The 72,089-nt window shown below is 37.9% G+C and overlaps 1 protein-coding gene across 4 annotated transcripts; it reads right to left on the bottom strand.

The window, feature by feature from the left end:
- Nucleotides 1-16,659: 16,659 nt before the first annotated feature.
- On the bottom strand, nucleotides 16,660-67,603 carry ST18 (ST18 C2H2C-type zinc finger transcription factor). 4 transcript variants are annotated; one of them, XM_031052217.2, is made up of 19 exons: nucleotides 67,396-67,603; nucleotides 62,904-63,268; nucleotides 62,471-62,828; nucleotides 59,584-59,718; nucleotides 57,751-57,841; nucleotides 56,071-56,175; nucleotides 54,482-54,687; nucleotides 51,113-51,324; nucleotides 42,260-42,505; nucleotides 35,733-35,848; nucleotides 31,345-31,407; nucleotides 30,441-30,509; nucleotides 25,289-25,351; nucleotides 25,114-25,194; nucleotides 23,881-24,102; nucleotides 21,799-21,887; nucleotides 20,287-20,390; nucleotides 17,895-18,038; nucleotides 16,660-17,102 (listed from the first exon to the last, which is right to left on the bottom strand). In XM_031052217.2, exons 1-19 carry the CDS (start codon nucleotides 67,568-67,570, stop codon nucleotides 16,962-16,964), a joined length of 2,985 nt encoding a protein of 994 aa, XP_030908077.2. In that variant the 5' UTR covers nucleotides 67,571-67,603; the 3' UTR covers nucleotides 16,660-16,961. The 4 variants fall into 4 exon arrangements, with proteins under 4 accessions (XP_030908077.2, XP_030908076.2, XP_030908078.2 ...); XM_031052216.2 differs by having other exon boundaries at nucleotides 62,471-63,268; XM_031052218.2 differs by lacking the exon at nucleotides 42,260-42,505 and having other exon boundaries at nucleotides 62,471-63,268.
- Between the last annotated feature and the right edge of the window lie 4,486 nt (nucleotides 67,604-72,089).

Raw genomic sequence — 72,089 nt, 5'->3', positions numbered from 1 at the left:
GTCAGCTTTTATGAGATTGAGCATCTCTTCAGTAATAAAAGAAGCAAATGGAACAAGACATGGCAGGAGATGATACTTGTCAAGTGGAGGAAATAGTGCAACTGCTTGTCACAGAGCAACCTCAGCCCCACAAGCATCTGTATGGCTCAAAGAGACAACAACTTAGACTAATAGTGCTTGAAGCGGTGTCATACAGGAAAGGCTCCATAAATCTTCAGAGCAGGAGAAGACCTGAGAAGCATTTTCTTTGGTTTGTTTTTTTGTTTGTTTGTTTTTTTTTTTGTCTTGGCTCACTTTGCCCTCCTGCTTTGTACTACCAACCTTCTCACAGCTTTCCCTTCTCAAAGGTGGCTCTAAACTAGGCTGCTGAGAGCCACGTGAAATGCAGGAGAAAACAGAGCACATTGCTTTGGCAGTGATGGCTTTCCTAAAGTATTGGGAAAAAAAGGTCCTTTTAGGGGGAATAGATACTGTGAAAATGGGAAGTGAGGTGGAGTTTGAGACGTAGAATGTGGGGTGTGCTAGAAATGACAATACACGTAGTATGTTCACATAGGAGACTGTAAAGGGGGCCCAAATTATTAAAGAGAAAAAGTACCCCATTTTAAAATGTTAGAGAGCTGCTGAGAAGTGAAGCATTTGGAGGAAATTAGTAGATGTGTAAAGGCTGGTCTTGTTCAAGAGAGCTGGAATCTAAGCAATATTAAGACAATGTGCTGTGCTCAGCCTCATATCCCACTACAAGTGCACATTATGGAAATGCAGCAACATTAGGAGCATGTGTAAAAATAAGACTTCTGCTGACTTTTCAGTCGTGTAACCAACACTTGAATCTACCCCAAATTTATCAACTTCTTTCAATGATATTCAGCAGCTACTTATGGGAATGGTACTTCTATTACTCAAAACAGCTAACTCCTTGAACCATTTCAGAGCAGGAAGGAGCACCCCTAAATCACATCATTGAAGACAGAAGGCTAGCACCAACTGAAATGGAGGTAAAACATACAATTTTTATAGACCTTTATTATTTTTTTTTCACACAGAATAAGACTTAGGTTTTGGCACTGTAAAATGCGTGAGCAGTTATAAAACACCTGAGACTTCTTTTTGGCATCACCCAAGAAAACAATCCAAAGGTCCAAGATATCCTTTCCAGGATCCTTTAATTGAATTCCCAGAACACCCATCAGAGATACTTGGAAAACATGCTGGCTTTCTATGTTAAGAAAAAAAAAAAAATAGAAGGAGCATAGTATGCCTTTTTTTTTTATAAACCCAATGAAAACCTATTTATTTTAAAGTGATTCATTGGAAAAGCCCAAACACCAATATGGTTTTGGACCTGTTTTTTGCTTCCATTTTATTTAGACAGATGGTGATACCCTTATATCTATGAATAATTTTTATTCATGCGCACTTCAGGGAAAATTTCACAAAGTTAACGGTGGTACTTGGGAAGGAAATCATTTTGTAGCATCCCCCTTTAAGGGTAAATCTTTCAAAGGCACACAAGTGACTTAGGATCCTACATAATTTTCAGAAGTGATTTAAGCCTCCCTAGCCTAGTTTTCTCACAGCCAGCAAGATTTAGGATTTGAAGGGATTTATTTAGATGGTTTTCAGCGTTGTTTGGCAGAGGAGTATAGCACAACTCCTCAGCTGCTTGCAGCTTGGAATTTCAGCACCAACTTGAGTGCCTGTTTGCAGCCTGTGATCCCTATATGGGAATTGTTAAGCTGGTAAGAAAGGGATTTTCAGCTTTTTAAGGCAAACAGCTGAGCAGGGAGCTGCCTAAATTAGCCAGTAGTGCAAGGCTGAAGAATGAGGCTTATGTGTCTAAGCAACTGATGTGATGCCAGTTTAGAGGTGGCTCCCCTCGCTCAGGATCCTTGGCTGTGAGCTGTCTGCTGGACACGGGCACTGCAGCCAAGTCAACTACTTAAGCAGCCTAGTTGTCAAAACCTCTGCCTGTCTTGCAAGCCATTTCTGCTGAGCTTATTCTATTATTCTCATTATCCCTCAGCCATGTCATAGGCTGGATCTGGGCTTTACTTCCATCTAGAAGTGGTCTGTATTTATCTTTCTGCTGTGCTCCTGGGAGACAGCATGCCTCAGGCATGCTGAGGACACTGCTGGGTGAGTAAGCTACTAATGAAAGGACTGGTTTTGTATCCAGAATAAAACCCTTGTGTCAGGGCTTGCAGGACCTGAGTTTGAGGCAGGGCTCAGAGCAGCTCATTACTGTGGTGCTGAAGTTGTGATTAGGATGATTTGAATGCATTTGATAGCAGCAGGTGGAGAGGTATTATTACTGATTTGCAATGATGGGTTCACTGTGATGTGGTTTTGAAACTCCCAGTGAAGCTTTTTCAGGTGCATAACTTGGTCTTATGGTCTGGCTCAAGGGAAATAAATTGGTTTTGAAATTGGGATTTATTATCATAAACTATTTTTGCTGGGACCCCTAGAGGTTGTCAGTACCACATCAGCATAACTAAATAGAATCACAGAACAGTTAGGGTTGGAAAGGACCTTCAGATCGTCTAGTTCGAAGCCCCCGCCATGGGCAGGGATGCCTCACACTAGAATGCAGACCCAAGGCTCTGTCCAACCTGGCCTTGAACACTGCAGTATCAAAATATTTCTGTGAATCTGAATGTTACATGCTTTAAAAATCATGGGTGCCTATCAGCATCCTCTAATACCTAAAAGTCCTTACAAACTCAGCACATAACACCCCGGAAAGTGTTTTGTTAAAATAGCAGGAAGTTTTTGTGAGTATCTGAACTGCAGTTCACTGACTGAACATTGAATAAATATAGATATATTCCAAACACTCTATGAAGAACTTCTTCTCTGAGTTAACTGTCAAATTGTTAACTATTGAGACGTCTGCACTTTCTGGTTTAAGCTTCGTTATAAAGGAGCATGGCTTTATTATTTCACAGTTTGCTTTGAAGTTCTGCCACCTATTGGTTTATCACAGCAATGATCAGATCGGCTGGGTTTCTCCGTGTGAAACCAACAAGGAAAATATATCTTACAACATCAAACCCCTAAGCAGTAAGTAATCTAATAAGAGATCAGAAGTAATTTAGCTGCTTTGCAATTGCCAGATAATTTTCTACTGCTATATTAGCACCCAATATGGACAAGGCAATTGCTAAACTTTAGTTTCTGTCCTTTTGAATGTGGAAAATAAACAAATCTTCTTCAAAGACTGAAACACTGAAGCCCTGGAATCTTATTCACAGGATTTGCAGACTACACTAGAAAAGTGTACATGTTTATTGATGCAAAATAGATTTAAATATGCAGCTATGCATGCACTACATTTACTTGTTCCAAGCCAAGTTGCACATAAATAGCTTATCTCATAGCTGCAAACAGATCAATCACTTTGCTTTTATTTGCAAATGCATTCTTCTACACCACCAGCATGCTGCACTGTGACAATATTTTAGAATTCTCTTTTAGCTTATGTTGACTTGGTACCACATTACTTTCGAGGTCCTTACTACACACTCAAAAACTGTTCACAATGTCAAGAGCACTTGAGGAATGACAGCAGAGCAGAGACAGAAGCTAAGAGGTACATGAGCAGTGAAGTACAGAAATGTAAGCAGTAAGGATTAAGCAATAACTGTATGGAACTGGAAGTAAAAAATTCATGAAAGGTTTCTTTCTAGACCTGGTACTGAGATTTTTGAAATTTTATTAGGAAAGTGAGAATTTTTCAAGACATAGCTGAACCTGCTTTCAGCATCTACATTTTGTGAGGCTTTGTGCAGGAGGTGTTTCACGTTTGGATAGTGACCTTTGTTACCTCTGTTACCTGATTTCTACCTGGTGTCCTCCAAGGCAAAATAAAACAAATAATCAGCAGAGGAGATGATCTTTGCAGCTAATGAGGGCTAGCCACCCAGTCCTCTGCTTTCCCTGCTAGTACCAAAGCAGCTCAGGCAAGGAGAGCTGTGCAGAGGAAGCAATGATCAACTTGTCACAGCTGCAACATAGGCTGTATAAAATAAGGCGCCATCATCAACGTAGCTTGCTGTGACAACTCAAGCAACTTGTGTTGTGATTATTTATGAAAAAGGGTCTGGATGGAGAAGACAAAATATTTTAAGAAAAGGTCTCGAAAAATATATCACCAACAAGAATCTTCCAATCCGTTACCAGTTTTTTAAATATTGGAGATATGAAACTGCTTAATTCACAAGCCTTGCTGTCTTCTGTTCATTATTTTGTGTACCCAAAAGAATTCACTAAAGTGCACTCCACACGATGACAGTGTGACAAGGGCCAATTTGTGAATAACTTGTCAACAGCTTGAATGAAACTCTAGAAATCCATAACAGGTGCTCGATAGCTATAATCGAGTGACAGATGGATTAGATACATGAAACCACAACAAACTGACTGAATGGGAGAGGGAGAGAGAATGAGGGTGAAAGTGGGGGAGGTTCATTAACTATAGAAGAGAGCAAAAATACATGAATTATTAAAGAAGCGGCATGAGCCAATTTGTGTGGATGCTTCCTGCTCATCTTCAGCAGGCCCGGGAAGAGGAGCTACAATGCCAGCTACAACACACAGCAGCAATGGTCTAATATCTTGACTCTAGGCAGGGATGTACCAGAGCTTGGCACTGGCCTTGATTGCAGAAATCACTGTTATATTTTAGTACACACATAAGAGCTGATTCAGCAATGTACTTCAGTGCACGCCTTGCTGTAAGCGCGTGAATAGCACCATTAAGGTCAGCAGAACAACTGTGTTCAACTCACACTAACATGTTTAAGCATCTTGTCAAATTTCTGGTCTCTGTTGTGGGATTTAAAATACATGGGGATGAATCCCCGCTAGTGGAAATTTTTACAAGCCCCTCAGAGCCCTGGGGAATGCTGCTGTTAGAGTCTCAAGTGCTGCTCAGGACATGTCCATGCACATGGGCAATGGTGGACCAGTGTTTCTCTGAAGGCTTTAAGCAAGGGGGTTGCCCTCTGGGCCAAACCAGGGCACTGGGGATCTGTTCCCATGCCAGCAAGCCCAGCCTGCTTTTCCCAGGAGCAAGAGGCTGCTTGCACTCATCCCATAAGCTTTTCCCCACATGGGTCAGGAACACCATGAATGCCAGCTGTCTTGTGCTTTAAACAGCCGGAGTCATCAATAGATGCCCATTGCCCAAACACCTTTGTGCCAGGTTTGTCAGAAAATTATATTTAGGCTCAGCAAGGACCAATTATCCTTAGTCTGTGCCCAATCTATGTCTTCTACCTAACTGACTGCAGGCAGGAGCAATGTTTCCATTACCACTCTTCAGCTCACTCCCTCTCCTTCTCTAGTGAGGTTCCCTTTAAATTAATTTTTTCATTTTAAATTAAACCTTCAATTTCTTTATTTTCCTCCCGTGCACATCACATAATGCCACAATCCCAGATTTGCAATAATTCTATCCAAACAATTCTTTTCCATGGCTACCTATTAAGGGAACAAGCAAAACCTTGACAGCTGGTTTGCTTTTATAGAGTGACCTATCATTTTTTTTTTTCCTCACAAGTCTTGCTGTGCCTAGTATCTTCCCTTGGAGAAAAATTTATGAAATTTTGGAACCTGTTTAGATAATGGATAAAATAGAGTTACTGGATATTTCAGGTGCAAAAACAAGGCTTGCTTTTGGTAAAAAAAAACCCCAGACTAGTAACTTGATTCCTATTCTTTTCACCACACATGTCCTGTAAACACATGAACCAAACTACTGCTTCAAAAAGGAATTTGCTATGTAGTCATTACTGTACCAGAAGCCACTGTGATAATAATTTTGTAATAAGATACAGGATCAGACTCCCAACATAGTTTAATCTTTTTATACTTTGGCATAATTCTTATGTTTTATGATATATTCAGTCCTGCCATAGTCTGGGCTGCTCTGTTTACATGCAGTGAGACTGTTCTCTGTGGCTGCATGGGCAGTGATTCTCAAAGTATCAAGCCAGCACACTCACATTTATGTGTGAACCTTGAAACAACAAGCACAAAGTGTCAGAATTAACCTGAGGAAGGCACCATTTTATACTTTCATGCCTTTCAGCTCCTAGCCATGAAAAAGAAAGTTGAGCTCATAGATCCAGATTGCAGAGAAGAGGCACTCCTGTACAAGCACACAAGATTTATGCATTAATTAAATCCCATTTTGGTTTATTTAAGCCCTACTCCATAGGCTTTTGCCTTGGGTGAGAGAAAGATTTAACTGTAGGCTTTTTCTCTCCCCCCCCCCCCTTTATTTTTCTCTTCTTTTTTCTTTTTTTTCTGTCTTGCCTACAATAGTGTTCATATGAATATATGACCAAGAGGCTGAAAGGGCATAAGGTAAGAGATGAAAAGATAATGAGTTCTGATAAGGATACTCAGCTATCACCACTAACCGCATAAGTAATGATAGTATAATGGCTGATGCCACTGCTTAAGATAAAGCAGGCAGGCACATGTAGTGAGCAATAAAAGCATATTAAAGCAAACTGCAAATCCATAAAGAATCAATTGTATTTGAGTTTCTGAAAGAGTTTGGATGCCTCGGGTACTTCTTAACCATTGCTTCTATAGAAGCCAAACAGAGACTGGAAAAAGTATCCTGCTTAGTAAGTAAATTTCCTAATCTTGTTCAGATCGGACTAAATGTTCCTCTGTGTTGGCTGAGAAACCCATTTTATGTTTATTAGCCTTGGATCTAGCAGTGTTACCCTGTTCCAAAGTTAAAAAAACCTAAACTGATTGCATGCTCTTATGACTATGCCTGCTTTGTAATGCACACTGTAATTATCAGAGAATTTTGCCTGTCTACTCCACAGCTGCTTGTGGGTAAACCAACAACTCTACGTGAGTGAGTACACAGATGTTCAGCTATTGAATCACTTCTTTGCAATCCAGACCTGACAATAATTTAGATGTCAGTGATCTTCAAGCATCGTATACAGTGTTGGCTTTCTCATTTTGAGAAATAAAATCAAACTTTGGCCTTGCAGATTTTAAAGAACTAAAGCAAAAATGTGAACCTCTGTGTCAACTGTGTAGAGTGGGAGAGACTGGCAGTTGTACCTTGGAACATCAATGAGATACTTATTTTCATTTTTTCTGCTTTGCCTATCGTTTTTGAGGAACATCAGTAACACATTTGTAAGTGATGGACAGCTTTCAATGAAATGGGCATTTATTGAACAAGCATTGGACAGCGGTTTTGGGTTTTTTGTGTCTGGAAAGCCAGGTACAAAAGCTCTGTCTGAACTCTGCCAGTCTCTGTGAATGGCTGTGTTACTGATTTACACTTAGGATCTCATTGAGAGCATCCTAGAGGCTACTGCAGATCTTGCTGAAGTCTGTTGCTAACAGTGAACTGAAAGGAGAATTATTAGTCCCAACTGGAAGGTGAGACAGAAGAATGACCTGCTTCTTTGCAGCTGCAGATTCATGCACTTGTGTAACCAAATGGCAGACAAATGCCTGCACAAATTTTCACTTCTTCATCAATAGGAGTGAGAATTTGCAAAGGCACCATTTGCACCTAGTAAACTTAGGTGCACCTAGGATTATTTTATAGATTTATTTGCACCTAGTAAATCTAGTGATGTGTAAATGGTGTTTAAACCACACATATTTGTTTTTCAGACTCATCCTGTTAAGAGAATTCTCAAGATCTGTAGGTTGTAAGTGTTAGAGCAAGGAACAGCTCCAAAGAGACCAGATTTTCTCTGGCATCAGGAGAGCAGCTGCTGAAAGAGAAGGTGTTCTATTGATTAGATGCTATAAACAGAAACTAGAGACACTCTGAAATGTTTCACAGGAGAACTTCTGCAAAATCTTCTCATAGATGATTAACCTCCTGGTAGCCCATATGGACAACTGAAGGACACTAGAAAGCCATTACTTTAGCTTAAATAACTCTTTCCTTTAGCTGATCTGGCCTGAGGACATCAGTTTCTCCACAGTTTGATTTGGATTAGTGCTTTCAGCTTGAGCCAGTGGGGAAAAGGAATAGAAATACCCTACAAAAGGTTTCCCATGTAATTCACCATCTTCCCAGCCAACTCATGTACGATTTCTATGTCAAAACAAAAGGAGTTGTTTTGACAACAGAGAACAGTTTTTACCCCAAAATATTTCCTATGTTGGTTGTATATTCTGGCCAGAAAAAAGAAACAACCAAAACCAACAAAACCATCATAAAACCTTTAATTGAAGGGATCTTTATTACTGTCATGTGTCATTGATGCAAGGTCCTAAGTAAGGATGCAGTCCCAAGTAAGGATGCAGTCCCAAGTAAGGATGCAGTCTTAAGTAAAGACTGGATGCAGGTTCTGAATTATAAAAGTTGTTTGTAAAAGACCATGAAGCCAAACATAAGCATGACCAGACCTCCTTATATTTAAATCTTAAGCTGAAAGTTGATCTTAAGCAAAAATTCATGTGTAAATTGTAATTTCGAGGTCAGTTTGAGACCTGGAACAGCAATACTTGGCTGGATCCTACATTTCAGTGTTAGAGCTATACCTGTGTTACTGAGGTGCGTGCCAAGAGGTGCATAGGGGTGTGTTAGAAGAGCTGATGCACAACCTTTATGTTAATTTTCAGCTTTTCTGCATCTTTCTGTGATACCTTATCTTACTGACTGACTTTGATACTATATATACTTCTGAAGAGGACAGGAAATCTAAAGGATGAAAGACCTCAATCAGATTTCTAAGTATTCATACCGTAAGGGAAAGAGGGATAGTATTAAAATTTTGGAGTCTGAACGCTTGTGCCCCCAGGCCAATGCTGTATGTTCAGCAGAAGGCTGTCATACCCTAATTGCTAGTACCCCTTTGTGAATCAACATCTCTGAGAAGCCAATTCTCCATGATGCTTCTTTAATATACATCTTCTCATTTGCCCCACGTATATTTCAGTTTGCCATCTGATAATTGGAATTGTGTGGGTAGCAGCCGGTACCATCTGGCTTGTTAATAAGTAGAGGATAAAAATGTCTAATGCCTTGCTCTACATAAATACAAGAATTACCCTACAAATAAACAGCTCCCTAAAACCTCAACTGTTGAGAACAAAAGAAAATAGTGTGGCCTTAGCTCATTAAAAAACGCTGAAGAGAGAATGAGAGAGCAGTGGGAAAGCCTCATCACTTCCCATCTGAAGTTTTAGTGTAACTAAAACATATGGGAAAAATAATGCAAAATTAAACGTGATAATGCACTTTTCACACCAAAACATATTGGGCCACTATACAAATGATGCAATTAAAACTGCTGCCTTCAGGAGCCAAACCCTAGGCTGAATAAGTACGGTACAATTAAAGTTTTTTATTTAAAACCAGTGAAAGATTTATCATAATGAACCTCAGAACTGAGATAATATGACTTGGGGGCATCAAAGCCAAGCTATAGAAAGCCACATGTCCTACAACATGGAGTTAGAATTGGAAGACTGACATCAGCAGATTTTAGAGCACAGAAAGGCTTACAAGTTCATTTGCACGTGAATGGCCAAAACCATGCAAAATCTTGCATGTAAACAGTGTGGTATTGTAATCACTACTTTAATTAACAGGAAGGCAGTGCAAAGCTGTCTGCATTGGGGAAATAAACTCTGATCCCGTAGGCTGGATGCGAAAGCCACGCTGTTGTATTTGGAACCTGCTGGAACTTGTACAGTGCCTTATCTGAAAGGCCTCATACGCATCGTGACAATGTCCTCTAATCTGGTAATAAAAAGGGCATCATGAACGGCAGCAGCCAGGCCAGCCAGCAATGGCTGCAGTCACGCTATGTTCCCAAGATGGTGAAAGGAGATTTAAGCCTCTTGCAGAAAGGAAAAACACAAGGGTTGCCTCAGTCTGGCCAGGATACGGAGTGGGGAAAAGGGAGGAAGCAGAGCTGGGCTGCTGCTACCAGTCTGGGGCCAGCAGCACCTGGGAGGTGCTGACAGGCAGAGTAGAAAAGGCATGTAGCAAGCACCTTGGTTCCTCCCTGCCATAAGCCATCCCCATGGAATCTCAGCTTGTGAAAGCAGATGCACTGGCAGTAGGAGTTCCACACTTCTGGGGAGCTCCCCCAGCAAGGCTTTGCCTTCCAGCAGCTGCTGTGAAATATTCACCTTCATTCTTCCAGATATAAACCCATTCCAGGATGAGCCAGAGCTCAGAGGTAGTGTGTGTTTCCCCAGAAAGGTGTGTTAGTAACACTGTTCATGATGGTATCATAGCAAGCTGGAGAGAGTATTCAGTTCAAAACAAGAAAAAACCCATATTTGGAAAACGAACCAGTTCTGCAATGGGGGGAGTTGACATAGCATGGCACCCAGCAGACTCCTATGGATTTCTGTCCTCTGCCCCTTACCCTATCAGTGTTGTTATAAACATAGGGGCTTTAGTCACTGCTTGCCCACCTGCTTCATTGCTCAAATATTTATACTCATGCCTAAGACTTGTACGGTATATACACTTTGACACCACACCAGGCATAAAAGTGCAGTTCTATGGCCAGCCTTGCTCTAACTCTTGCTGTTAGCCTGTGTTGTACATCTTGCTAATCAGGAGCTGGCTTTTGCCAAACAGAATATGCAACAGCTGAGCCTCCCTCCTCTTCCCTCTTACGGTGAATCATAATTTCGCTCTCATAGCAATCAGCTGATTTTTCACAAAATCTGTAGGAGCTCCATTATCGCAATAAAAGTGCTTCTGTTTTTATAGCCTTTGCTTCTGTTGTTTTGAAATTTAGCTTCTGCATTTTGAAAATTTAGTTTCAGACAGACCAGCAACTCTAACTGGAAGATATCTTCAAGGGAAAAAATGTAAGAAGCATAGGAATTAAGTGAAGACTGTAATAATGTCTTAGGAGAGGAAAAAAAAAGAGTTAAATCTGCATTGTGGGCTTAGCATAAAAGATGAAATAGGAAATATTTGACTGAGTTTGAAATAGGAAATGTGTGGATTTCTAGTGAATCTGTGGTGTGCCGAGCAGAACCTGTTCTAAGAGGCAGAGGAACTAAACCGGAGACAGCAGACCTGAGTAATCTTAGCTGGTACCATGCAACGCCTCTAAAATGCAGGGGATGAAGTGATTGCATCATGATTATAATGACCACCATCAAGGCATTTAATATATAGTGTGGTATTGTAGATATCTATTATCAAACATAGAAATTGCTATTTGCTATTGATAGTATACTGCCAGTCATATCTGCTATATGTTCTTACACATGCTGTGCTTTTTCTCCCTAACTGTATGTGCATGCGTGTACTGCATATTTCTGTGTAAGACATATTGCTCATTCCTAATACACTTCAGAGTCTTCACATATATAAAAACAGAGCAAGAATCAAGTGACTGGCCAAGAGTTACCCAAAAGGTCTAGAGGAGGGCTGACTAGGGCCTAGAGATTGGTTTCCTGATGTGCTGTTCCATCTCTTGCCAGGTGGGAAACAGAAGACATCCCCTCACAGCCTTCAATATCAATGCTGTTTGCATGTGATGCCTCTGCCATAAGTCTGTGCAAAGGGCTGAGCTCTTTAGTCTATGGAGATGGCACTGCATTTTTCTTTGTGGGAATTTAATTTATACATGTTTTCCTGGTAGTTTTTGTGAAATTTTAAAAGCCTTCGTTCATTCCCTAAAATCTGTCAGAGCAGACATCAGGATTTCCTTCCCAAGGGAACTAAGCTCATCCTGCTTCTAAAGGATCAAATAAATTTCATCTCAGTAAATTTGAAATCAGCATAGAACCCAGCTCCTAATCCAGATTTTGCTTACTGTGTCAGAAGTAAGCAGGGGTGCACATGAGATGCTGCATATGACTGTAATTAAAGAAGATTGAAAGCCAGATACTTTAAGCCCCAGCTTCAGCTTCAGCAGCAGTGACAGGGGACGGTTGAGACAGATAATATCTTCAGTTAAATAAAGAATTATGTTCGGTCCTTTGTTTTTTCTTCTTGTATTATTTCCTTTAATAAACCTTAAACCTTAAAAAACAATTGTGCACGGAGTAAAAGAGGCGTTTAGTAAGGGTCAGAATTAAGCTTGGGGTAACATCAACGATGGTTTATTCTTCAATGCCTGGGACAGGTAAAAGTAGCCACCTGGAATTTTATGGTGCATAGTACATACAAACAGGTGTTAGCCAGATATATATAACAATTCTATGAAATAATAAATATAACTAATAAATATAAAACTTTGTAGCTAGTCATTTCAATTGGTCAGAGAAGAGAATCTTGAAAAAGACCTGCTTGGCAAAAATAGCTGTGTGTTTAGCTTCTAAAAATGAGGCCACTTCAAGGGATGTGAAGCTGAACACCAAAATCTGGTGCTGGGCACCAAAGGCTGGTTTGGAAAACTCTTGCGCAGTAACAGTTTTAAGAGCAGATAGAAGCAACCTAAATAGTAATTGTTATCGCATAACTGAAAAGTCCTGATATTTACTTGGACAGTGTCCCTGGGAACATTCGTTAAGAATGAAATGCCGTTGAAGCAATTTGTACCATGAAGTCAGACAAGAAATCAAACTAATTCTTGATGAAATTATGTATAAGCTTGGCTGTCTAAGATTCACTAGAGCAAAAGAGACAGAAGAAAACCAAGCCAGAATGAGATATTGAAAAGTACTGAAACTAGGTCACTGTCCTACATTACACAAAAGCTAAATGAAGCTCTATCATCCCACAATATCCCAAGTGAGATGAACAAAGGACTTTGTCTGGTGCAAATCTCCTAGCAGTATCCAAGTTATACAGCTGCATAAATCATAAAAAACCTTAAAGTGTAGCAGAAATGCCAGGACAGGTAAAATGTATACAAATGAAGGAACACAGGAAGAAACAAAGGGGATGGGTTCTGTTGTAACCCTGCATCATTGTCTGAATACCAAATTCCCATCAAGAAATGCTGTGACTTATTAAATAAAAGAAAAAAATTAAGTACAATATGAGTAGGATGAAGGGGTGCTGAGTGGAAGAGCCATGACATAATCAGATAGATTCACTAAGCCAGCAGGAGACAAGAAGTACTTAATTAGTAAACAGAAATAAGATTGCAGTAGAAAACAGAATCTGTTTTCTACACTGTAGGCTCAGAAACTTTTGTCATGACTAGTTACATGGTAGACTTTCTGAGCTTATAGGACAGCAAATATTGACTGTTCTTGCTTCTCTTCCTTCTTTTTGATATTTAAATCTTCAATTCCATTCAAGGTAATTCAGTCAATGGAATCTATATATTTTATTGAATTAAGCACTTTCCCCCCTTCTATAGACAAAACACAGTTATTAAAAATGGAAACTTCAGAAGATGGAAGTGGTTTGAAAATTTATATCAAGCACAATGGGTTTTGTTGCTCCTCTCTCCCCTCCACCCCACTTCCTAAATGATTTATATTAGTTTAGTAATAAATATGGATTGACTGCTTACATTATTCATTTTTATGGAGAAAGACTATCATTTCAACATTGAATAAACATTGTCAAAGCAAGTGTTTAGTAATAAATACAGGAAAAGTAATTTTAAAGGACCCTGAAAAAATATTATTTTATATTCATTAAGAATTATTAAGAAATATTACTTAAGTAGCTATTAATCACTTAGTTTGTACTGTCCTTGGATTAGTGTCCTAAAGCAAAGAAAACTCTGCACCGAACATCCCAGGACAGGTTTGTCTCCATCCAAGCCTCTTGCTGATTCTATGGCTACAAAGCCAGAAAGATTTGTGAGTAGTCAGGATTCATGTCATGATCCAAATTTTGAGCCTCTGCTCTATTTAAATGCAATGTATGCTAGTTTTTCTAGTGTCAAAGTCCATTTTAGTTTATCTATGTCTATTCAAATAAATAATTACCAGCTACTTTATGGGCTGTAAATTTACTATGTATTCTAAATGAAAATTATGCTTGGTCTATCTGTGGAAGCTGGAATCTGAGGCTAGAAATGCTCCTCAGTCCATTAGCATGCATTCTAAATAAAACTGGCCTGTGTTTGCTACAATGGGCAGTGAAAAAAGGAAGTCCATTAGATACTGGAAATGTTGTCTTTCTAAAACCAGCAGATTTTTATTTGTGCAACATCTAAGCACTGCAAATCTCAGCAGAAAATTGCACTGGAACAGTGGGCGGTTCCAAATTGCTGGAAACTTTACAATGGCTTTTATGTTTAAACATCATTTAGCAGCTGTTAAAGGTCAGCGCAAATCTTGTACTTTATCAGTATAAATGAAGTCTATAGCTGCCAAGAAAAGAATGCATTAAGTAATGCAGTGATTATAATCTTGATTTTTTCCCCATTCAAAAGTGAAAAGGATCCCTTAAGCAGTTTAATTTTTTTTTTTCTCCTTATTTAAAATTGACAAAGTAAAACACTAATTAAATTATTTATACCAGAAATTTACTTACAGGGATGACACATTTTGTACACAAAGCAAGAAAAACATCTGACGCATTGTGTAGTGCCAGGTGCTGTTAAGAAAGTGTAATACAAGTCAGCATCTAGAGGCTAAAAACCCAACAAACTTGCTGCAATGTTTCATTATCAATTTTATTTTCTACCATACACCAAATGTACAGCACAGAACACAATTTTGTTGTTTTGATGTAAGAAATATTAATTGTATGAAGAAACAGTATACAAACTACTTCAAATTAAAAAATGCATACATCATTGCTCTTTACAAAAGGTCTAATTTACAGTATAGCTCATCAATGCATTTAAACACAAAAAAAAAGGAAAAACAAAAAGAAAAAAAATCAGTGCACGTTACAAAACATGTCAAGTACAAGGGAGGCAAATAAATACATACTTCACAGAACATCCTGAGCAAACAACCAAACACAGATAAATTAACCTGAAGCCATAGTAAATCATAATAATAAATACGTAAGTCAGTAAGAGATTTTTTTTTTTACTTAAATAAAATATATAACAAATTTGTTAAAATATTTAGTAAATTAAATTTTAGTCTTTGTAATGAGTGAACTCATTTTGTATGCATTTAACAAGTATAACAAATGCTCGCTTTTTGTTTTTTTTAGCAAGAACAATAACTTTAATAACAAATTTTTGTTTGGTGTCCTCCTATTTATATTAGACAGCACGTATGGTAGCTTTTGAAAAATCGATTTAAAAATAAACACAGCTCCTATGAACATACATTTTCCCCTGTCTAAACTAGGATCAGAGTTGAATCAACCCTCAAACAAAAAGCAAGCCCCACCTAACGCAGAACAGTGACCACAGTGCATGAGAGTCGAATCACTTTTGAATAGTACTTTTGTGCAGGAACAGTAATAATATAATTGTATATGTCAAGCCTGTGAATGCCATCATATTCAATCTAGATATAAATGCGGCTAATAAAAATAAACACTTTCATTATAGCACGGAAAAATTAAACACACGCTAGATCCATGTATACATTTACACTGAGGCACATATGCACATGAGGTGTGTGTGCATACAAAAAAGGCAGTTTAGCTGGTTGTTTATACCTTTTTCTTAAAAAAAATAAATATAAAAAAAACTTCTGAAACAATGCTTAATTACTTACAATCCCTGAAATAGACATTGCCTCTGTTATAGCAACTGCTTCTTTCTGACAGATTCAGAAGTTCCTCATCCAGGCTAATCAGATACTGAGGCACATGCCAGCACCTCTGTGCAAGTGCTCGTCTGTCCACACCTCCATCTGTCTGTATGCTCTGTAGCACTTGGTACCCTATCAAAAGACTGGTTAACAAATTTAGTATCAGCCTAGTCTTAGTGAAGAAGGATGGGAGAAACCAGTCACAGTGTTGCTACTTTTCATTCAAAGGGAAAAGCAACCACCGTTGCTCTGGAGTGGTATTATTCCTCTCCAGACCGCTGCCTTCTCAGCTGCTGTTAAGTTCAAACCAGTATTAAATGCCATTTCAGGGGAGATGCATTCGATTCATTATGTACAAAGCCTTCAGCCTGGGATGTGTTTGCGTTTTTCAGATCCAAATCCATAGCAATACTGGTCACTTGGTTAAAACCTCAACGTTTTGTACTAAAAAAGTACCAGTCCTATCAAATTATCCTTCTTGTTTAAAGATAATCGTCATTTCCCTCCATGAACTAACTCTGAAAAAAACTGCAGTGGTAAAATAAATCTGAAGTTCTCTTGAAACATTTTAAATAATCATTCGCATAGGCTAAATCACACAGCCAAGTCAAGTGCTTTGCTGATTGCTATATTTCATTATTGCTAACGTATTCTTTAACACACTGTTTTCCAGCATACTGTGCTTTTAAGAGCCCAAGTTCCCCACTAGTGGGCACCATTTATCTTTTCATTCCATGCATCTTCACATCTCATGTTACTGCAAACCCATTTCTGATACAAAGCCATTATAAAAAAGCAGGATGTGAGGAAAATAAAACTAGAACCACGGTTCAGTCATTTGTTACTTTCATAGTTTTTTTTTTCTTCCTGTACAAACCCAGCAAGTTATATAATTTACAGTATAACTTTCAGTCTATTTAAAATCCCATTGGAAAATAAATTAATAAACACATTTGTAAAAATATGGCAGGCCACAAAAATGTTGTTAAAAGATAAAAAAACAACTCTTTGATTAGAAATAAATAAAAAATATAAAAAATAGTCGCACACACTTTTTACATTCACTTTACAAAAAACTGAGTGCAAAAGAAGAAAAAAAAAGGAATCATACTGAAATAAATATAATATACTAACAGAGTGCATTGCTGTTAATACAAATAGTCTGTTGTGTTTTTATTCTTTTCTTTTATTTTTTTATGTCAGCTGGGAAAAAATTAGTGCAATGTTGCAATTGTAAATGCAGCATGGCAACCTACACCCCTTAGCAGTACATGAACTCCTAACAGATCCATCTGGAGTTTACTGCTGTTAAGTAATTTCTGTTGCCCAGCAGCTTTCACATCCTACACATGGATGCCCTTCACTGCCTGTTTGATACTTTCCAGCAGAGCTTTGCATTCGGGGGAATAGTCCCGTTCCAGATTGCTGTACATGTCTGTGAGTGTATTTACATATGCTTCGAAATTCTGCTCACTGATTGGCCCCTAAATGAAGACAAAACAGATTATAATTGTAAGAGAGAAAATTAAGGCCAAGAAAACCCAAACACCCAACCCCAAAGCATGGAAAAGCAGTGATATGGCAACTGGGGAGAAGTCAGGGCAGCAGTCCAGATGAATGGAGGGGTTGTAGAAATTAAGGGAGTTGCATGTGCTGGGAGAACCACACACTCTCCAAGCAAGAAAAGGGGTTGGAGACATTATTGTCAGTATAACTTGCTTTTTATTATGACCTGTTTAGCTCTGAGATTTTGGCTGACATCCCCTTACCTGTCCTCGTGTAATCTCCCAGTGACACTCTTGAAACTGGGTAAGGGGACTGTAACTCTGGAAACCCAAGTACCTTTGTGGGTTTGGCCTGTGCTTGCAAGTAAGACATAGTGTACATGGAATTTTGAGAAGGTAGAGCTTTGTCGGCTCCAGAAGAATCACTGGTATGAAACAGGTTAAAGTTTTGATCTACAGAGTAAATAAGGATTCTTTGTCTGAAGTTTTCACTCTTTGTGCAGGATGGACACACAGAGAGGGATGAGGGAAAAGCCTGTCCTGCACCATACAAAATGGCAGAGATAACAGGGCTGGTTCAGTCCTGGAAGAAACTGTGCTTGCTATCACACAGATTTCATGATCCAGCATCTCTGCAAAGTAAATTAGCCTAAAAGAGCTCTCTGCTAATGCAGCTCCAGTGCTCCTGCTGGTCCCTGAGCTTGCTCATCTGCTTCAAGTGCTGGCAAAACAGTCTCAAAGAAGGTGCGAAGCTTCTGGCTGTGGTCTTACCATCTGTGGAAGCTGAATGTCAGCGAGGCTGGAGATGAGAGCTTGGCTAAGGCCAGCTAACTCCTTCAACAGGCTCTCGTTGTTCTGCTCTATGAGTTTGTTCTCTTCTTCTATTGTTTTCAAATTGCTCTCCATAGATGTGATCTAAAAGACACAGGCAGGAACAAACACACAAACACTCTTGGCAGCACTGCAACTGCAGGTGGAACTCCAAATAGCAGTAGTAAGAGGGGCTGTGATGGATCTAAAACTCAGGTATGTTCTTTTTAGGATAATTATAATTTCTCCACAGAATATTCAGAGCAAGGAAAAGGTTGCATTTGCTCTGAACTGATGGACTCTGATGCTGGTTCACAAAGAAACCTCGTGGCAACAAGGCTCTGGAGAGTGCCAGGCACTGGGAGAAGGAATTGAACTGAGGTGGGAAGGTCAGTGCAGAGCTGGGATGGAGAGTGTGACTTCAGGGCTGGTGGAGGGGAGGAGAAAGGAGGCTGATGTTTACATTGCTGTCCTGCTCTTACATCGTCCCTGCTGATCAACCACAATAGCAAGGTCATGGGTATTAAGTGTCATGCTACTTTCCTGCCCTGCTCTTGGAGGGTGGGTAGAGCTGTGGGATGGCTGGGATCAGCAACAGGACTGGCACTGGAAACAGTAAGAACAAAACAGAGTGCAAAGGAAACTGAGTGTTTGAGTGCACACCGATCATCGCAAAGATGATGTTCGACCAACAGAATGGAACCCAGGGTTTTGGAAAGAGCAGGAAAAAGGGTCCAAGGTAGCAAAATGATATATTTTTAGCATGAGCCCACTGGGGATACATTCAGCTCTGAAGGCTTACATGTCAAAATCAATGCTGAAACACAGAAGGCATCAGTGGCTGGGAATGGTTCCCTGCTGCCTATCTCCTTGCCCCGCAGCAGGCAGCAAGGCAGCGAGGCAGGGCAGAACCATTGACTGCCATCCCTGTGCCTGACCATAGCTCCAGAAGGCACAGAGCGACAGAGCCACATCCACAGCTGGTATACCCACCCTGTCCTTCTTAGATTCTCTGCACTGCTTAAATGTCTCTTGCTGTGGACACTTCCCTTCCTTACACACCGTGACATAGCAAAACAGTCTCCAGGGATCCATTTATGTCTGCCTGCAACCCACTACAGCCACTCCTTTGGAAGGTGTCTGCAGCAGCGTGGCTAACACCTGCCCAGGTTAGATTATAAGCAATAGAGGAAGCCAGGTAGGTTGCTTCAGCTGTAGCTCAGTTCAGGCTTTGCTGGTCAGACTGCCTTCACCAGGGAGCAAGTCTGAGAATAAGAAATGTGACTGCATAAACTGTGCAAGCTCTGTGCAAAAAGCATAGTGATCACCAGACAGAACTGAAATAAGTGTCCTGAGACATTAAACACCACCCTCCACACAGTGCAACTTGGGATAGATACCCCCACAATCTTTGCAGTGTTAAGCCTGATCATTTAGATCCAGAATAGGTGCCATACACTTCACCCACATTTAGAGCATACACACAGCGGTTATTGCAAAAACATTAATCAACACTGTACATTCCAATGTGGTACAAATACAGAGAAGTATGGTTATGCTCAGCTTGTTTTAGATCAGTTTAGACTTATATTCAGTTGCCAGACCTCATTTTGGAACTTTATTCTTAAACTCTTATTCCTAAACTATTGACTAAGCTTTAGCTCTTGCTTTTACCTGCTTTGCTCAGGTGAATTCCCAGGTGCATATAGGAGCCCCTGTGGGGATGAACGTATTCAGCTCACTCTGTAGAACCACTATCACCATCTTAAAGCCGATTTAATCTCTCCAGTATAAAAAAGAATGAAAGAGAATGACTCTTTTCCATAGCTCCCTTCAAACTCCTCTGCTATACAAACTAGCAAAAGGCATCCATTCTTTACCAGGTGTTACCTGGAGGCAAAATTCAAACTATTTGAATAACTGACAGTGAGTGAACCGTACTACACAGATTTTCTTAGCTACACATAAGAACAAAATCAACTTCTATTAAGAGCTATAGTGTGCAGGTAAGAGGAAATACCCTCCCTAAAAAGCACAGTCATGGGATTCTGCACAGTTTGGTTAACAAAGAAAAAAAAAAGTTTTGTTTGGTAAATACAGTTTTTCTGCTTGCCAAGATTAGCTACAAACTGCCCTGAATTTGTCATTTACCAGATCTTTAAGACAAATACCCAGGAATCTGCTGCTTATTTACAGATAACAAACAAAGGTATTTTTAAGTGCCACAGAAGGATGGAAAACAAGTGTGCAGGAAACAAGCTGTGTATAAGCATGCATTTGCATGGCATTTCATTTATCGATTTTGCTTAAGCATAGCATAAGAAAAGGTAAAACTTTCATGTCAATGTCATACCTGGGTTTGAAGTTTCATCATGTCAGCTTCGATTTTAAGATTAGATTCATTCAGTTCTTTTATTTCCTCGTCCAAGTGTCTAATTTCTTCATCACTCTCAATACCTGCAAATCATTGAAAATACAAATATCAGATTTAAAGTGTCCACATATAAATGGATGTATGAGCAACAAACTGCATTACCTTTTACTGATCAAGAGGAAGATAACAAGCTTTTGATCAAATGATTGATCCTTAAATTTCCTCTTACTTTCCTTTTACTGTCAAAATTGTTTCCTAGGTGTAAAACATATACATGAGCTAAAATATAGAAGGGGTTTTCTGAATCTTCATGTTTTACAATTCTTTTTTTCCAGTGTAACAGACAACTGCAAGTTGGAGGGCACAGAAAGGAAAAAATGCCCAGAAAGAGAAAAGTTTATTAAAAACCATAGGGGAGTATTTACAGTGTTGTTTGAGTTTTTTCTGCTTTAAAAGAAACAGAACAGCAATCCATCTTTTGCAGATAACACCCCAGGGTAAAATCTCCACTAGTGTAATTGCTGACTTTAGTAAGCTCTTATGTATCTGCTTCTGATCTTGCAAGAAGTTCTGTAGGGGCAAGTTTCGGTGATGAATAACTTCAAGAAGCACAGCCTTAGTTACGTGTAATAAACAGTGAAATTTAAGTAGCAGCAAAGAGCAATTGCAAAGAACAAAAACCTGAGGTCTTTTAATGAAAGACTTGTTCTGAAAAATACTGAGCAGCTACAGCTGCTGGCAGTGCATGTCTCTCTTTCGTCTTAGTATCACTCTGAGACCAACTCTGCCTAGAGATTTGTGCCACTATTGTTACTGCTTTAAAACCTAGAGCCCTGAACTGAGTCTGCCACTGAGCCAGCTTGGGAAAACTGCAAGCAATAGTCCCTGCCTCCGTGAAAACATAGACACATAGAAGCAAACTTTTGGTTCATGTAACTGCTGTTTTGCTCAACAGTTGAAGGCATAAAGACTAAGTTCCCTGACTTAATACCCAACTTTCTAAAGCATGCTGTAAAAGAAAAGAGAACGCTACATATTTTGCCTATTTGGTAATTGTTCCTGTATAGTTGGGTTAGCAAAATTTTCCAAGTTTTGCACAGATACTAAACCATGTAGTATTCAAGTTAAGGAGAAGAGTCAATTTTTGCACATAGTATTTATACCTTCTTAGATTAGTCATCAGACAGCAAAGTCCTCCTGAGCTGTAACTAATAATTTATTAGTAATAACAATGCAGAAAGCATCTCCAAATAAAAAAATGCTCTAACACAAGATGAGAGGATACCCTTAATGCTGAGTTATCGTGAAGTAAATGAGAATAATTTTATAATCTCTCATGCAAAGATTTTGTTATTCAAGATTTGTTAGTGCGGGAGACAACTGAAAGGAATGAGAATTAATGCCAGAATGGCACAAAGGGGCATAAGTATAAATGGGAGTCAGGGCCCTTCTATCTAAATAAATGTCATCATCTTTTACAAATCTCCTTACCGCCACTTGCTTTAAGCTTGATAGTCATTAATTCTTCCGAAATTTTGCCCTTTTTTATGGTTTGTGCATTCAGAGGACAACCAGACAGGCTGAAACGGATAGGAAAAAAACATTAGCACCCACTTGAAAATGGCAACAATCCTTTCAGGCAATATTATCATGCACTTGGGCAGACCTTTGTACCTAAGGTCATATCAGTATCTCCATTATAGCATAGCTTCAGAGAATGACAAAACTTATAAAGAGCCATTTAATTGTATATTCCAGCTTGAAAATTGGCACAGAAATCTCAGCCTATAAGCATGTTTGCTCCTAAGTATATTTCAGAATAATCAAAATAGCAATAGCAGACACTGTTATGTGAAGATGCATTTACAGAATTCTTGAAGTTCCAACACTTACAAACAAAATCTCTTTGTTGTTTTCATTGATGGCTCATGCTCTAGAGGAGAGGGCCAGTATGGGTCCTTTAAAATGGCAAATATACTATCCTAAAAATGTTTGGTTAATGGGATGATTTCCACAGTGCACAACTATTGCATCATTTTTTTTTGATACATAATAATGATCAATACAGTAATAACTCTGAATATACCCTATAGGTTGTAATAGCTTTTTTGAATGGTTTTATTATATAGTCAGTTTGCTTTTTAACCACTGTTCACATTAAAGTACATTTTGCTATTTCAAAGCTTACAACTTCATCAACTGGTAATTATCCGAGGCAATTTTTATAGCCCAATAAAGGGCTAAGATGAATTTCACTGTCTTAGTACTATCTTTATAAATAACAAAGAAGAAATACCCATATGCTGAAGAACTGGCAGAGAGATATGTATTCAGATGTAGCCAAGTAAAGAGTGAAGGAAAATTATGTTCTACAGGAAAAAGGTTAATTTTTGTGTAAAAACTAAAACAAAGAATCCAAGCAGGCATGGTGTTTCTACATTGAGAAAAAAACAAAATGATCTTTGCAGGTTAAAGTTACCTTCACACTGGTTTAGCTAAAAGTTACATAGGAAAGATGATAATTCTCCAATTCTAATATTCTGCTTTAGTATCTCTGTTCAAAGCAGACAACTAACTGGAAGAATGTCTCAAAGCCATGGTTTTCTTATGTTTCAGATCTCCTTGGAAAGGATATCATATCACAAAGCTATATTTGCTTCCTTATTTTAACTAGCATGATCTTGAGTGTGTTCCAGCATTATGTAGGACAGAAATCATCTGTAGGATGTGTTGCAACCAGACAGCATACTATATCTGTTATTTGCTTAATTAGCACCAATTTACAGTAATGTCCTAATGTAAAGATTTTAAGGGGGGATTATAAAGTCAGGGTGACACTGGACTCTGAATTTGTTCATCTCACTTTGTACATTCATGTATTGGGTAATTTGGTTCAGAGTGGAATAAAGAAAGCAAAGGAGGTGTAGAATGTAGACTTAATTCCTTTTACAGACAGAATACCAAATTTTGCCAGGTATTAATTCAGATTCTATAGACAGATTCTTTAAGTAAATATTGACTGAATGTGGTCAAAAGTTTTTACAATTATATATAAAATCATGGTGTTTATTGTTACTTATGTGTGATTCCTGCTTAGTCAGGGTGGCTTTCTTTGTTAGATTGTTGTAAATTCAAACTTGCGTAATCCACGTTTACTTCTTTTTGTGGTTATAGCTATTTAAATATAAAGTTTATGAAAACAGCTTTTCCACTGGTAGAAAGATGAACTTAACACAGACATTGCTCTTACTAAATCTTTTCTGGTGACATTTCAATGATATTTGCAGTCTCTGTAAAAGATATACAGCTATTTGCCTAGGAAGAAACTCTCTTAAATTTTCAACTGTACAGACACTGTGCTAATCTGAAGAAAAGTCCTGGGAACATGAAAGAAGAGGTTAAAAGCTTATTTCAGCTCTCTGAAAGTTATTCTGATCTGTATTCAGCTGTAATGTATACTATGTTGTTACTCAAAAGACTTCAGCACAATTTATTCAGACTCTAACCTCACATGTTGCCAATTCAACAGTGGAACATTAAGGAAAAATGAGAAGAGAAAACACAAAGTTATACCTTCTGTGGGTGACAAAAACATTATTAACATGACCCAGCCCGTTGCAGCCTGGCAAAGGACAGTGTGGCAGCTCTTGTTTGTTCAGTTTCCAGGATAGTGAAGACCCATTGACAGGACTCTCCTTCTGTCTCTTGGCAGCCAAAGGACAACCAGAAGCAGTGCGATGAGAAGTGTATTTACCTGATATGTGACCTTGGCCATCACAGCCTATCACTGGACATCTACAGAAACACAACAAAAAAACCCGTTTTCTCTGGAGAGAGCAAGCAATGACTGACTCAAGAAAGTCTGAGAAAATAATTTCAGGTGCCTGTACCACTTTGTGTTAATGGATTAAGACTTGGTCCCTGGTGTCACACTCTACCCGAGCATCCACTTCACATCAAGCTGAATTGTGGGGGTTCAGCTAATTTTAAGATTAGGTAATTTAAAGTACAGCTGTACAGCCTAAGAAACTAAAACATTCATTTAGATAGTATTTTACCAGGAAAGAAAATTGAAATTCTATCACAGGCAGTAAATCACACTTCTTAAAGTGTATGGAAAGTCAGCATCTCTCTTCTCTACGTAGGTTTCTGCTGTGAAGCAGAGGATGGGTACCTGTACCTGAAAAACTTCTACCAATTCATGCAAATACTTGCAAAAGAAAGGTTTGTGATTTTTTTGTGCTGCTCCGTCAGTATTATGTAGCTTCTCCTGTGTCATTAGCAAGCATTAAAAACAAGAATTAAATCTTCATATCTATATTCTGTCAGCTATAGTCTACTGATTTTAATGGAATACTTATTCAAGCCAGGAATGTAGTGATCTCTATTAGTTTCCAGGTTTCACTTTAAGTGAAATTTTAATTTATATGTAGTGAAAAGACATGAGACTTCCATATATTTAAATTCTCTGGAATATGACTTGAGCATGTCACTCTGATTTAATTAACTGACATGTTTCACTACAGGCAGAAATAATTTGTTTTCCTTTGTTTTGCCAAATTTTTCAATCAAGTGGCACTTTCTTAGCACTGTTTAAAGTAATTGGAACAATGCAAACAGGGATGGCAGTTGCTCTTTACTGTTCAATCTCCAAGGTGATGGACTTCACCAGCTTCGCTAGAAGCAGAAACACTTGGTTCAGCTCCAGCTCTAGGCCCTATTCTCTCATGGTTGGGGCATCTCCTATGATCCCTCAATGCCTGAGCTCTTATGGTTTTTCTGTTAGATCACTGCTTTTGTACTCACTTAAGTTCAGGGTCTTCTTTTTCTTCCTTGGTAGGAGTCACTTTGATACCTCCTTTCCTGGCACGAGGACAACCAGATAAGCTGAAAGAAACACACAGAATAAAAACTACCTTTTTCTGCTGCTGCTTGCCAAGATCCCTGAGCTCTGTAGCCCATGTCGTGGGATGGTTTTTACCTTCTGTGGGATGCATAGTTCCCTGTCACATGGCCAGAGCCATCACAGCCAGGTGTTGGGCACCTATGGAGTAATTCAGAGAGCTTACAAAATGCAGCTTCCGAAACACAAAGTAAATATGCATACATTTTCCTTTTTTTTTTTGGAGGGTGGAAGAAAGAACAGCAGAACTCTGCTGAATAATTAAAACAAGGTTTTGATGATTTTTCTTTAAATGAGCAGACTCCTTTCATATATTTTTTCTAGCAGAGTTTTAGTAAGAAATATGAAATATATTGCATATCATGTGTAGATTTAATTAGTTTATAACACTGTTTGCACCAAACATTTTTCCTTGTATATGATCAACATTACAAAAAAGAAAAAAAAGCAGCTTGATATAGATCTATTGTAAATTTACTGTTATGTGTTTATTTGCTATTCTTCTGATGTTTTCAGGTACAGATATAAATAAGCACTTTGCCAGTATTTACAAAAGGGAAAATGGAAGCAAAGAAGCAGTTTCTCTTTTGGGCATCAGTAGATGACAGCCAGAATTTGAATTTAGTAATCTGTATATTCTAACACTGTAAGCATATGACAGGACCAGCTCTTTCTAGCACTGAATTCAATTGGGTATTCAACTTGGCAATTGGATTATACTTCAGTCTCATAGTTAAGGGGTTTCTCTGTGTGTGTGTGTGAAACAAACAAGCATTTTTACGTATGAATGTTTAATAGTAAAACATCCGTAAAATTACAAGAAACAAACCTGTCTGCTACTCTGGTTTTGCCAGTGGTTTGGGATGGTGGCCTTGCTGTTAGTATATGAAGAATGTGCTTCAAGAGCCTATTGGATTCTGTAGGTCTTTCTGCTGATTTTTGTGTGGTTTGGAGCGAGGCCTTACTGGTACCACTTTCCTTCTAAGAAGTTCTTGTTCTTTTCCCCCCCCCCCCCCCATTAATTGATCTATTTTATTTAAGGCTATTCTATTTTTTGTGGGGTTTTTTTGTTTTGTTTTATGGTTTCAATTTTGTTTGTTGGTTGGTTAGTTTGTTTGCTTGTTTTTAAGAGGTGAGAACCACACCTCAGCACACAAATCACAAATCAACACAAAAAAAATATCTACCTTTAAAAGTCATGCCAGCCATTTCTGTTTCTGTATTATGCAGCACAAAGTTCTTATTCTATGCATCCCTAGGGGGACTTCTGAAAGCTACGCTTTTTACAGAATATCAGAATTACAGAAAGTTGTGGCAAATAATCTTGTACTGAACCATTAAGGAAACTTGTATTGTTCAGTACTCTTTAAAGGGTCTCAGTTGTTACTGTGTCTTTCCTGATGGGTGATTTAATTTAGTCATTGGTAGACTGCCATGGGAAACACCTACAAACAGAATTGTAATAGCACATCTGAGTGTGCAGGTGTATCCCTTCACAGGATATTTAAAACTATTTTTCTGTGAACAATTAATTTGTCAAAAATGTGATTTCTTTTGGACATGACCAAATTTATTCACTGATTCAAATAGAATTCAGCAAATAATTTCAATTGAAGAAAAAGGAGACTTTTTTTTTTCCTAAACATAATGTCAAAACATTTCATGATGACATTTTCTGAACAAAATATTTTGGCAGAATGACATGGCTCACACTGACAGCAAAGGTAGAGGTGTGGGTTGCAGAGTGCCAGATATGCTCAACTGTGTAGAGCTTAATGTTGACCTATCTAAGTGTGGGACAAGGACTGGGCACAATGTCATGTGGAGCAGGCAGCAAGGGCAGATGTCTGGAGAGTGAGTATGCTCACAAGCAAATCCAGAATATCTGCCAAATACAATGGGTATTAATTTTGGCTACTTGTTTTATCAGATGATCACAGATGGAAGAGTTGTCTGCATAGACTAGACATGGACTTTAATTCAGTTAAGAGCTCTTTGTGGGAGAATCAGAGTGTTACGGACTCAAAAAGACACTGAACTAAATTTAAATCTCTCCATCTGTATTTATCACTTCTGGCACCACATAGATTTCACAACCAGATTGGGGTCCAAGGTATTCTTGAGGTCATTAAAGATTTGAGGCTGAGATTTTATCTACACTGATGAAATTATAAGATGATATTTCAGGTGGGATACTGACAAATTAACAAGAAGCTTCCCTAACAAGACTGCTAAGCCTGACCATTGGGTTGGGTTTTCAGAATACTGGTTATATCTTTGTATGGACTGTGAAATTTCACAATACAAGATACACCAACAAACAAAGTATTGCTTATAGTCAGTAATACTGTGAATCTTCATCATCTTTTAACTGGCTGATGAGTTTAGACTAGTGCACCAGCTTAGGGACTCATCCCCTGTTACGGGTTCCTGTGAAAATCAAATTCACATTGGAGGACCAGAGACCTCAGTAGCTCTAGCTAAAAGGTGTCAATGCTCAAATGGATGTAGCTTACAGATTCTTTTACAATTCCTCAAGTTTTTTTTTTCAAGAACAAGTCTCTCAGTTATTTCACATAGAAATTCTAGTAACTGTGCATTAGGTACATGCAATTTTGTTCACTTCTCTAAGAGGGTTGCTTTGTCTTTAAACAGATGATCTACAATTGCACATAAAATTGGTACATTATGCTGCAGATCTAGGAGCCTTTCTGAGCCTTTCTGGTACTTTTAGTGCCTAGAAAGATCACAGGGATGGTTGTAGTTAACTGTAATTAACTGTAGTTAAGCCAACTGACCACAGAGGTCAGCTAAGAAAACTACTGAATGAAATACGTTGTGCTGCCTAGGTAATATGCATCAGTATCTATATGTTGTGTGAAACCTGTTGAGATGAACTGCTAGATCTCTCCTAAAAAATGGACAGCACAACAAACATGTCTAAGGGTAGGACTGACTACTTATTCTTCAAATTTTCTGAACTGCAGGTAAATATCTTTCTAAAGCATACTTTTAAAATTCTTTAAGGCTCGATAAGCAAGCTCTTTGATGCAATAAGATAATCAATCATCATTATCCCTTACAGCTATAAAATCTGAGTTGTCACCAATTTTGGTGTGGTTTAATTTGACCACTTTAGATTTCTCTGTGCAGTAAGAATCCTCAGATAAAATATTTTTGAATCTGAGTCAAAGGCTCGCTTTCTGAACAGATCTTCCTTATTTCCAAACCGTAGATCACATGGAAGCCTTGTATCTTTGCTGGCTTAGAGTTTCATAATTAATGCCAAAATCATATCTTGATTCTGGCAAATTAAACATGAATAACATTTGGAAAAAATACACAGCTTTTTCATATTCCTGCCTAACTACATGGGAGTATTTTCATGGCCTGATTCTATGAGCATTTATGCCCTCTGCTCACATAGCAATAGGAAAATTAACTATTGATATCATATAGCATACCAGTGCAAGAGCGACTGCAGTTTTTGGCATAAGATTCCATTTAAGCAATGTTTATCAGAAGCAGAGTTTTGTTTAAAATTTCACCTGAACTATGTTCACAGGAGCTTAAATAAGGGGGTATGCTCATAAAAAATAATTTTATTTAGCCCTTTTTCTTTTTGCGAATTGTCTGTGAACAGATTTTGATTTTTGCTCTTTTTCTAGTTAATTGAAATTAAATGCTAAGTGCGTTATGCAACATATTTCTGTCTGTGAAATGTCCATGAACTTTGACTTTGCCTTTCACAACTCACTTATTATACATGTCGTACAGTGTGCAGTTTGTCATTTAAGTCATATGCTGTTGCTCCTCTTTCCTTATGGCATGACCAAAACTCTAGAAGCTTTAGTGGAAAAATAACCATATTGGTATGCAAATTTCCTTGTTCACACATGAATATGGGGGGGGGCCTGCATGAAGAGCAACTATTCAAAATATTTGTGTGAGTGTCTATGTGTGGCAGAAAGCCAACAAAAGCAGGGACAAATATATATGACTCAGCAAACGATTTCAAATTTGTCAGCATTTTTGCAAGTCAGTTCCTTGCTTTTTGTGCTGCTCCTTTTAAAACAAGCTAAACCTGAATTTTATACCTTTGGGACTCAGCAATGGAAAAACTGAAGCACTGTGCCAATGTGTCAGTTTACCCACTGGCTTTGGGAACTGCTTTGAACGGTTGCCCGTACAAATGGCCTTTCTTTGCCATTTTGCTGCATTTCCAGTAGGTTCAACTCTGTAGCTACCATCAATTCAGCATTTTGTTTATAATTCAAGTTGACAGACTAGGGAATAAGACCACTAACAGATGATCTGGGGAAGCTAAACACTGAGTCAAAGGTAAATGTAGTCACTCCTGCTATTAATACCATCAGAACAGCTTAATAGTGCCATGATCAAAGTTTATTTTCTTCTATCTGGTCTAAGGATGAACCTAAAGGACATAAAGGACAGTCACAGGATTCTCCCCTTTTTACATGTATTCATGAGTTTTTCCAAGCCATCTATTATGTGATCCAATTTACAAGTTGCAGAGGGAAAGCATGAAAGAACTCTAATTATCCTTTCCTCTTCCCCACATCCTTATTGACAAAGCCAATTCAATAACTAGATGACTGGTTGCCAGTGCCTCTCTTGACTACAGATTTTTGAAATATTCATATGTCCCTATACATCTGTCTATATAGCAGAGCCTGCACAGTCCTTTTGTAAGTGACATTTCATGGTGAGAATTATGCCAGCACAAAATCATATGACTTGATGTCTGCTTCAGTGACATTAAACTCATAGTATATGGTAATGAATGATAAAAAATGATTTGCAGGAGTTGTCTCATTTTTAGGCTTATTCTAACTAGATTTATTCTTACTAAATAATTCTGAGTTTATTTTAACTGGATCAGACTGAGTTGTTCACCAGATCAGTCTCTCACATTAGGTATTTTTTATTTCTCTCTGGTTCAGAAATAGTATAGAACAGCATCTCTCCTAGAGTTTACAGTTTTTTCCCCAGGTCCTGGTTTATTCATGAAAATGAAGATTTACATAAATGAAAAAGAGAAATGGAAAAGAGTAAACTCTTTTTCCCTCAAAAGCTTTCAAACTACTTCAAGTTTCAGGCAAAGGTTTGATGTAGCTCAGAGCAATTAAAATAAACAACTGCATTAATGATGGGAACATGTTGATCGAAGATAAATTACAATAACATCTGTGCTATTATCAACACTTACTTAAGCTCCTGCGAGTTAGCAGCCATAAGGGATTTTAATGTCTTGTCAGCTAATGGGCATCCAGAAACACTGAAAAAAACCCAATGTAAAATGCTTTACTAAACCAGAACCTTTTTCTTTTTCCTCAAACAGCAACATCCAGACAATCTATGACTTAAAATGGAAAAAAGAAATCCTCAAATAATCACTCTTGGCAAAAGAGGAGCAGCCAATATCAGGCTGTAGTTCTTAAATTACTGGAAAGATACATGGTTAGGGCCAAAGGTTAATAAGCCCCTGTAATGTTTTGCATGGGGAAGCACTGGGACACAGACTCCTGCCTTTCTGTTCTCAGGAAGGGCAGGTGGGGCACCTGGTCCATGTGGCTCGGAAAAAGCAGCAACCACTTCCAACTTGCTCCCAGAGGGAAAGACAAGAAATTATTATTTCAACCCCTTGGTTGACAGTTTCCTCTTCTGAGGAAAATATTTAACATTCACAGATTATGTTAGCAGATCTATGAATTTCAAAGCTTTTCATAGTGATATCTGCAGAAACAAAGCCATTCATAAAGATATCTGCAGAAACTTCATTTCAAATCTCGTGTACCAGCACCTGTACAGAGAATGCTTGTACAGTAAGGAAAATAGAGACTTTACTAAATAACTTATCTATAGTTCTTAACTGAGAAATGAAGCGAGAAGAAGCTACAGCAAGAAACATATGCTGCTTAACTCCATCACTCAGTTGAGTCCAGACCTTCAGAAAATATTACAAAACCAGGAAAACCAGACACATTTCTCCATGGATTACTTTTTGCAAATTACTTTTGAATATTCATCCACGGATAGTATAAAAATATTCAAAGATGACAATAGCTAAAAGTAGCTCTATTTCCTGTTTTAGGCTTCCTGTTTTTTCTTACCTGCGGTGTGAAGCATAGTTTCCTGTTACATGACCGCTACCATCACATCCTGGAGTTGGACAGCTATGCAAACAACATGCAATTAGAAATTAGAACATATATAAGACACCACATATCTCACTCTATGCTGCAGTGAATGATGTAATGATCCTTAGGGCAATCATGTTCATCTTTACACATCTCAAGACTGTCATGACACTGCAGAAAACTAGTAAAACTTACATTACACTTCTAGTTTTCAATTACTACTTGAAGCATAGATGGAAAAAAAATCCTATTTCCACTACATAAGTGAGTGAAAACGTTTGCGTGCTTTTTCATCTATGTAACCTGAAACCACCACGCTTTGCATAAATATTTTGGATTACTAATTGGGTTCTTTAAAGGAGGGTTTCATTACTGGTACCAAATTTTGACAATTCATAAACACTAGGGCTGATCTCCCTATAACATAAGCCAGAGAAAAGTAATATCCAAAATAATTCCCTTGAGTTCTGACTAAAATGAAGCACCTACTTTAGAAACACATTCAATATTTATTTGCTGACATAAGTGAGAAATTCTGTGTTACGGTTGCAGAACGGAAAGTACATCTGTTCTGGTTTCAGCTGGGTTAATTTTCTTCCTAGTGGCTGGTGAAGGGCTGTATTTTGGATGTTAATAAAAAATTGATATTAGGAAGGAGTAGAACCAAGACAGCTGATCTGAACTAGCCAAAGGGGTGTTCCATACCACAGTGTGTCATGCTTGGACTATAAATTGGTGGAGTTACCTGGAAGGGACTGATGGCTGCTCAGGTCAGGCTGGGTATTGGTCAGTGTGGTGAGCAATTGTACTGTGCAGCATGTGAGTGCTTTTGGTTTTGCTTTTTTGTTTTGTGTTGGGTTTTTGTTATTTGTTTTATTCCTCTCTTTATATATGTATTTCCTTTTATTACTATCATTGTTATTGTTGTTGTTATATTTTATTTTATTTCTTTTCAATTATGTAACTGTTATCCCAACCCACTTTTTTACCTTTTACAATTCTCCTCCCCATCCTGAACGGTGGTACTTAGTTGCCAGCTGGGGTTAAACCATGACAACATCAAGCTCATATAGCTGAATTACAGAATGGATGCAAAAGTTTCCCAAGATATTTCTCAGCTGAACTGAGAAATGATAAGAGGTGAGTGGTAAGTGATATACATTTAGCAGGACAGATAGGCTCACTTATATATTATTATATCACACTTATTTTTTCAAGAGATGGAAATATGTTTGACTTGGAGAAGACGTTATAGCTTCTGTTTTGACTCAGCCCTTCTTCAGTCATAGCACTGAGCTCATTTATCAAACTTGGATACAGTTCTCTGCAAGAAGGCAAAGATACCAAGAAATACAATTTGTGCATGGAGGGAGAGTTGGAAGTGAATTAATTATACCTTTCTAGAATATTCTAAAACACCAACCTTGCAGAGTCACTTTATAAAGAGCTGTATTTCTTTCACTGGGCACTTGGCTAAGAAGGGCAAGCAGAATCACAGAATCACAGAATCCCAAGGGTTGGAAGGGACCTCGAAAGATCATCTAGTCCAACTCCCCCTGCAAGAGCAGGATAACCTAGAGTACATCAAACAGGAACTTGTCCAGGCGGGCCTTGAATATCTCCAACGTAGGAGACTCCACAACCTACCTGGGCAACCTGTTCCAGTGCTCTGTCACTCTTACAGTAAAGAAGTACTTCCTGATGTTAACGTGGAACCTCCTATGCTCCAGTTTACACCCATTGCCCCTTGTCCTATCACTGGATATCACTGAAAAAAGCCTAGCTCCATTATCCTGACACCCACCCTTTACATATTTGTAAACACTGATGAGGTCACCCCTCAGTCTCCTCTTCTCCAAGCTAAAGAGACCCAGCTCCCTCAGCCTCTCCTCACAAGGGAGGTGTTCCACTCCCTTAATCATCTTTGTGGCTTTGCCCTGGACTCTTTCAAGCAATTCCCTGTCCTTCTTGAACTGAAGGGCCCAGAACTGGATGCAATATTCCAGATGTGGCCTCACCAAGGCAGAATAGAGGGGGAGGAGAACCTCTCTTGCCCTACTAATCACACCCTTTCTAATGCACCCTAGGATGCCATTTGCCCTCGTGGCCACAAGGGCACATTGCTGGCTCATGGTCATCCTCCCATCCACCAGTACCCCCAGGTCCCTTTCCCCTTCACTCCTTTCCAGCAGGTCAACCCCCAACCTGTACTGGTACATGGGGTTGTTCTTCCCCAGATGCAAGACTCTACACTTGCCCTTGTTGGATTTCATCAAGTTTCTCCCTGCCCAACTCTCCAGCCTGCCCAGGTCTCGCTGAATGACAACACAGCCTTCTGGTGTGTCAGCCACTCCTCCCAGTTTAGTGTCAACAGCGAACTTGCTGAGGGTACACTCAGTTCCCTCATCCAAGTCATTGATGAAAATATTAAACAGCACTGGTCCCAGCACCGACCCCTGATAGTCTCCACTAGTCACAGACCTCCAGCTAGATTCTGCCCCATTGACCACAACTCTGCCTTCTTCCTTTCAACCAGTTCTTGATCCACCTCACTACCTGATCGTGAAGCCCACACTTTCTTAGCTTATCTCTGAGGATGCTGTGGGAGACAGTATCAAATGCCTTACTGAAATCAAGAAAAACCACATCTACCGCTCTATCATCCTCTCTCCCCCTAGTTACTTCCTCATAGAAAGCTATGAGGTTGGTCAAACATGACTTCATGTTGGCTGTTCTTAATGACTCCCTCATCCTTGATATGTCTAGAGATGGTGTCAAGAATAAGTTGTTCCATCACCTTTCCAGGAATGGAGGTAAGGTTAGCTAGCACTTCATACCAATGAATAAGGAGTACTGGGATCCCCACCTGGCTATTTTCTCTGAGCTGGCAGAGTGTTGGGAAGTTTTTCAAATCTGTTAAAAAACCTTAAGAAACAGCTTCATTTTCACAGCCCATTTCAGTCTGAGCAATGCAGCTATGGGCAAGATAATTAACATGAAAATCTAAAAAGCACAGGCTAGGAAATGGCATTCACACAATAGTTCACTGCAGCTAAGCTAACCTTGTCAGAAAGTTTTTCTATGCAATTGTTTATGTCATTTTAAAAACTTCCTCATGATGGAGCCAACTGTATTGAATTGTTCTGTACAAGTTCAGAGCTCAACAGGACCATAGAAATGCAGTATGATCCCTATGTTATCTATAGATTTTTCTAATAAATTAAAATTATTTGTCATTTAATTTTATAAGCAGTTACATTTTAGATACCTATTTCTACTCACTGTTTAAAAAAATACAGTAAAACCACTGTAAGCTGACTTTTGCTCTGGTATTATTTAGGAGAGTAGAACAGTATTTTACAGACATCTCAAAACAGGTCAATGTCACAGAGGAATAACTATTACAAAAGAAAAGCCTTAGTCTTCAACAAAAAAAAACCTCACAGTGATTTTTGTATGCATTTGATTTAGAAGGGGCAAAACAAACCTGACCTGTGGCGATTTAGATTTTGAACTACAATTACAGATACAATCCGATGAGTAGACAGCATGTAGACTGCATGGCATGAGGGGAAAGAATTTCTCTCCACAGCAGCTTGCATAAGGAAATATAAATTCTAGAGACAGGCAGATCTAACTGCGTTAGTGCCACAGGGTGATGGGATGCTACACATTTATTTATGACTGAGTCTACAGTGATATGTTATGGACTGTCATCACTAAGCAATACAGAGTGCGCTTGTCTAGAAATACTTACTGTGGGTTGGGACAAAAAGAATAGTGTGATAAATGATTACTAAGTTATAGATGACTATTAGAGTGAAAAAACCATATTATTATCAAAATGGTACTGACGTGAATCCAAGGGGGTTGTGTGAAGAGTCTAGATGAGAGTTTAAAAAGTGACTAGTGTTAGGAGCTGGCTGGGACAATTTTACTGACAAATTCTAGACTGAAACAAGCTGTTGCATGCAGAAAAATTTAATGGATTTTTTTTGCAATTTTAGGTAGCAAAGTTTTGGAATTTAAAACAGAGCAAGTGTGTCTCTGTACTTAGGAAAAGAGTATTAGCCTGTTTTCTCAGAGTGTAAATTTGTGCGTCCACTGGATTTTAGGCATGATAGAATAACTAACTCAGCTTTGAAGGAAGCAGATAAAGGATTTTAGCCTGAAAGATGGTGCTAAAATATAGATTTCCTGCACTTTGGAAAACCCTGGGACAGTTGCATACCCCAATAGTGAATAATCATGCGTGTCTCCCTGTTCAGCTCCTGCAAATCTACTCAAAACCACCACTCAGAACAACAGTGTAGTTGGCCTTTAAAAGGGCAGAGGAAAGCATGGCACTTTTTGTGACTCACGTGATGAGTTCCTTTTTGAGATCTCTTGAATGGAGCTTGGGTTTAGGACTTGGTATGGAGACATCTCCTGGATACTTCTTTTCTTCCATGTTTTCTGGAGAGCTCACTGGATCTTTCTGAAATATTAGATGACAATGTGACAAAAAGTTTCTTTCTTCAAGGCCTCCCAAATATTCAACAAATAACTTACTGTGGAAAGAAGAGAACCTCTTGGAAAATATTAATAAGAAAAAAGTCTTAAGAAATAAAGTTTAATACCTCATAGTTTCAGGTTCTCATTGGTAGACTTTTAAAAATGTTGTGCAAGTATTTTTAAAGGCAGATGCTGGATTAAGTCATACATAGACAAATCTTTATTTAGATTTATAAAATGGTGATAAAGGCGAAAGAAAAATACATGGAGAAAGTAGAAGCTATTTTTGAACATATAGAGCCAAAACAGACTTTGGCAAGTATGCTCTTGTTTTTTTATGTGCAAGTACATCACTAAGGTTTGTATACAGTTGAAGTGAGTCCTATTGTGCTGTGAATTAGAAAATTGCAAGCATAAATTAAAACTCCCCTATTTTATGTAAACATATGTAAATATAAAGCTTTTCAGGTCTGTGGATTGGAATGACTTATCTTATTCAAAGAGCATATTCTTGTTGAAATAAAAGTGATAACAAACTGCTTTGGAATTTTCTTAGTAGCAGACTGCTAAGAATAATTATTGATTTCTACTGTTCATAGATTAAAATCATCACTGCTATAGTGCTGTTTCATGGATGGTATGGACCACGAACATTCAATTCCTCAAGGAGTTTGGAAATTTGGAGTCCTGAAAGGAAATTAATTTTTGCTTTCTAAAAAATCTGCTTTGATTGCTCAGCAATAGCTTGGTTTATACTGTTTTGAGAATTTATTATTACTATTTTTATGAAATGTAAGTATTTCTTTTCTGCAGGAATGCTCTGTGGATATTGTATCATTTAAGAATTCTCCAAAGCCCATAGCATCAATTATCAAATCTCAATTAGACCCTTCTGGGACTTCATGTTGGTTTTGTGACTCTGTTCCAGTACTCATGTAGGTATCACCCAGAGATTGCTGTCTGTAGGAGTACAAACTGCTGCCTGTGGTTGAGAGGAGAAGCTCCCAGCTCCTGCTAAACTTACAAGGCTAGTGACATAGGTGCTCTAAGCTTGTGCAGCTGACAAACATGCCAGGACAGAGGGTCAGGGATGTCTGCAGAGCTGTTAATGCAGAGCAGAGGGCTGAGGAGAATCTGGACTGAAAATGGAGATTCTGCCTAACAGGACTTGTAAACTCTGCAGGGGTGTTTCTTCTGATAAAGCTTCCATATGGTCCTCAATTCTGGCAGCTCATCTTTGCCTATTTGGAGACTAGATCCTCAATATGACTTCCTTCTGTTTTCTGGTACTGGCTACCTACTGTCTTCTGAAACTCACACTACACACACATATAGATACCATGCCATATTATTGTTATATCAATTTCTACTGATTTTTGCAACCATATTTGTGGGGTTATTTTGTTTCAGAATAATCTAATCTGCTACAAATATGGAAATAGAAAATGCTTATATACAGCTTTTCTAAACACAGTTTTATAGAGATTATCACTATCAATTAATTAATTTAAATGAAAAAGCCCTGATTTATTTCATGCTCTTAGAATTTTATTTGTAAAGGAAAATATCAGGTAAGGAGTAATACAGAAAATTAAAAACAATGAAAGATGGTGCTAAAATGTTAGTACAGAAATAATAGAGTTGAAAGTCCTCCAAACATGGAAACTAAAATGCTAAAAACCAAAAGTGAAAAAAATGTGTGTCAGTTTTGCTCAAGATTCAAGATACGTCAAAGGCTTTTTTCCAGCATTGAGTAAAATCCTGGTTCCAGTGGCATGAGGGGCTGTTTTTGCCACTGGAATCCACAGAATGGGAATTTGAGTTCCTGATTCTCTCTCTGCAAGTTCTGACAAACCTTTTTTCTATACACATAAATTGCAGGGTCCTAGAAGGATCAGCAGCAGTGTAAGTCATTGTAAAATCTAAAGTGCCAAAAAGAAACAAAATAGTAACCCTCTGTTACCAGCTGGAAGGGATCAGAAGTCAAAATAACTTCAAAAAACACAGGTAAAATGGTTTACACCTAACAGAACAGAGGTTGAAGAAGTCTGGCTTCTCAGTTTCCTCTCTAACAGCTACTCTGTCAGGCTACATCTGTATCACTGAATGGAGGACCAATGCTGTGTCTCTAAAAATTTAGTGCATGTCTTGCCTGGACCCTAACTACATATCAAAAGCAGGTACTCATCAGCCTTTTCCATTTCTTGTCAATGGTACAGCTGAGAGGAATCTGAAGCAGAGGATGTGAAAAGACCACTATGGCACTCCACTGGGGTCCCAAAATGTGTGATGTACCTCAGGATGCACCTGCAGCAAACAAGGATAGACATCCCTTTTTGTGCTGCAAGGCATATTAATAGTTTCATATACATGTGCTCAAATGAAAGATATCTCTTGATCTTTTGCTAGTGGTGGACCAGGAACATGTGTGTGTGTGTGTGTGAGATATTTTTCATGTCACCCTCTGACACTTGCTGCACAGAGAAGACTAATCAAGCATTATGTATATCAATGCTTGCAACAATGCTACAGTATTGTAGTTCACAACTTCATTTAACAATGTTTCACTGAATCACTTAACAAAAATAAGATTGTAAGATGAAGTTTGCCATGAGTATATCTACAGCCACCAGTATAACTGATAGTAGAGGGCTTAGAATTGCAGTATTTTGATTTTCTATCTTTGAAATAATTAATTTTTTTTTAAATTTTAATTGTAAACTTCCTGAGTTGACTTATTAAATTTTTTTTGTTTTTTTTTTTAACCAATAGTTATATACACACATACGTACACAAACTGCTACAATTTCATAGCAACTCATCTTTCAAAGAGAAAAAATCTAGTAAGAACCAAAGTGGGAAAACAGTTTGTTTCCTAGTTGACATCCCTTAGTATATTTCCTAGGAATGAGGGCGACATATAGACATTTAAACTGGTGATTTCTTCAGCACTGAGTTAGCAACTTGTACAACTCTTGATATTACTCAAGCAGTATGAAATCTTCAGATGTGAAAAAGCTGCAAAAGGAAGACAGTGCAAAGGGAATGTAAGCAAAGGAATAATTAAACTGTGTCTTTCTACAAACTTGCATTACTATACATGGCCCAAAAGTGGTTGCATCTGTTTGAAAGGAGTAGGTTGCACCTAAAGTCTAGGTATTTTTTTTTGTCCTCTACACTTAAGAGTGAATGTAGAGCTTCATGTCCTGGCTTGCATGCTTCTCTATGAATTTAACTTTAGAGGGAGAGATAATGCTTTGGAAAAAGAACTTTAGCACTTCCCACCTTTTGGTCTCTTAGGTGATGACCATCACAGCTAGTCAAATCCAACCATATGTACAATTTTTCCTTTCCCATTTGAATGGATTTAAAATCAAGTGGTATTAAAATTCTGAAGAATTCCAGACTAAAATAAAAATCAGAACCAGCTCAATTGGTCCAAAACTACTATTTTCTGCAAAAAGCATGTGTGTATTCATGCATGCACACTACATAAAGAAAGAAAGCAATGAAACTCCATTAATGTACAGATGGAAGTTTATATTGATTTCAGCAAAGACCAGAACATAATGGTAACATGAATAACAGATAATAGCATCTGGCACTTTTAACATTTTTAAGCCCTGAAATCTTTGGAGAACTGACAGTTGAACTAACTGACAGCTCTAGTTATTTCTCGGCGCTTTCCTTTTGGAGAGATTTTGAGCTTTTTCCAAATTCAGATATTTTTTTTTTTCTAAGGGCATCTGGACAGGCTATTTTTCTGAGAGAGAGAGAGACAATATTTTCTGGAAATTATCACCAAAATTAAGCAACTGTTGTGCATATGAAGCAGATAACAATGAATTAGAAATAGATATAATCAGTCATTTTCTTTGCATGAGGATAACTGCCAGTCTTCGGTTTTGAAAACAGAGCCTCTGGCCCTGAGATCACTGGACATGTCAACACTCTCCGGGATGGTAAAACCTCCCAAAAAAAGGTTTGGGGCCAGATCATCGATTAGGGATGAGCTGCAGAGTGTCAAAGTACTGAGTGTCAAAGCAAGGGACAGGATTCCCTGAACACAGACCTTTTTGTCCTGTCAGGTGTCTTGCCAATGCCTCCAGCTCCCTGTACCAGTAAGGGGCAGGGAAACAGCCAGCCACCCATTACAGCCTTCTGAAAGTCAAGCAGGGACTGGAGGGCATGTGGAGGTGCTCCTGCCATGGCTCTTTCACTAAGCTGCAGTGGCAGCAGGAAGAAGGAGTAGCAAAACAGGTCCTCTGTTAAGTCTGTTACACCGATTGATCCCTTGCGGCAAGGCATTCTCTCAAAGCTGGATGTGCTTGCTCAATATGTGGCATGGAGAAGAACATGAGCCCTCAGCTTACTGCCTTGTGTTAAACTAACTCCACAACCCTGACACAGGGATCATGGTCTTATTGCTGAGGTAAGGAGAATCATCAGCCCACAGAGGTGACTGCAAAGGGCTCTTCAAGACAACTCAGACTCCAAGAAATGAATCTCTGTAGTGCAAGCTGTTTCAGAAGTCACATTATGACAGATGTGTTAGCAGTGCTGCCAGATGTTTTTCTTCACACAACTGAATTATCTTTTATTTCCAGGTATTTTTTTAATTGGTGGCCTCGTCTCTCCTAACCTCAGCCCTAATAAATTTATCCTTATGTTTTCTTGAAGTGCTGGTTTTTGAAGAAAAGATCATTTAATAATAAACATAATGTAAAAATGCTATTATTTGATATATAAAACCAAATAAGGAGGAAAAGTATTTGAAACTGCATAAAATCTCCCATTTGAGACATCTTTTAATCTGTTTCAGAAAGTTATCACTTAGGCTTGTCTATGTTAATTACCAAGATTTTATCTAATTAACCTTTAAAGGTGCTGGTGGTCCCTTCTTGATTTAAGAAAAATGCAAGCAATCAATATTCTGACAGCCAGGCTCAATAGAAAAAAATAAACCCAAACTCACCAGCAAAGCCGAGGAATAAGAAAGAAAGACAAAAGGAGACTATGCTGCTTCGTTGCCAAGATGGGATAAACAGACATGAAAGAACAAAACAGAAGCAAAACTAAAGCCTGCACAACTATCAAATTCAAAGTAGCAGTCTAGAAGATTAGATATTAAAGTTGGAAAACTGCTAAATAAAACTATTTGCTGAAATTTTAGTTGCTCTTCTTTGTTCCCTATTTTTCAAATTTGGGCTTTTATATTTCCTAGGACAGATTAGAAAGGGAAGACACCTTACATACTCATCTAGTTTTCTATGTTGTTTGCTTATCAGATACAAAATATCTCAACTAGGGGAAATGACGTACATATAGAATTATAGAATCATAGAATAGTTAGGGTTGGAAAGGACCTTAAGATCATCTAGTTCCAACCCCCCTGCCATGGGCAGGGACACCTCACACTAAACCATATCACCCAAGGCTTCATCCAGCCTTGTCTTGAACACTGCCAGGGATGGAACATTCGCAACCTCCCTGTGCAACCCATTCCAGTACCTGACCACCCTAACAGTAAAGAATTTCTTCCTTATATCCAATCTAAACTTATGCTGTTTAAGTTTCAACCAGTTACCCCTTGTCCTATCACTACAGCCCCTAATAAGAGTCCCTCACCAGCATCCCTGTAGGTCCCCTTCAGATACTGGAAGGCTGCTATGAGGTCTTTATGCAGCCTTCTCTTCTCCAGGCTGAACAGCCCCAACTTTCTCATGCTCTTGTGGTATTTTTTATAATCAAGAGCTTCAGAAATTCCTAACTATTTTGAATTTCTGAATTTGTGCTTTCAGACTGTTTTCTGGACCACTGGACTCACTAGTGAAATCTGAGACTCACTGGCAGAGATTTCTTGAAGTACGTTACATGTAAAATAAAAAGATTTCCACTGAAATAATATTGTAGGCATGGTTCCAAGCATGTGTTTAAATACTTAGATAATAAATTATCTACAATTAGAAAGAGTTGATGTGGAAAAATTACTTTTTGTTTCAGCATGTAAAAAGCTGCCTTGGTTTGGGTTTTCTTCAGGTTTTGTTTTTTTGCTTTTTTTTTCTTTTTCCCCTAGGCCGTTTGAGTGTATGTGCTACAAAACTGAGCTATCAGGAAAAAAAATTAAAAATCAGTTTCTGTTGATGGATACCTTTGATTTCCTGATCTTAGAGACTAATAGACATTCACAAGCAGGCTCTGAGAGCAAGTTTTTTCAAAGTGAGTAGTGATTTTTTTTGTCAGATCCAAGATGGATTTAAAACCAGCTCAATGTTCACAAACTTCTACCTGGGGAAATTGATTTCCTTTAAAATGCACTAGACTGATCATCCCAAAGACCATCATATGGGCACTCATCCAAGGGAGAAAGTCATCCAGAAACAGATAAAAATACCTCTTTTTCTTCTTCTTTCCTGCCATGGGTCTTGCTGTAGTTGATTGGTGTATCCCAGCCTTCCTGTTCACAAAGAGCCTGGTAGAAGGCTGCATTTACCAGGATGCTGCTTGTTTTGAAAGGAGAAGAGGAAGGAGTGGGAAGAGCTGTGCTGGAAGAAGTGAGAGGCATAACTTTGTCTTGGCTTCGGTTCTTTTTCATGCTCAAATCCAGAGTGCCATTTTCATCCACTTCAATCTCAGCTCCCTGACATGCAACAGGAAACAGAGACATGTTCAGACATGGACATGGTGAGGCTGCAACATAACCATGTGGTGCTTTTAAAGGATAAATATAAATGTACTCTTTTATTTAAATTTATCTGAATCTAAAACCAGCTTTTCGATTTATATCAGTTAATGTCCAACTCTTAGGCAGACTTAAGCATAGCTTCAATAATGATATCCCTCCATCTCAGCTTAAACATAGCAAGTAGAATTTAAATAAGATGCCTCTTAACCATAACCTATACACCCTAAATCTAGTTTTATTTAAAAAAAGTTTAGCTTTAAATCTTCTTGATCTTTTCACTCTTACAGAGAACTATGACCCCAATTCACAGTTAAAAGCATTAATGCATTGTTTAGGTCACCAACAGCAATACTATTATGTATCCTCCCTTCCCCCCACACCATAGAAACATTACAACATCTGCAGCATGGGGGAGAGAAGGAGGGGGAAAGAACTATGCCTACAAGTAGAACAGTAGGAAAAATTTTCACTAGGGTTTTGTACATCACTCAAAATAACATAATGCTTTAATCATTTTTTTTCCTAGGCCACTAAGGCACAGGTCTGTACTGAGATCACTAGACTGGGAGCTATAAAATGATCTTTATGAGGTTCTCCCTGATGGTGACCTTAAGCATGAGCTGCCAAAGCCTTTACTACCTGGGAAGTACATCAAAAAGCAGCCTTTGATTGCAAGGGTGTGTGCAGTTAGGGAAGAGACTCAACTGCCCTTTTCAGTCTGGGAGAAGATCTCAGAGGAGCTCCTGCTTAGTTGTAGAAGAACAATAGAAAAACAGCTCACTGTTCTGTCTCACGGTCTCTGACCACAGAAAAAAACTGTAATCTCCTCTTCTTGGAATGATGAAGAGCTCCTGGAAATGCAACTTACTAATGCAAACTACCGAAATTTCATATTGACATACTGTGTATATAGGGATGAGCGTAAGACTAGCCCTTGCTGTTGCCAATAATTACTGAAGTAGAGTATGGGAAGAGGTGAAAAAGGTGGCTTCTGGAAGAGCACTTTTTAGATTAGCTCTGTGTGTTGCCCTGAATAAGGTGGAAAACATTAAGACTATAGAGATAACCTCATAGATCAGCAATGTAAAAAGCTGTAATTAACATGGCTATGTGTCTTTCTGTTGTTGTCAACACTACTATTTTTTATTTGCATCAGCACAAAGCCCAAACACAACGTGAAAATTTGAGGCTATATATGTTAGGTGCTGCTTAGCTGGAGGAGACAGTTGTATAAATCCAGATTGAGATTTTCTACCTTCAGTAATGCAAAAATAAACCACTAGCATAAGTCAGTCACCTAGACTCTCTGTTGGAAATGGAAAAGAAACATGTATGTCCAGGGCACATGTTTTCCCATCATTATTAGACCTCTTCCTTAGGACGAGATAAGACACTAGCACAAAGGGTCCCTTTCTCTTTTTTCCCATGAACTGTTGCTGGAGCTTGATGATTAGTCAACCATTTAATAGCTACATATAGGGCAATAAAACTTCTCCTTGTTTGAAGATCTTAAAAACAGTTGTGGTGAAACTGGGAATTCTTCTCCTGTGCTGAAAGTGTGACATGGCCACCCTGGTTGGACTAAAAACACAAGCCTCCTTCATGCAGCCTTGTCTTCTACCACTGTCAGTGGTGACTCATTTAAAGTAAAATGTGCCTGATGAAATCTTTTTAATCAGAAAGGAAATGTTGGTAGAAAATGAAAATTTAGGGCCCAACAATCTCTCCTTACCCAGACAGCTTGACTCCATTTTATATCCATGGGTCTAAGACAGATGCCCACCTAAACTAAAGCACTACCAAGCCATCTGCTTGTCCCCCACTCAGAAACTCAGGCATCTCTTGTTTGCTTCTCCTGCATAGCAAAGTTCACATTTTCAATCATACAGCTTAAAGAGAGAGATGTTTTATTATATTTATGGGAAGTAAACACACTTCTAATATGTTCATACTAAGACGCTTTGGTTATATCTTTCTGCCCCTTTTTAGTAAATAGTTTAATCTCCTGTGATAGTTTTAAGCCCTGAATTTGACAGTGGAGCTTATCCTGGATAATAACTTAGTAACCACAACATCTTATGCCATCTGTATAATATCAAATACATTTTTATACCAGCATTAATAAACCTTAGTTACAAAAATCCAAGATATTAACTATATCAGTGCCAAGTACATACTCCAGGATCCAACAATATAGCTCTGCTATGATCGCCCCAGTGTTTTTTGGCTTCATAGTTGATATGTAACTATAGCAATGAAACAGAGCTACAGTAATCAAGTTTAATGGCCAATGTAAAGTAAAATGCTAAATATTGTAGTAGATGACATTTTTCATAATAAAAAAACTTGGGTTAAGTCTGCACAACCAACATTCTCATAAAATTCCAGACCTCTGTGACAGATGGCTTAGGAAAGGAAGCCATGTGACTGGGCTGCAGTAGTTTTATAGTGCAAACCCCATAAATAGTGCAGATTCTCTGTCACTGACAAAATATCAGCTACTCAGAGGGCAACAGAGACAACAAAAAACACCCAAAAGAATCAAGGTCCCCTCCTTGGTGAAGATAGACAACAAAACAGGAAACGCTTTGTGTCTGAGAAACAGGTACCATTAGCCACAACAAGGAGTTCTGGCTGATAAGCAGAACATTAACTAATGTGGATATTTAAAGCTTTCTCAGCACTTTCCTGAAATTTACATAGAAGTTGGGTTGTCCAATGTGTACCTAATTCTGATCAGGGAAAGCTGGGTTGTGTGTTTGTGAAGTAGCATACAGATGGGGTTTAAGTGAGCTCACAGATGCACACAACAATTAAATATAGTAATAGAAAAAAATATCCCCTTTTACCCATTGCAGGATGGATCACAGGTTTACGGCATGACTTTTTATTCAGAATAGTATAAAAGAGCTATCACTTTGCTGCCTTCGTAGCAAACTCCAAATGGCAGAGCAAAAAGAGAGGATACTCAGAGATTCTGCTCCAGTTTTCATTCGTACTCTCATTCCACCCTCCCCTCAATATGTCTCCTTTGCTTGTTTTACCACGTTTATTTTTACATTATTTTTAAAATGGAACTAAAAAGACAAAAATGGCAAATGGCAAAAAACCCTAGAGCAGTACTATGACATGATGACAGAAAATGGCACTTACTATGCTTAGCTCAGACTTGTAAAGGCTGTGTTCTCAGTGAAGGCAAGATCTTGTTACTGTTGACTCTACTGCATGTGTGAACAGGCCTATATTTATCCATTTAGCATGACATATTTAAAATATAGCTACCAAAACAATGTAAACTGTTCTGATTCTTCCTTAAAAACATAAGTGAAAAAAGATGCAAATGTATCTTATTATTTCCTAACTTATGTAAGTTTGAGGCTGTGTAAATCCTGGGAGTCTGATTTTGATCTTATTTACATTTACACTGGTTGTAAACCAGAAAAAAATCCATTGAAGCAAAGATGAAAAATTAATTAGGGTGAGAGGATACACACAATAATTAAATTCAGGTTACTCCTTATCTACTCCCACATCAGTGACTGTGTAATCACCCCCACAGGTTTCACAAGCAGGTGTAAAAAATGTTCCAGAATTAAAAAGAAGAGAAAAATGACTGAAGCATATTTTCTTTATTCCAGTATCTATTCAGTGAAAAGGTAAAGTACAAGTAGTACTATACTAAGAATATATGTCTAAAACGTAGACTAATACAAATATGCTCCATCCCTGGTGGTGTTCAAGGCCAGGTTGGACAGAGCATTGGGTGACACGGTTTAGTGTGAGGTGTCCCTGCCCATGGCAGGGGGTTTAGAACTAGATGATCTTAAGGTCCTTTCCTACCCTAACTGTTCTATGATTCTATGATTCTGTGTAAACAAAAAATGGTCTCTAATGTCTTCAAGTTCTTTGTACTTCAACATAAAACTTTTTCAGCCTCCTTTTTATTTTATAACTTATATATTACAGAATATTTTTGAGTACATTATTAAGTCTTGTTCTTAGAACTGAACTACAACAAGTAGACCAATAAAGGAAGTAGGGGTTTGTGGCAAATTACTCCTCCATTTTTTTATATGCTTTTGGTCCATCTGATCACTCACAACACTTTATACTCTATAGTATGTCTCTAGTAATGATTACAAGTTAAGTTTTATCTCATATCTGGATCAGAAACAGTGAATTATTGTGTCTTATTTCAAACCTGTGACCTTACAGAGATTGTATCATTACATATAATGGGGTTTATGTATTCTTTGGTCAGCATCAGCTTTGCAACCTAATACTAAGTGAGTGCAAAGAAACATCATCATCAGTGATTCTGCATTTCCATTAGCAGTTCAGTCTAGTTTGGAAAGCTCAGAAGAGCTCTTCAGTTCTGGTATTTGGAGCAATTCTGAAACTAGTATCTTGTCATATATATGAATACTATTCTTAATACAACACCATCCAAAAGAGTACAGTTTTTTTATGCTTAGCCAATAAATATACATGCACCTGAACCTCAGTTCTTCTGACTTCTGTTTAAGCAATTGAATGCTTTTGCAGCAAATTAAAATACTAATTTGGGTCAAAATAAGAAAATTTGTAACTACCCAGCAACGTCTGAGACAAAAAATGAACTCACAGCTTCAGCTCAGAGCAATTCACAAATTAAAAAATGCTAGCCAAGAGTGTACTCAAGGAGCAATACTCACAGCAGTATAACAGGATGGTACCTAGTGATACTCTTGGCTGATTTTTCAGCCTGTATTTAGGCTTTAAGGTATTTGGAGTAAAGGACTGCCTGACTAATGTGCTGAGTACTAACTACATTGTTGAAATAGCTGATGTGTTTATCACCATCATCAGTATCCAAGAATGGAGAGATGACATAATTTTGTTGAAAACCAGAATCTGAACTTTAAATGATTTTAGAAAGTGTCTTTTTTTTTGTTTTTTGTTTTCTTTCAATGCATAGAGTGCATATGCCATTTTGTCTAAACAGGTGGGAAAAACACCAAAACAGTCAACAAAATGTTTGGCAAGCACTAATGCTGAGGATACAGATAAACTGTATTGCTTTCAGCTACCTCTGTGAGACATGAATGTGGTGAGGGTTGTAAATAGGGAAGATCCCTGGATCTTGCAAAGATGTAGACTCTCACACTATGCTAGAAATTGCAGGCTAAGCTGTCGAGAGCAATCCTTCTGCTAACTTCAATGGAAGTTGCATCAGGTTATGTAAGCTACAAAAATAATGCAATCAAGAGACTGGTTAGGGGTACTGGTTGCATGAGAATTAGGCTGATCAGGATTATATTCAGGGGAACAGTTTACTCCAATACCAGGTGGAGACTGAAAGGCTGATAACATAAGATTAATCTTGTTTTAATTTTTTTGGAAGCAGTATCATCAAGGTATCTGATTATGCTAGTATATTGTATGCAGCTGATAGATTATTCATAGATAAAATTTAGGATCCATTTTAATGCTCATTTCAGAACAAATTTATTCTTTAAATTGGTTAATTTATAAATTCATAATTTTAATCTTGAGATAGTTGGCAGCTCACCTTTGTATATTAGATAGTTTTGGAAGTTTTGCTTGCCAATGGTACTATTAATGTGCAATCAACTTTCTCTATCCTTGCTACCCTTCCCTTTCTTCTTTTGGCTTAAGCTCTCCCTTTTGAACTGATACATAATGTATTTGAAAGTCCGGCAAAGTAATGAAATTTGGAACTGTGCTGTAAAACCACACTTTTTCATCTAAGCATCATCTATATTTACAGAAAACTAGTTAATATTTAAGGTAAAAAAATCCAATTCTTGCTAAAAAATGGACAGCACTGGAGATCAAGAAATAAAATTTGGGACAGAAAGAGAAAAAAACCTACTTATGAAATACACTTGTGCTAAAAAATGTTTTGGTGTTTTCCTCACCTGTTTAAGCAAGGGGACATAAGCATGCCCAGAATGAAGTCAAGAAAATGACACTTTCTTGAAATGTTGGTAGCTCAACTTCTGCTTTTAAAACTTAGAAGAAAAATCTTCATAGCTCTGACAGTTGTGTAACCTGCAAAGGATTTCCACCATGTCCAGGAATCCTTCTGCAACCCCCTTGTCCTTGCTCTACCACCACACTGCCTTCCACCTGCAAAGTGTCATGGCTTAGATTGCTGGGAGGCTGCCTAATGCTGCTGCTATAAGAGCAAACACCTTTACAAGTCAGGAGTTTTGATCTGCTAAAATATAGATGATGCTAATCAGTCTTTCTTACGCAAAGGAACAAAAGACTGTGGCAAAGGGCAGGGCTGAGAGGTCTGGTTTTATGGGGCTCTGAACACAGCCACCCCAGAGGTATTTTCAGACTTGGTGAATGTGTGTGCTATCAGGATCAGAAAGAGGAAATCATTAACTGTAGTCATCTGTTGATGCTGCATTATTTGAGACCAAGCACTGATAAAGTATCAAGAGATGTGTTTTATAATCTAAAAAAGTATAAAGTATTCTAGCAGTTAAACATTTACCTTTGTGGCCAATACCAGCCACAAAAAAAAATCAGAAACATCAATAAATAGATAGTAACCTGTATAAAAAAATAGCTTTATTTTGTCCTTCATATTATAAATCAGAAAACATATTAATTGAAGAGAGCCTGATGATTTATTTCCACAATTTTTTATTTGAATCCTGTATGATAAAGCTAATAGATAGCCGAAGCCAAATAAAAAAGGGTTTTGTCTGGTTTTGGCCACCAAATCTGTTTGGGACCTACTTGGCTGTGTTCTGGCCAGAAGCTAATTCTGATTCTTCTGTCAGATATTTTGTAGCACTATGCCCTCCAGAAAGTCTGGCAAAAATGGAGGCAGGGAGATAGCAAGGTATGCAGGTGATTTTCTTTTAGGCTGGATTCCTGGCTGTGAAAAAGGAGTAAGCTATGTGCCCCAAGTGTCCTTACATATCGTTACGATTATGCTCACTTCCATTCAAACCTTCCCCATGATTTGGCAACTGTGAAGCAGGTACAGAGGAGAAAATCTTTGGGTTATGCCTGGTCCCTTTACTGCTCTTCTCTGGCAAGAAAGGTCTATTGCTGAGGTCAGCCAAAGGCTGCAGCAGCAATTTAATCCAGCCATTGGCATCAGTTTCCATTTCCCTGCTAGAAGCCTCTACTGAAGACTGGTGGAAGGAGCTTTTTGCAGCAGATTATCAGACATGGATCAGTCATCTGGGAAAGGTTCTGTGAGCAGTCCCCGGGACAGATAATGTCTGAATTACCGGGAATGCATGAGGACACAACCTGAAAAGTCTGCCCCTTGACATCTCCCAACATCAACCTCAAGATCCAAGAATTCACAAGTAGAAATCAAAGGCAGCAAAACAGGCGATAACACTCTGCAAAGGTTCAAGGCTTGGAATACCTAACAAGCTGTTTCTCTGATGGTGAAATTGATGATTCTACTCAAACAATAACTGCCAACCTCTTAGCAATGGCTAACAAAGGCCCAGCTAAACTGTAGACCAACAGCTGTGGAAGCCACCTCTAGCCACACTGAGCTAAAATAGATTAGGTAGAGTGACACTGACCTACAGAGAAATAGGTCATTTGTCTTGTGGAGCACACATAATGACTCAGAGTCCCACAGCAGAAGCACACTTGCTACTCTGTGTTTTAACAGATACTCCCCTTTTCACTCCGCAGTGGTTTCTTTTCAAGTTCTTGTAATAGCACCCTCTCATCTACACAAAGCTTTAAAAAGTTTCCTTGCAGTGGAGCACATGAGACTTTAATAGTAAAAATAATCAACAGTGCTCCCACAGCCACAGTCATTAGAAGAAAATCTTGTCTGTTTCCATCAGCAATACAATACTATGTAATGACACAGAAACACTCACACCGTACCATTTGTAAATCATAAAGATCTGTGAGGAAGCGCAGAGCAGAAAACAAAACATGAAAGCCACACAAACATCTACGATATTAGGCAGCTTTCCATTATGACAGACTTGCCCAAATTATCTATCTCCAAACGCTGTGGGCCTGATTCTCCTTTCTTGCCAGCAGAAAGGAGAATTTTACCAGTCAGTTGTTATTTCCCTCCCTACACCTTGTTAAACTGACATGAACTCCAAATACAACAGACTCGATAGGTGTAATTCTGTTCCATTGCTACCAAAATATCATTTTAATTAATAACATGATTTTTTTTTAACCAGCCTCCAAATTGATCGCTTATGTCAGGTTTCCGAGGGAGGAAAATTCCCTCTTGAAATAGATCTAACTCATTATCTACCACAGATTGTTGATGGATTTCAAATAACCTTCTTTTTTCCTCCCACAAAACTCCCCCCTTGTATTTAAGGCTCAATTATGAAAAGAGTTAACAACATAATTCCTGCTATTTATTTATTTTTATCAGAACTGGTCACTGCATTACTAATTTTTTCTCTGTCTCTCTTCAAAAGAGCATGCAAACAGAAGCCTTTTTTTGGGGGATTTAATGCAGTCACTAACATGAAAGACAGTTTATTCGCACAGTTCAGTAGCTAGCACACCCTCCAGGTTCTTGGACTACCCTACCTTGGCAGACAGACTCTGTGGTTTGTTGGAGAGGATCTCTGCTGCTTCCCTGCAGCGGGTGGAAAGGTTCAGGATAGCAGCAGCTGCTGCTATGTGGGTGTCTTCACTACATTGACCGTAGCTATAAGAGTTGGCATGGCAAGGGCTCTGTGTGTGGGCGCTAGCACTAGGCAGTCGATTAGAAAATTTCACTGGATTTGAAAAATGCTTTGCTGTTGAAGAGAGATTTGATTAGCAATCGCACGTATGAGATTTTTCCCATTAAATAGTTTTGTTTCTCAAACTACAATTTCATAGCATTAAAATGTTCACAGAATACATTTAAGACAATCAATTTCCTATTGGCAGTAAGGGTTTGCTGTAAAATGGCTTCAGAAACACAATAATTTCATTTCTATCTGACAAATGCACATCTTTCAATAAAGAATCCAAGACTTTTACTTAGATTTTACTCATCTTTACCCAGGCACTGAAAGCAATGATGTCCAAGGAAAGACTGAACAAGCCTTAGTGTGTTATCCATCGTGACCTGAAAACACTGGTGGGCAAATGCAACTGTAAATGTATGCTTATAAAGGATTCCTCTTGGAGCTCTATTGTGTAAAAAACCAACAGTGGCTTGTCCAGTCTTAGCTAAAACAACACTGCTTACCCTACTTAAATGAGTAAGTCTGTTGTCTAAATAGTTTTGCTTATGTAAGTAGGGAGAACAAGACCAGATGAACCAGAGCAATCAGATAAGAACATTACCTGTTAGGAATATTCAGTTCTTTTTTGTGGAAATTTTTAGAAATTTAAGTCTGCACTTTAATAAATGAAAAAAATTATTGACAATTAAGACCCAGAATATAACTGATCTTGGCTCTCTGTCTTATGTTGGCTATTATTTTGAATAATACACAGATTTATTAGGCACAAAGAGGTCAGCTGAGAATAAAAAATTAACAGGTGAACAGAAAAGCACTTTCACAGACAGAAGGGGTGTGTGTAGCTCTGTTTTCTGCTCCATCGTAAATATTTATTCTAAAAGAGGTAGAAAGAACTCTGCTCTCTGGATTTTAGATTTTCAGATGTCGCTAACTGTTACAGGAAAAGCTCAGCACCATGGTTTCAGCTTTTAGGAAGCAATAATCACTTCTTTTGTCTGTAGCTCTCACAGTGTCCTACAAAGATAAACTAAGTAAAATCCAATTTCTCAGCCTACACCCAGATAAAACAAGAACATTTCTGCGTATGGCCATCTGCTTGCTCTGTAAAGATCTGAGCCCCAAAGCTCTGGATCCCTTTGGATGTAGAGCTTTAGATGAGTACATTTTAATGCTAAAGCCTACACAAGACACTGAAGAACTCATCTATCCTCAAACTTGGGATGCTTTAAAAGAAATGCTTGTTTGTGTGCACTGACTGTAGCTGAATGCCATATTCAGTTGTTCTAAGTACCAGAGGCATCTCACTAGAGCAATACATAAAAGCCTCAAGATTCAGTTCTCCTTTTCTCCAGTGCTGCTGTAAAACTGTAGCACAAGCAAGGTCTACATTTTTAGCAGTTACCACACCTAACTTCAAGTTATAATTAAAGATGAAAAAAAAGTGCATATTTCACTATGCACCCTAAAAGATAAAAAAAAAATAAAAAAAGCAGGCTATGAAAGGTGAATGTTTTGTTAACAAATCAAGTTTGTAAGTGCAGAATCCACACGGGGCTAATGATGGGCTTTTGGCTAGCTGCATATTTACATAGTAAGCTAAACAAATCACCACATCATCAGCTTCTTATTGTCAACTTTTGTATATCTGCATAGTTAAAGCACTCACCTGCTCTTTTACTTTCACCTTTCCATTAAAATAATAGCTGCACACTGCAATCTTTGCAAGAACAACAGCCTGCAAACTTCAGCCCTAATACACATTATGCATAAATTGCATATGTATGTATTTGCATTTGTATAAAAACATTTCAATCTTTTTTTTCTTTGAAATGAACCTGTGAAATAGACATACATCTGTGCAAAGAGACAACTAATAGAGGATATTCAATTTTACAAACAAAATTGGAAAATCTGCCACCCAAGAAACTCGCAATGCACATATTTGCTTTCATTTGAACAAGCCTATTTTCCACACCAGATAAATATCTACTTTTCATTTGCAATTTTAAAGAGGGTATTTACCTATATACGCAAACACATAGATACCTACAAACATGTATGTGTGCGTGTGTTCTTGACAGATACATGAATAAATATATAGATATATAATTTTTATAAATATATAAAACATATACAATATTATATTGAATTAGAAGCTTATTGTATTAATTGCATTAATTATATTGTACTAATTATATTAATTATATATGCATATATACTTATACATAATTTTCTGCTTTTCTGTTCACCTATAAATGTTCTCCTTTGATGGGACAAGTGGGATGCAATTTGTTTTTCCTTTTTGCTTCTCTTTATGATTTTTTTTGTCATGAACAAAAGAAAAACCAACTAAAGTGTCTTTTGTCACATTGTTTTGTATCTATTTCCTTCTGAACACAAATACAATGCAATGAAACATGTCTTTTCCATTTCCTGCATGGCAATAGAATCCTTTGTTTCTTTGAACTAAAAAGTATCTTATAATGGTCAATACAATGACAGAATCTTGCTGAAGTTTCCCATGCAGATAGTGAATAGCATCTGCAATAAATATTCAGTGTTCGCATCGTAGTGTCTCATTTGTACAGAGTAGTAGCTCAGCAAGTGTGTAAGCGATGCAAGCAGAAGAAACTTGGTAATAATTTGATGCATTTAATATGTCTGCAATACAAATATGATGTAATACAGAAATACGAGATTTCAAAATTAATTCAATCCAGGCCTGGAGGTAATGCAGCCAGGCTGCATGGTCATCTAGAAGGAATAATACCTGTATGGATGCATCTAAAAGGTATCTAAAATGCCTTTAAATCCTAACTTGGATTTCTTTATACTACAGTTCATTATGTGTTGTGCAGACACATTCCATAGGAGTTCTCATGGCAGCATCCTTTCAATCACATAAAGTTATCACAATTTAGTCAAGGAAGAAGGTATCAAATATGACATAAACCATTCCTTTTTAGTACTTTTTTCCCTTATAATTGCTTTTAAAATTAACATCAAAAAAGTAAACCTTCTAGTGATGAGACTTGGCATTTTAGCATTCTATATTCAATAGACAAGTGATTACATTTAGCATTGTGGCCACTAGTGTTTAATATGCAACCTACTGAGATTTTTTGAATTCTAGAAGTTTGAAAGCAAAAAAACAATGTCAACAGAAAAGATCATTAACAGTTTGCCCATTTTCCAAGAGATAATGGATTTTCAAGCTTACATTCAAGGAACTGGGGTGTTTTTCGTCCTTGTGCAGCAGGTGCTGTTGTGCGTTTGCCGAAGACTTGTGCATCAAAGCTGGCATAATCAAATGGTACTTTCCCAAATTTCTCCTGTTCTTTCACCAGAGTGGCTCTGGAGGAGGTGACTGGCTGTGAAGTTCTGTAATTGTACTGAGATACCTCAGGCTGCTTTGTTAAATTTGTCCTGCAGAGAGAAGGAAAAGAGTGGATGAGAAAGACAAGAATAACTTTAATTTACCTTTTCTTGTAAAATAGGATACAGTTGCATCTCAGTATCAGAAAGTGCATTGTTACATGTAAAACTTAATGGTAGGTGTATATAAGAAACAACATACATGTGGTGGCTGACCTGGTAGTTAAAGAGTATTTTGACTTTATAAAAGTTCAAAGCTGAGGACATAAAAAAGTCTAATACCCTCTAGTAATGATGTAGAGTACTTACAACAAAGATACTTATAGATTACTACTGCATCAGGGTGTTTCCTTTATTTCTAAAAATTGTCTGTATTTTTACTAGGCAAAGGACTTGTGGATTTATGGATCATTGTTGTTCTCACTTTACTGTGAATGAGTATGGTATAAATATAACATAAGATGATCCAAAATAATTGCTTCTGTTATTTGGGAGAAACAAATGATAGATGGTGTGTTATTCCATTTAGCTACTGTTCAGTAACTACTTGTCTTTAGTAATTTCCTAAGGACTTTTCATATGTAGAGTTAAGGCACGTGCAGTTGGCAGACACATGGACATAATATTCTGTAATGGCTCTGAAGGAACCATTAGAGCTGATCATGTCAATAATCCACAAATTAAAGTGTCCCTAAATAGACCTGAATATAATAGGTTGTAATGGTTGTGGTGCCAATGATGTGCAAATTATGCATGTCTGTAGGGTCCATATAACTCTCAAACAAAATACAATTGCAATAAAAAATGTTTCCTCTTTTTGATGCCATTATATGAAAAATAAATTAAAGTAATTAAACCAATAAGCTTAAAATAAAGAAACTCAAAATATGAATTATTTAATGGTGAGGAAACAGAATGAGCAGAGTTCTCAACCCTTTCAGGTAACATTCTACTTACGGGATCACTGGAAGACACCTCCAGAAAGGGTCACAAAATAGATGAGGACTGAGCTGCTAAAAGTTCAGTAAGATCAAAATGATCTTTAATCAGGTTTCAGTGGCCACGATATTGTGGTCAAGGAACACTTCTTGAAAATTATTTAAAACATTTCGGCAAGATGAGAAATTTGGCTTGCAAAACAAAGACATTTGAGAACCATTAAGTAGGCTATGTGTGTTAAAGTAAGATTTAGTACACCAGATTTGATTGTTTTTCAAAAGATTCATGGTCTTTAATGCCAGCCACATGCACAAGAACCAGCAGAAAACTGCTGGTGAATTTTGAGATACAGAGTTATTTAGCTTTACAGAGCTTCATCTTGGAAAACTGAGTTACTTCCTGCAGCTGAAATCTGAAATGAGAAAAAGACCGAGGTCTGATCAACAGAGTTTGTGCAGAAATACTTTGGATAGACTAGTTTCTGAGGGTTCCTACCTGTGAGTCTGATCGTGGCACTGCCCAGCTTTTGGAGAATCGAGCTGGCTCTTTTCCTGTGACAATGCCAATTTTTCAGCTGCAGCGATTGGACAACCAGAAAGGCTGTTTAAAAGCAAGGTGAAGAAAAGAAAAAAGAAGGAAAAAACCCCAAACACATGTTAAAATAAAATCTTAAGTAAAGGAAATGTGTGCTGTGGAACGCACTGACATTAGAATCACAGAATCATAGAATGGTTAGGGTTGGAAAGGACCTTAAGATCATCTAGTTCCAATCCCCCTGCCATGGGCAGGGACACCTCACACTAAAATTGAACTTTTCTGGTGCCCTGTTCGTCAATGGGAGCTGCTGCTACTATAGTCTAGATTTGTTTGTTTTGCAATACTTAATGCAAAGTATGTGAAATCTCTATATTTGAGGTGATATATCTGGAAACTGAATTATGTAGGAGTTTTCTACAGTTTGGCTTTGATGTTTTGTGGCTGGCAAGTCACTAGTAAATTTTTTGATAAATGACATTTACTTTGTCAACTAAACTATGCATATAAGACTCCTGCTGACTAAAAGGAAACTGAATTTGGGAAAAAAATAGGGGTATATGAGCAACTGTTATCAAATAACACATTTTGTCATTTCAAGTTGTGCTTGCTTTTCTTTCTATTTGTTTTATTAGATTACAACATGTTTTCTTCTCCTATTCTTGAGTTGCTTATGATACAGCTGATGTGCTGCAAGGATGACAGGAAACACAGTGACAAAATATTCCTTATTTATTCTTATATATGAGTTTGTAATCTCCCTGGTAAAGACTAACTTCTTGTATTAAAGATAGCAACATAATATGATAATCCTTGGTTTTGGTACACTCACACAATAACAAATCAATCAATGAGCATTAAAAAAAAGCAAATCCCACAAAAAAAATAGTTCAACAAAGAAAGCTGGTTTTGAAATTTTTATGTCCCAAGTTTGATTGCAAGATTGATATTATATTTTTCAAGAAGCACTGATGGAAAGTTTTAGCTTGCTGGCTTCCAGCAGAAAGCTGTACTGGCAAGAGCTGTGCCGACAGCAGTGGCTCTCTGCCTCACCTGCAACCCAACTGTGGTTCCCCAGCTGCCTGTCTGGAAGGCTTTTCTCAATTTTACTTTATCCCTGCAGGAAGCAATTTAGACAGGAGAGTTCGAAGTGAGAAGATGACATTCCTGAGAGTAATAAATATAGGTAGTTTTAAAAATTATTCTAAAATATTCCACTTAAAATTTTCTGGTTTTCTAAGAGGCAATGTGCCTTATTGGGAAGTTCCTGCAAAGGGCTACCATGTATGTGATGCAGAATGAAGAAGTTTTTATTTCCGCTCCATTTTCCAGTTGTAGCAATAATAATTTCATTCCTAGCCCTTGTACATGATGATGTTTCACTGTGAAAACTGTGATGAAATTGTAGCTTGAAATCTCATCTGTGAAAAATACTAGTGGAATTTATCATCCTCAGTTCTGCAGCCATTTTTTATGCAATGAAATTAAACACAATTATTTGGTTATAAATAATACAGGCTTCCTGTGCATTTCATAGGCATTCTTCAGTGTAGTTACACGACATCTAATTCCAAGATGTGCCCATCAGCTTACTCCCCAGAAAATGTTATATTTTAAATGGACAGGAACTTTTCCATCTACCTTCTGTGTGTGTTGCGATTGCTGTTAACATGTCCTCTTCCAGTGCATCCTGGGGTGGGGCACTTCAAAACATTTTCGTGCATGGCAAGAACTAAACAGGAATAAGGGAAGGAAAAAAAAGTGATAATAACATGCATCAATTAAAAACACATACATTGAAAAAATAAACATTTCTTCTTTGGACTCAGATTCTCAATTCTGCCACATTTTGATCACAAAAAAGGAGAAGTAAAGAACCTATAACACAGCACAGCTGGTGCCTCCAGCATATACCAGTTTATCCCTATATTGGTGTAATGTGGCATTCCACACGCATATCGGTGTTTCTGGGGACTTTAAAAGAATAAAGGTGGAAGTTAGCAAGGATGTTACATCATGAATCTCTTTGCCCTCTGATTCATATACAACTAACACAGACAAATAGAAAAGGATCGTGATAAAGTAGCCCTGGGTCACACAGTCATGCTACATATAGCTGCAGACCCTCTTGGCCCAGGGAGGATGACTTTTCAGGTACAGGAAGGCTTTTTATGCCTCACAAATTAAAAAGATGATCTGATCTGAGTATATCCTGTTAGATACCTTCTGATTATCTGAGCTGTGCTAAAACTACTTAAGCCAATTGGTCATGCTCCCAAGCAGTGGCTTATGATCTCAGCAGTGGTTACAACTTCTTGCATGTACATTTCTTATGCCCTTTGGCATGATTCATCTTTGCAAAGATTGAGATGTACCCCTGTGTTAAACAGAATAATTTCTTGTATGTCTGCCCTTTGGGTGCACAGTGCTTCAAAAAAGCTGACTGTTCAGTTGACAGGTTTGTTTTGCCAGAAACAAAACATTAATGTTTTGGGGTTTTTTATTCAGCAGAACACATTGATTGGAAGTACAATAATTAACAAAGACCTGTTAATTTTAACTTTTTAGAAGTTTAATGTTGCTAAGTCCTTCCAAATGCAGTAGCCTGCTTAATTCAGCAGGTGTTTCCATAAACACAGCTTACTATCAGATTTAAGAACAGAGAGAGCTACAGTTAGGACCAGGACATTGGTAAAGTGCAAGTATCCTTTTAATTTGCTGTTATGCATGTCACCACAAAACAAAAAAATAATAAAAAAAAGTCTGACTAACTAGATTGTTTAAACAAATAGATTCACATTAGGTTTTGGCTTATTATGCAGCATTTCATTGTATCACATTGCAGGATTACACGCATGCCCAAACCAATGTAATCAGATCAGCACAGTTAGAAATAAGCAGGGAAACAGGCTAGACTGGACAAAAAAGGGTTAGCATGACACAGTCGTACAAGAGGAATGTGTTGTGGACCAACGCTGGGATGTACTGATAGAAGTAACCTTTTTGAGTTCAGTGGTAAGGGGGACACTGGAAACATGTCTGAATAAGCATGCCCAGGCCTGTCACTTATTAGCAATGAAAACCAGCAGCTCTAAAACAAGCAGGTGATTTCTGTGTGCATGTCTTTGCAAAAGCATGGGCAAGCAAGATCTTGAACAGCCATAAGACTACAGCAAGCAGGTCTGCTGGCAGAGTGAGGATAGTTAGACTTTGATATTCTTCTTCCCAGGCCATCTGAGGAACCTACTGCTGTTTGAAATGCTCTACTGCTAAGGAGTATTTCAGCTTCACAAGTGTGGGAAATAGGACTGTAACTAAGACCTGGACAGCAAAGAAGGGTGATGTCTTCTCTCAGCTTCATTCTACAATATCACCCAGAAAAAGTGGGTTTCTTTTCCAGCATGAGCACATACTACCCACAATACGAGGCCAGATCCAGTTGTTAAGTCTGGACTGCAGGGTGATGATACTCACTTTCTAGTGGCACTCTAACTTTATGTGGACAGCCTGAGAGACTGCGGTGGTGAGGGTACAGCCCAGTCACGTGCCCTGTGCCATCACATCCTGGGATGGGACATTTGGTTTCTCTCTTTTCAGGCCTGGGTGAATCTGCAGAGAAATCAGATAAGGATTTTGTTTGGTTTTAGCCACTGTCTGCACTCAGCTGAGCTATCCTAGCAGCATGATACCTTCTATTTTGTACTTCAGATGTAATTCCTACACAGAGTTTTAACAGAGACATATGTGATTTAAGCATCAATTTAGGTTGTCACACTGTGTCTTTTGAACAATGGCTCCCCCCTCCCAATATACCATTTATGTGCTAAACTGTACAGCGTTAAGATTGCAGTGTCATTTATTCCATTCAGAGCCTCAAACAGGACAGAAGCCACAATCCAATAAGCCAGAAAACTTTCAGCATCAGCCAACAGCAATATCTATAAAGGAATAAATAAAAAAAGCAGAAACAATCTTTTACTCTGTTAATGTCAGACTCTGGGAAGCTGGGACAACCAAATAAAAGCTGAGGTGTGAAACAAATAAACAAACAAAAAGCATTTCAACCAGAAGCCATTCCTTAAATATCGCAGATCTCTAGGCTGTAGGTTCTTTGTTAGGAAACTGAATACATGCCACTTTACATTTGAGAGGCAAAGCAAGCAGCTCCCTCCGGTACACATGGCAATGCTGCTTTGTGGAGCAGCCCACAATGACAGTGAAAACATGGAGCAGCCGATACCCTTTCAAGGCGAGGTCTCAGCTCAGCCCCACAGCTACCACTCTGTAATGGCCACGGTGCATTCCCAATTTTTATTTCAAGCACCTAGAATTGTGCAAGAAGCACTGGTCAGAAAGCCTTTATTTGACATCCAATGCAGGATCAAAAGTCTGGGCAAGAAAGGAATGAATTCTGGTCCAGAAATTCTCTTGTGAGAAATCTGGAGGAAGTGGCTGCATAAATTGCTGAGGATGGTTTTAGCTCCATCTGTGATTGGCTGCCAATAGCATTATGCGCTGGGGGAGAAAACAGCTGTAGCCAGCACAGACAGCAGCCTCCTTCAAGCTCATACTGTGAGGTAGGACTTGCTCAGGGACAGGATCGCCAGAGACAGCTGAGGGTTAAACTTCCTGGCAAGTTTTTAGGTAAAAAAGAAAGGAAAAAAATTAATGGGGAGGAAAGAAAGTAGTCCAGGCATCAACAGGAGACTACATGCTCTTTGGAATCACTGCAAATGGGAGTGCTGCAATAGTGGGTAGGAATTAAAGAGAGACCCTGAAATATGATTTAAATTTCCAACCACTGATTGGAAAGGTTTATCATTAAAACTATGTAAAAATGTAAACTTAAGCCATGTTTTTCTGATGTAACACCTAAGAAAGAAAAGCAAGAGCTGAGGGGTTTGATAGTGGATTTTTTAGAAATAAAACCCAGTTTACTATGTAAAGTGGAAAAATTATGTGCCTGATGCTACTTTGACTATAAACATGTGCTGTTTATACAACATGAACAAAGCTGAGTTTGTTCCTCCAAGAGTGTTACCTCCTAATTCACCTGCAAACTGTAGCTAATTATAATATGAGGCAAACCAGGAAGGGCCAGGTTCTGCCATGCTTACTACCACTGTTCCTTCCTATGTGTGCTGTGAGAAAGTCACATTGACACCAGTGTGAACCTGGTGAGCATAGGTCTCAAGATTAGAAAAGGTATTTGTAAAATTCCTGCATATATCACAGCCATCTGAGAAAATAAAGGTTCATGTACTTTAGCAAGGAGGTAGATTAATGCCATGCATGCACAGGTTTAGACATGCTAATGAAAATACTGCTTGAGACAGAAAAATTAGATGCATGCATATTCTTCCCAAATACTACAGGAAATATTTTACAGTTGCAACTCCTAGAAAAACTAGTCAGTTATACACTAAAATGCTTTGGATAACTAAACTACTATAATATTTGCCATGGCCACAGGGACTACTCTAAAGTAACACTAGAAACAAAAGTCATTTATCAAAAGCAGAAATTGCAGCAATTCTGGGGTGACCTCAGTATATTTGGAAGCCCAAAAGGAAAAGTCAAAGGACAGATAAATGTAGCCACTTACTATAGCAGAGAGTGTGCTTATAAAATGACATCTCTTGATGTTCTGTAATTATCCTCAATTGAAGAGTTTCATACAAGACAGCCTGGTTTACATATCAAACCTAAATCTTTTAAGTCTCCATTTCTGGAAGCCTGATAATGTACCACAAATGGAGCAATGCTCCTGCATCTTTGTAGGATGCCACAAACCATCAGAAACAATGAAGATTTTTGAACTTACTGGTAATTCTGCTGATGGTGAGCGAGGCAGAAGAGCATGGCTTGTGCTTTCTTGGCTCAGAAATGCTGGCTGTAGCAAAATGTAATGTTGATATATGAAGTGGACTGAACTCAGAAAAAACATGGCTTAGCAATTAGGTGGTATGTATGGAAGAGGCCAATTTTTCACCCTAACCTTTCTTTAAACACCGTTTTAATGTCTTCTCTTTTGGCTGCTGAAATTTAGGAGGTATATATTAGCGCCCTATGGAGGAGGAGGCGGAGGAGGAGGAAAAGGAGGAGAAGGAGTGTCAGTGCCAGCTACACAGCCCTTTTAGTACCCATTACTGATCATTTCACATAGCAGTCTGGCAGGAAGCCAAGTACCTACCGTTTAACCTGGTTAGATATAAGGCACTAGTGTGAAGGTACATAATTAACCAAATTACCAGCTAAATTCCAGATTCTTTACTGTTGCTATAAACCCCAGCTCAGAAACCTCTATCAGTCACAGGATAAATGCTTAAGCCAGTAAGAACAGCCAAAAATACTTCCTTACGTTTGTTGCTGTATATCTGTCTCCCACCAATGTCAATAACTTTGGTTTGTCTCCTTTCCCCTGCTAGATGCTCCAGAAGAAACCTATCCAGTTCCTTGTAGGTGCTGTGAAACACATGCCCTTGCTCTGCCTGCAGAGCAATTGCTTGTTCTAGCAAACTCAAGTTCCCTTTTGTTTTGTCCAACTCAACCGACACATCTGTGGTTTCTGACAGGCACTCGTTGTCATCTTCTTCACTTTCAGGGAAGGGATTCTGAATTCTGTTCTCAAAAGGATGTGGATGAGACTCCTGGGATGTTCTTAGCTCTGTTTCTGAGTCACAAAGTGTTTCACAAAGGCCAAATTCTACCTCTTCCTTCTTAATTTCTGGGACTTCCAGGATGCTAGGTTGATTACACTCTACAATATACTTCTGAGATACATGGAGCTTTACACTATTTTCTTCTGAGAAATTCGAGGAGCTGTCCCACTCATTGTCCATAATTTCAGAGTTACTTTCATTTTCCTCAGATGAACAGTATTTTGGGTCAGAAATGACAGTCTTTTCCTTTCCTTCAGCTGAGTTAATCATGTAACATTCATCAGTGTCATCACTTTCTGTTTTTAAGGATTGAATGCCACTATCATTTAGATTTTCTCCCACTCTTTGACTGGGTGCATCCTTTGCTAATTTTCCCATGTTCATCAAAGATTTGGCCATGGAATCTTGATAGCTGGAGTAGTTATCTTTTCTTTGACTGGAATTTTCTTGCTCACCCGAAGGAGGGGTTTCCTCAGATGATTTTGGAGCACTTTCTTCTGCATGAGAAAAAGGCAAGAGAAAAATAATTAAGAATAACTGCTTTTTGTATCTTGTTGAAGTGATATGAAGATATTTACTTAGCAGTCATCATTTCTTTACTCAGAGGTAATGTGAAATGACTGAATTCACACCAAGGCTGTGTTTGAAATGACTGCTTGTAGTATCACGAAAAGCCCTTTTAAGATTATGTCTACTTTATATTATAACTTCAAAGCTATATGAGAAAGAAATACCTTGCTAATTTTCACTGATAGTGAAGACACATATTACCTTTAAAGTCATGCACGTTCATGCACATTTATATAAATATGATGTGCTATATATAGACATATATTATAAATATACACAATCTATATACTGTATGCATATATACATTCACACCCCCCCCCCCATTTTAGAATTCCTCTGATCTATTGTCACTTTTCTTTCATCTAAGTTTCCCAAATATTTTCTCATAATATATTCTAATTACTTTCCCAGTCACCCCAAATCCCATGAAAGACCTTGATGGAAAAAACCTCAGTGCTTCACAAAAGGCAAGCTCCTGGTCACCATTGCAATTGCCACATTAAGTGATAGATCAGGTCATGCACAGGCAAACAGAAATGGTTGTTATGTACAGACTCATAAAGGACTTGTTAAAGACACCACTGAAGTGCATCCTGTCTTTATCAACATCTTTCTTTAGAAGAAAAGCAGCAGCCAGCAGGTAATAGAGGCTTTATGTAAGAGAGGTTGTCGGTGTGGAAGACAATACACCTTTTGTATCTCATTTAATTTTTTATAAACATTTCCTCTGACAAGGACACTCAAAAATACATCTCCATCATCTTCCTTTCTGGTAATTATCTCTCTAAAATCAACACTGGTTTGCCAGGATCAAGTAAATATTGCCATAGTAACTAAAAGCATTTTTGGATGAAGGGAAGAATTTAGTCACAACACTAGCCCCTTCAATAATGCTGATTATAGGGTACATTCTTTTGTTGGGATCTATTCAACATAAACTGAAAAATTTAACATTTTACTTCCTAGAAAGGAGGATGAATAAACAAGCACAGACTATTTCATAAGATGTGCCTGTCCCCTCCTGAATCAGAACTCCAGGTTTAAATAATAAATTAAGCATAGTCTAAAATGCAAATGAAGTTTCTCTCAATAACACAGTGAGCTATTAAGAGAAAGTGTAAAGGGTTATGATAATTTTAAAGTATTATGAACTACAGAAAACAAATAAAAAGCATTTTCAGTGAATATGTCCAATTCATTGAACTATTCTCTCAATCCACTTAACTACCCACATGTGTACAATAATGATTTATAGACATTATACCTAATTATGCATATTTGGGCTGTGTTAGAGTGCCTAACAAAAGCTCTAGAAAGCAACAATTACCTCTGTTGCTTAGCTACATAGTTTAAAATATTCCTATTAAGTGCAGATTATTGTGGAGGGGAAAAGGGGGACAAAAATGCACATGTGCACCACAATGCATTTCACTTTACTGCTGCCAAACTGTTAGCATTTTGGGTCATTTCCAGTTTACATAATTGTTTGGTTCAACTGTTTGTTATATGTTAAAAGAAAATATTGATTAATTCGTATTCTTCTTCAGAAAATTGGACTCATGCAGGGAGAGGTGGCCTTGTGCACTGTGTGCATAAAGTTGTGTTTAAATATAATGTCTGTAAACCTTGGTGTAACTTTTTAGCAGCTGGTCTAGTACCACACACATTGCAGAATTCTGAATAAAGAAGTCTGCTGTCTTTTCATGTATCAGCAAGTAAGAATGATGATTTGGCTCTATAAACCAACTTTAGTCTGATGAGTTTTTACTATTTTCTCCTCTGCCATTTGGAAAATAACAGAATCCCATCAGTGGGTCATTTGAGAAAGTAAGTTCTAATTTTAAAAATCTCCTACCCTTCTAAATGAAACAAACCAAACAAAAGTTGGTAACAGTAACAGGTCTCTCCAGTTATTTTTGTGAGGCATGAAATGCAATATAAATGCATGATAAGAGAGTTTTCCTCTTTTAATAATCAGTGATTTTTAAATGCTGTGTTTACAAATTTGTTATTGAACCAGTCTTAATGGTTCAGCTGTCCCAGCTTTGCTTTTCACTTCTACCGGCTGTAAATTTACTTTAAAAATAACCAAAACTCAGCTTGGTTTACAGTTGCATCAATCCGTGTACGAGATCAGCATTAACTGATCAAACAAGAGTCATGAGTTCATAATAAAATGAGCAATATTACACTGAGAAATTACAAATAAACTCACCTTCCCAGATCAGCTGTATGTTTTAAATGAAATTTGTTTTGTAGCTGGAAAAATTACTACAAAATGGATAAGGTGTATTATCACTGACACAAGCAGGTTGGGAGAAATCTCACTGGTATCAAATAAATCATTTTGAATTCATGCATCTTTTTAATTTGACTGAAAGCCCTTGTGCAAACAAGGTTCCCCAACATTTATATCAATGAATCTGGCCCAACATTTGCCCTTTTTTAAAAACAGAACCAGTTAAATAACTTATGTTCATCTGTAGATGGCACAAGTTCAACCTTTACAACTATCATAGTGCCTTTCCTTCACCAAGTTCTTCAAGCTGTGCAGAGGACAGACACAGGATAAAATAAATGCATTACTGAGTTCCTGGCTCAGGATGGCCAGGAAGCAGGCTGGATCAATAAAAGAAAAACTAGCTAAAATCTATACATCTAAAAAAAAAAAAAAATTACAATCACCCCAACACTCCCCACCCACCAAAAAATAAAGACAGGGGCATTGGCTATCACCTTGATAATTAATGTTTTGTTTAAAGAAGCAGCTCTTTCTAGGCTTTCACACTGATGTGGTGCAGACCCCTGGAAAATTTACAAGTGACAACTGAATGAAATCTCGGCATTATAGAAATAATACACCCGCTGATTTCAGTAAAACCACGATTTGACTCTCTAATTCGAAAGAGAGACTTCTTATTCTCTGTGTTTTATAATGTTCATATGTATAAAGTTTGGGTTTTTTTTTTTAAGGAAATTTTATTTTGAGTGGATAAAGATATAAATTCCTAATCTGAGTTCCTCATCGAACAGCCCACAGAGCTCAAAAGGTCATCTGGTCCAACCTTTTGTGGGAAAGGAAGCCTAGATGAAATTATTAAGCAGCCTATCTTACCAAAATACTTCCTAAGAAGAAGCTGAGGGGAAAATATATTACCTTTGAACTCCCATAGCAACCAGCAACTGAAAGGAATATAAATTAATTCTGTTTTCATATCATCTGTGATTACTAATTTCCCAGTGCCAGAGCACATTGTTTTTATCTTGATATTTGCTATCTATTGATGACACCTGCCATTAAAACAAACCAGAAGATACTGCACTGATACCTTCTCACTTGCCTAATTAAATATTTGTGCAGGACATCTTAAATCAATATGTGACAAACAATTTAGTTTGATAATTTTTTGTTCATCTTGAACATATCTGAACATAAAGAGCAATAAAGACATGTTGTAGCTATAACTTTCTGTCTCCCCATTCTCTTCCATATTTTCCATTATGCGTGTTATAGAAGTTTCTATAAACTATTGGACATGTTTGGCTTAGCAGTATAGGAATAAGTATAAAAGTGCTGAGTCTAATAATCGTGTTAAACAGAACACACACAGCAGTCACCCGAATGAAATTGCTTTGCTAAATGTTAAGTCAACAATATTTTGCTAAGCGAGGTTTTTTGAGTTTTGGTGGTGGCTTTTTTTTTTCTTCCTAAGAGCTCTATGTATTCCAGTGGAAATCTGCTCTTCATAAATAAGTTTTTCTCAGTGGTGGGCTGAATCTTGTTCTTTCACAGAGCTGGTGGAGAAGCAAAAGTTTCTCCATATCTGACCTGCTGCAGTAATTGTCTCTTTGTGTGACCTACAAAGTGTTTACTAGATCTCAGGAGGAGTTATTGTGCAAAATAATCTGAAGTACGATGGTTAAGCCTAGACAGAATTGCACCATTCCAACTCTGTTAGAAGCCAAATACTTTCCACATCCTCTTTGAAAATACAGTTCCTTATTGCCCTTCCTGTGGAATTCAGCTTCAAGCAGAGACATACTGCAAGACTACCTGGAGTTGAGCTGCTTTCAAGGACACTGATCTCTTCCTGTAAATCAGTCCTGTCTTCATTTTCTTCTTTGCATTCCAAGCTGGGGCTGTAGTGTCGGGGTTTCATTAACAGGGACTTCCTTTTGTTGACGGGAATGCCTGATATCAGTTCTTCGGCTTTTCTCTTCTTAGCCATGGAGCATTTGTAGGCACTGCAACAATCAGTAGCCAGAGATAGAGAAAAAGAAAGAGGAAGTGAGGGGTAAATTGTTTAAAAAGTAGTACCTTGCTCTAGTTTAGTTCTAAGTTTAAAAGTTAAGATCTGACAAAATTTTTTTTCACTCGCATATTCAGCAAGTTGGGTTTAGTGGTTATTTAATTTTAGCTCATGTACTCGAAAGGCAGGGCACAGGCAAGTGCCGTTGCTTTTCACTGCTGCCAAAATCTGTTTGGGGAAAGAAGAATGAGGAAGAAGACAAAACCAAAAACCACATAACCTAGCATTCTTAATCCTAAATAAGCATAACCTAATCTAATCCCTGGTCTGCAGTAAAATAGATACAACCAGGAAAGGATGAGGAAAACTGTGGCCTGGGTTGATAATCCAGAGAAACAGAAATCCAGTTATACTATAACATCCTGAGCCTTTGGTTCCATTCCCTTTACATCAGTATGGATATCATATCATGCACCTTGAGCTCAACAGCAGAAACCCTGTGTGAAACATTGTCCCTTCAGAATATTTTGCGATATGGGTCCTTCTTTCAATCTCAGTCTCAAGTGTTGATTTCATTTAATGAACACCAGCCATAAACACCCAGTTCAACCTCTTCTCAGGTCTCTTTATAGACCTGGAAAAAGGCTCCTTCAGAAGGCTATTCATCTGACTTACAACTAGATTTATGTGATAAGCAGGGTGAGCCATCCCCTGGGAAATGCCTTACCCAGTCTAGATGCCTAACTTTCAGACTGCCATGAGAAGACAGTGCAATATTTTGGAGAGGAAGATTTTCAGCAGAGTTTATATGCTTTAAGTTCCAATTTAAGATCTATATGTTAATCTGCATATTGATTTCCTTCCACAGATATTTAGCAAAGCCTTTGCTACCATGCAGCTGTTCTGTATGGCATATAGATGCGACATCATTCAACACCTCACTAAAGAGGATTGAACTTTCAACCCTTTTTTTTTAATAACCTTTTTATGTGACTTGGCATGATCTCATTGTTCTCTCACACACAGTATTCTAAGAAATTTATGTAGTACAAATAACAGCGCTCATATATCTGTCAGAGATGAAAAAACTACATATATGAATCTGTGTAATCCACTCAGTGGTTTCTCGACCTTAGGCACCCCGAGGGTGTATTACAAATCTACATGATACCCTTAGGTGTTGGATTTTGCATTTTGCTCACTGTCTTAGCTGCAAGATTTGCAAAAAAATCCATGTATGCAGAGAACTCCTATTGGTTACACATATTACAAGCTCAACAGCATAAATTAATCCTTCCAAGGTATCTTATGTGCACTGAATTGGCTCAGGTTCTGATTGTTTTGGATGAAAGCATATGACTAACTTGAGCTTTTTGTTAAAAAAAAAAATACCCATTTTTGGCTAAGCACCTTTTTGGCTATCCATCATTGCAAACATGAAGGACATGGAAATATGAACATCTGCATTTTAGGGGAATGTTAAAATTCTACCATATGCATCTTAAATTCTGGATATTCTTGATCTTCTCAAAGCTAAAATGCTGTGGGCATTAGAAATGCTGGCTGCTAAGCACCTGCTGTAGTTGAATATATTATGACTTCTGTGTTTCTGTTTATGAATAAAGGATAACATGAATATCATATTAAAGGTCAGAATCACAATGGTGTAAGCCTCCTGTTGGAAATGGTGCCTATATAACAGATATCAGGATGGATGTAGTGTGGACAAATTTGCATAATTTATTTCTAAGAAAATACAATCAAAAGTTTCTTGATTTGTATTTGTGAAGTGACAGTTCATACTACTCATGTTGTTTCAGTAGTTACTTGAATTGTAATTCAATAAATTACAAATGTTTTAAACCTTTCGCACACAATTTTTTTGCCAACTAAAACTTTCACTAGGTTTGCTGTTGATCTTTCTCATTTATTTGTCGAGCTTCAACTTTACCTCCAGTAACTATTGGTAGTACTGAGACTGTTTAGGACAAGATGAATTTACAGTGTTTAATTCCCCAGTGAGGAAACTACAGCTGTTTCTTACACAAGCATAATTAATAGTTTTTTAGAACAGAAGATCCAGTCAGATCATCTAGCATGCCCCTCTGTGCAACAGAGGTCACAGGACTTCATCTAGCTCTTCAGCTTTAATCCTGTAATTTGTCTGACTATTGTGTATTTTCCAGTCAAGTTAAGGGAAAATGCAGTAAAACCAGGAACTTGATTGCTATATTCTTTCTAAGTACAGTCTTTATCTAGTGACGTAATGTTTTAATCCACTACTGTGGGCTAGCATAACAACTATGAAACATGTCAGTTTTTCACCACAACTGCAGAAAGACAGTCAAACTCAGATGTTTTCAGATCATGGTCAATACCAGTGCAGCAATGCTGCTGCCACCTGCCACCTGCAGATCTGCTCTGGGAAATAACACCACTTGACTGTAACCACCACAGTTTACAGCAGTAAATCAAAAGTTGCTGCATCAGTGTCAGGACAGGAGGCCCACAGATCTGCTTGGAAGCTCGCTGCTCATGGTAGAAAGTTTCTCCTCTATGAAAGATTGATGCATTAACTTCTCCTTAGCTATATCCTTTTCTGTATGTGAGCAGAAACTCACCCAGATCTCCTCTGTAGTTCCCACCATTTTGAAATAAGTGAATACATGAGATACAACTTAAAGTAAAATAATTCCTGACATCTTCTGATTACAGGAAGATGACAAAACACAGGGTTTTTGGTTTGTTTTTTTTTTTTTACCTACAAATTGCAAATAGCTCTCCATAGGCCAGGAAGAGATTTCTCAGTTCCAGCAGAATATATTCTTGCTTTTGCTGTAGACATTTTAGGTTGCTGGGTTTGAGTTTTAACTGGATTATTATAGTTTGCAAGAACCAATTTAAAGAACTACCATGTACCAGCAATTTCCCTTCTTTTCTACCTTACAGTGCTTAAAATTAAAACTGAAAATAAAACCAGAAAAACAACTTTGTAAGTCATAGCCTTTTTTAAGTACTTACACATATTATTAAATATTTGCTAAAGGACACTGAGAATTTAACTACTAGGAAAAGAATATATTTATGCCTTTTTAACATTCATGGCATGTCGATTTCACCTTTGCCTTTAAAAGTTTCTATTGCTCTCTTCTGCTTATGTACATTCACACATACACTCATGTAAGTTAGCACAGATTTGTCAAGCTGCAGTTTGTCAAATGCTAAACCTATAATTTAGCTTCTCTATTACTCATCTCTTAAATTCAATGTCTAATAGTTTTGTTGCTATTTATCAATGGCTTGCTTGTTGTCATGGAACACTGATTCAGCTGTCAAGGTTATTTGGTAATCTGAGTCTCATAAAACAGGAGAAGCTCTTTTTGTTATGAGCCCAAAGCAAATACATTCTTTTTTTTCCCAGTTTAACTGTGCTTAAATTTTATGAATAATAAATCATTTTAGTACTATCTATAATAAGCAGATTTTTTGCAATTATTTTTTTAGTCAATGACTCAGTTACTAAAAACAGACTTGTGTCATTTATCAGAGTGTGAGCCAAGAATTTAAAATCTAAGACATATAGGACCTGGTTACATGTGTTCGTCTTGATAAATCTTTCGTACATATTTCACGCTTAAACACTTTTGGGGGGAATTTACTGGGTTCTTTCATCTGCTGAAAGTTTATTTTGCAGACAGTGGTGTTATACAGGCAGAACAGTACATTAACTCTCCACCACAGTGCAATGCCTCAGAAGAAAGAGAGGCTTTAAGCAGTCCTAAACACATACAGCTTTTCCTAATGCTAGAAATTGTCATGCTAGACTTCTTTTGTAATCGATTCATCTAAGTGATGTGTTTGTCAAGCCTTTAACCTGACCTTTAACCACTCTGTAGCCAGCAAGGTTTTGTTGCTGTTAATCTGCTGGCAAGACTTCCAGATCTCTCAGGATATTTTTCTTATTCACAGCAGCCTACAAATTGGTAAAGCATGATAAAAGAGCTAAGAATTGCCATAGTGGGTAAAACCATGGGTACATTCAGCCTGACAACTGGTGTTTACTAATGCCTGTAATGAATGCCATATAAAATAATAAAACGAGGGCACACTTAATCTCACATACTGTCCTTAGTTTCGAGGGAGAAAATAAATGTCTTTGAATACCAAGGCACTTACATTTATTGTCTAACACTAAGGATGTTGCTCTTCATGTGAATTTGTGTGAGAATAATTAGTGATACATTGTAATTGTTGAGAAAATTTTAAGTTCTTTACCTGAATTGCCTTTTGTCTGCTTACTAGAAAAGTAAGTGTTAGCCTACTGAATTACAGTTAAAGGAGACAGCATCTTCTGGTCAGCAGAACAATTTAACTTTACACTAATAGTTACAAGGGGAAGGTTAGTCTAAAAATTCCTTAATCATATTACAGTTAAAGATGTTTCCAGATGTTTTAGGCCTCAGTCAGGTTTTGTTCACAACTTGCAGATGCTCTAGGA

Source organism: Melopsittacus undulatus, chromosome 1 (assembly GCF_012275295.1).
Source record: "Melopsittacus undulatus isolate bMelUnd1 chromosome 1, bMelUnd1.mat.Z, whole genome shotgun sequence".
Taxonomy (NCBI): domain Eukaryota; kingdom Metazoa; phylum Chordata; class Aves; order Psittaciformes; family Psittaculidae; genus Melopsittacus; species Melopsittacus undulatus.
This window is presented reverse-complemented; position numbering and strand designations above follow the sequence as displayed.

What these genes read in the sequence shown, in the direction of transcription:
- ST18 (XM_031052216.2), bottom strand. Translation starts at nt 67,570, where the DNA reads ATGGCTAAGAAGAGAAAAGCCGAAGAACTGATATCAGGCATTCCCGTC. An exon ending in GGAAAGAAGAAGAAAAAGAG is followed by an intron (nt 35,849 to 42,259) that starts GTATTTTTATCT and finishes CTAATATTTCAG; the next exon opens with AAAGATCCAGTGAGCTCTCC. An exon ending in AAAGAAGACCCTGAACTTAA is followed by an intron (nt 24,103 to 25,113) that starts GTGAGTACAAAA and finishes GTGTTTCTGTAG; the next exon opens with ATGTCCAGTGATAGGCTGTG.